Source organism: Onychostruthus taczanowskii, unplaced genomic scaffold (genome assembly GCF_017590055.1).
Source record: "Onychostruthus taczanowskii isolate IOZ18803 unplaced genomic scaffold, ASM1759005v1 scaffold78, whole genome shotgun sequence".
Classification (NCBI taxonomy): Eukaryota; Metazoa; Chordata; class Aves; order Passeriformes; family Passeridae; genus Onychostruthus; species Onychostruthus taczanowskii.
This window is the reverse complement of record NW_024505671.1, coordinates 1,154,494-1,215,441: the sequence shown is the minus strand read 5'-3', so window position 1 is coordinate 1,215,441 and position 60,948 is coordinate 1,154,494. Positions and strand designations below refer to the sequence as shown.

The 60,948-nt window shown below is 38.4% G+C and overlaps 1 protein-coding gene across 3 annotated transcripts; it reads left to right on the top strand.

The window, feature by feature from the left end:
* Positions 1-3,746: 3,746 nt before the first annotated feature.
* SHPRH (SNF2 histone linker PHD RING helicase) lies at positions 3,747-51,404 on the top strand. 3 transcript variants are annotated; one of them, XM_041423495.1, is made up of 30 exons: positions 3,747-3,879; positions 6,219-6,888; positions 7,279-7,408; positions 13,206-13,418; positions 13,746-13,824; positions 14,602-14,752; positions 16,058-16,163; positions 16,663-16,919; positions 17,425-18,117; positions 20,575-20,826; positions 21,615-21,693; positions 23,613-23,776; positions 23,867-24,123; positions 26,947-27,068; positions 29,554-29,642; positions 31,339-31,428; positions 31,985-32,092; positions 32,592-32,734; positions 35,574-35,747; positions 36,082-36,144; positions 37,185-37,410; positions 38,297-38,440; positions 39,707-39,808; positions 40,647-40,718; positions 42,449-42,637; positions 46,170-46,262; positions 46,779-46,865; positions 47,311-47,489; positions 49,324-49,404; positions 50,625-51,404. In XM_041423495.1, the coding sequence occupies exons 2-30, from the start codon at positions 6,250-6,252 to the stop codon at positions 50,719-50,721; spliced, it is 5,079 nt and encodes a 1,692-aa protein (XP_041279429.1). In that variant the 5' UTR covers positions 3,747-3,879; positions 6,219-6,249; the 3' UTR covers positions 50,722-51,404. The 3 variants fall into 3 exon arrangements, with proteins under 3 accessions (XP_041279429.1, XP_041279427.1, XP_041279428.1); XM_041423493.1 differs by having other exon boundaries at positions 13,206-13,424; XM_041423494.1 differs by lacking the exon at positions 3,747-3,879 and adding an exon at positions 4,526-4,662 and having other exon boundaries at positions 13,206-13,424.
* Positions 51,405-60,948: the final 9,544 nt, after the last annotated feature.

Sequence of the window (60,948 nt, the reverse complement as noted above, 5' to 3'; positions counted from 1 at the left end):
GTTTATGACGGCAGCATGGTTTTACCTCCACTTCGTCCAAAAGGAAAAACTAGTGTTTGAAATCCTTCATGACAGAGGCTGAGAATACAGCCACCTTACAGACAAATCAACAGGCCTGCTTCTCTTTCTTCCCCAAAGCAGGGACAGCACTTTGGTAAGATTTGTGCCTCTGACTGCGTCAGAGTGTACTCAAGAACTTCAGAACTAGTGTTCCTGACATTCCAAAGATCTCCATTGCTCTCAGAGATGTCCAAGATCTCTCGTGCTCTATGCTTTATGCTGCAGGACAGATGATCTCTCTCTCTTCCCCCCTTTTTGTTTTCTATCTCTACTTTTCTCCCACCCTCCTCTTTCTCATATGATATTGCAAGGTTTACCAACATAGTGTTTTGCTAGCTGTGTGCCTTCATCTTTGTGATAATAAAAGTGAATTCTTCTTCAAATAAAATCATTACTTGTTGAAGGACCTCTAGTGTTGTTTCACTGCATGTCTACCCAAGGATATTTTTGAATCTCAGTCACTTTCCTCTCCTTCTTGAGTTGAAAAGTTCTAAGAGGTACTGAGTCTTGACCCAATAAGTGGGCAGGGAGAGCTGGGAAGTGACTTCTCAGCTTTAAGCCAGGAGGGATTCTAGCAGTGCCAAGAAAATGGCGACCTGGGAAAGGCCAGAGCATGACTGTTACCCTGTTTGGAGTCATCTCCTCCTTCCCTCGGCAGGATATCATGGCAAGGTTGTTTATCCTGAGAACTAGGAAAGATATTTCTTACCAAATGAGGGTGAGAGAAAAAGAGAGGCTCAGACAGATATTGTCATGTAGAACAGTCACCCTCTTGGGGCCATGGTGTTTTCCCCCTCCTCTGAAAGCAGAAATGTTACTCTCTTGCTTACTAGTTTTCATGACATACAGATAAGAAAATAAAGTTCAGTTTCACAAATGCTCTATATTCTAAATCTTTAAAGATCACCATCACTACCAACAAAAGCAAAAGTCCCAGTCCAGGAGAGGAAATTGTTAATAGAATAGATGGACAATATAGAAATAGAAGAGCTAACTAAAGGGCAAGACTCATTAAGAGATTCATGGCCCTGTGAACAGCCCTGTAAATGAGTCTGTGAACAGATCTCACTGAGGCAGGAATTGTTGTCCGCTATTTCTACAAGAGTTCTGGAAGTGCTTTCTTTCCTGTTTCCCTTTGCTGGTGGAGTCCAGCTTCACCAAGTGGAGGAGGGTGAGCAGCAGTCACTTGTGGGACTTTGTCACAGCATCAGGTCATCAACAGCAGGTGCAGGACATTCACATGAGGAGTCACACCTTTGAGGTCCCCTGCTGGGGGACTCTGCATTATCACAGACTCACAGCACGCCCCCCTCACCTCAGTAAATGTGATGGAAGTTATCCTCTAGCTGCCCTCACTCCTGCCAATAGAGTGAATTCAAGAGAGACAGTTCAGAATGAGAAAATTTGATATTCACATCTTGCAACACAAACCTAGATGTCACTCCTTTAAAAGTAGCTGCCTACCCTATCCATCCATGTGTATATGGATGTATACCAGCAGTAGGAGTGAAACAGCGTAGCTTCACAAATTCCTAGCGAAGGGTATCACTTCAGCTGCTCACTGTCCCACACGTTGAATCAACAGGCCTGCAACAGCAATAGTGTGACCAGCAGGAGCACGGAAGGGATTCTCTCCCTGTACTTGTGAGGCCACACCTTGAGTTCTGTGTTCGGTTTTGGGCCTCTCACTTCAAGAACGACATTGAGGTGCAGGAGTATGTCCAGAGAAGGCAATGGAGCTGAGGAAGGGTCTGGAGCACAAGCCTTATGGAGAGCAGCTGAGGGAGCTGGGCACTCCTTTGGACTGGAGAAAAGGAGGCTCAGGGAGGCTCTTACTGCTCTCTACAACTCCCTGAAAAAATATTTTAGCCAGGTGGAGGTAAGCCTCTTCTCCAGCAACAGGATGAGAGGACATAGCAACCAGCAACAGGATGAGAGGACATAGCTTGAAGCTGTGCCAGGGGAGGTTCAGGTTGGACATCAGGAGCAATTTCTTCAGAGAAAGAGTGATCATACATTGAAATGGGCTGCTCACAAGAAGGTTGTGGAGTCACTGTCCCTGGAGGTGTTTAAAGGAAAGACTGGATGTGGCACTTAGTGCCATGATCTAGTTGACAAGGTGATCAGTCAGAGGCTGGACTTGATCTCAGAGGTCTTCTTCAACCTAAATGATTCTGTCTTCCCTTTCATCTCTGTTCTGCAGCAATTTCCTGTTGTAACATAGGACCACGTGATGCTTTTTAAGCTAATTTTAATCTAGGAATGCGAATTAAACATTGCAAAACTAAAACAGCCAAACCACATAAGGTTGGTATAAGGGCCAACACTCCAAAGCTACTGCACATCATGGTTTTAAGCAGCTCTTCTGAGCCCACCCTTTCAGAAAAGGTGAGAATGGCAGAAAATCAACACAGGCAATTAAGGAATTAATGTGAAAAACATAATACTAAAAAATGATTGAAAAAATTTTTATGAAAGAGAACCCCACCTTCTTGCTGTAAAGGGCTCTCTATTTGTGTATTTACAGCTGCCTCCAATTGTCAATCTGTGCATTTCACAGAATCACAGGATCGCTTAGGTTGGAAAAGACCTCTGAGATAACAGAGTCCAACCCTGGACTGAATACCTTGTCAGCTATACCATTACACTAAGTGCCATATCCAGGGTTTTCTTGAACACCAGGAAAGAACAGGGACAGTGACTCCACCACCTCCCTGGGCAGCCCATTCCAGTGTTAAATTGCTCTTTTTTATGAAGAAATTCCTCCCGCTGACAAACCTAAGCCACACCGGCACAGCTTGAGGCCATGTCCTCTCATCCCGCCCCTGGTGCCCGCTAGCAGAGGCCGATCCCCACCTGGCTACAGGCTCCTGGCAGGGAGCTGTAGAGGCAAGCCGCCCCCTGAGCCTCCAAGTCTCCAGGCTAAACACTCCCTCAGCCACTCCTCCTAGGACTTGTGCTTCAGACCCTTCAGCAACTTCACCAGCTTCCTTCCGTAGTCTTTACTGCAGTGATATTTGCGGTTAAAAATTATTTTGCCTTTTCACAGTGCTAACAGCCCAGAAATTCGCTCTTTCAATCGCTCTTGTCAAGATGCCCGACCAGTCCTCTCTCTCCTGCCAAGTGTTTCACGCACAAAATCACAGAGCGGGTCACGGTGGAAGGGACCACAGGGCTCCATCTGATCCAGCCTCCCTGCTCAGGATCATCCCAGAGCGCACGGCACGGGATTGCGACCAGAGGGTTCTCGGGTATCTCCATCGAGGGAGACTCCTCAGCCTCTCCGGACAATCTACTCCAGTGCACGGCCGCCTGCACAGCGAAATTCTCCCCCCGGTTCAGGCTGAAACTTCCCGCACATTCCCTGGATCCCACCAGGTTTCCACGCCCTCAGCGCCACCCTGCCCGCGCGCCGCGCGGCCACGCCCACCGACATGGCGTCACAAAAGAGCGTTCGCTCCGCCCCCAGCCACGCCCCACTGAGGGCACCGTCGCTTTAGCCCCCTCGCCCGGGGTGCATTCAACTGCGCCTGCTCCCAGACCTCCTCTCTCTTTGTTCCGCTAACGTCAGGGAGAGGCGGGGCAAATGCCACGCTTCCCGGAGCTCATTGGCTGCCGCTCGGGCCGGCGCGGGTGCGCGCGCTGTCCCGTGCCCGCCTGCCCCTCCACCCCCCCATCCTGTCCGGGGGCTCCGTCCGGCGCTGCCAGGGGCGGCGCGGTCTCGCGCCCCTGGACCCGCCCTCCCTGCCGCGGGCGCGCGGGGGCCCCGCCCGAGCCGGGAGGAGCCGCGGCCGCCGGGGCAGCAGCGTCACCGCTCCGGTACGTCCGCGGCTCCACGCCCCGCTCCCCTCACCCTGCGCCCCCGGGGCTGCCCCCTGTCCTCCGCTACGGCCTCACTAGTCCTTAGCTGCGCGGCGGCCTTGCCGTGGGCGTTGGCGACGCGGCCGGGCAGCCCGAGGCCTGTGCGAGTGGCCGCGGGTAGCGGTGGATGCCGCGGGCCCACTGCGCGGTGACCGCGGGGCGCCGGGGGGTCACCGCAGCCGCGCAGAGCCCGCCGGTGGCAGGCGTCGCGGTGGTGCAGTGCCGGCTGCCCAGGGTATCGCGTTCCGCTGCTGGGCTCCCCTTCCCGAGCTTCCCGTCGCTTTCCTCGTTCGAGACAACGAGAGCTGTCCGCGTCCCTGCGGCGGAGCGCGGTGCGGGAGGCCCCGGCCCTGGCCCCGGGGTCGGCGGGGGCTCGGTGCGGCTCTGCAGACATCCCCGGCCGCTTCCCTGCCCCGTGCGCCGCTGCTGCTTCCCCTCGCAGGCACGGGCGTCTTCTGGCCGCTGGAGCTGTGAGCAGACCCCAGTCGTCACCCGCTTGTCCCTCAGAGTGCGATGCCCAAGCTGGCGTGCTCCTGTAGGCTGGGATGCCGCAGGGCCCCGTCTGCCTCTGGGTTGAGTGCAGTGTGTGCTCGCCGTCGGGATTTGCTTCGAGTGCTGTCAGCATCGCTCCGTGTGCACGAACGTTGTTTTGAAAAACTCGCCCTTCCTTCCCTGAAGTCTATTGTGTAATTGTGAGAGACCATCGTTCTCTACAACTGCCTGAAAGGAGGCTGTAGCCAGGTGGGGGTCATACTCTCCTCCCGAACAAATGTAACTGGGATGAGAAGAAATGGCCTTAAGCTGTGCCAGGGAATGTCTAGATTGAACCTTTGGAAGAATTTCTTCACAGAAAGGGTGATTAGACATTGGAATGTGCTGCCCGGGGAGGTGGTCTAGTCACCATCCCTGAAGGTGTTTGAGGCAAGATTGGATGTGGCACTGAGTGCTGTGGTCTAGTTGACAGGGCAGTGTTCAGTCACAGGCTGGACTCGATGATCTCAGCAGTCTTTTCCAATCTAATTGATTCTGTGTTTGAGTTTCGAACACAGGAAGGTTTGTATATTCCATTATATTTCCTTTGACTTTCATGAATTATCAGTTAGCGTTTGTTTGTTATGTTTTTTGGGTTTTTTCCAAGACTCTTAGAAAAACATTCAATAACAGAAATTCTGTTCTGTTCCAGCATAAGCCCCTTTAACATTAGGATATGGTGTACTGGATTTAGTAGCTTGGAATATTTTCCTCTTATCTTCCTACAGTTCTTTAAAAGTTGTATGCACAAGCTATGTTGACACAAATATCTATACTCACAAAGTGTGCTATGAAGTCACAGATCTGTTGCTGTGTTCAGGTTCCTTGTAAAAAATCTTTTATTGAAAAAAGTTCCTACTTGCTTGAGTATTTAATTATGAGCATGTGGTTTTGGCTATGTAGTTATTAGATTCCCAGATGAATCTAATATTCTATAATTTGCTTCTTCATATATACCATTTAGCAGTTGCACTTTATTTTCTTGTATTTTATCCACAAAGTCTGTTCTTTGCCCAGGTTCAGTTAAGGAGTTGGATGTCTGTCTTGACTTAGGATTGCAGTTAGTCAATATCAGTAAGACTCTACATTTAGTTTGCTTATTGGTCCCCCTGAAATGCACAATAACTAACTAAGGCCTCTTCTGCAAGCAGTTTGTATATTCAGGGCCCAGGATGCACAGTTTCCTGGGAAAATTATTCAATACTAGTAGCAAGGTCATTGGGGACTTTGAAGGACAGAACTTGATAGCTTGGGCTCTAAACCATATTTTATGTAGTGGCAGTTTCAGACTAGCCCTGTGTCAAGTTTAAGTTTCAGCTCTATGTAGGCTTTGAAAGGAAAGAGGAATTTTATGTGTGTTTATTCCACTCCCACCCCCATATCTCCTGTACTTCTGCACTTTTGTTTGCAGAGGTTTGTTTTGGGTTTTTTTGCTGTCTTCCTCCACCCCCATCTTTAAGGATTGCCCTGCTTCTAGGTTTATATCTGTCCCACAAGATTCAGAGTAAAGAGCTCTGAAATGAAGCAGTCTTGTTGGTCTTTGTCTGTAGCTGTCTGGAAAACTTGTAAGATGTAGTACAAAACCATGGTTCATGTCCAGCTTCATGTGATGGCACAGGAGTAGGAGACCCTCTAAAGCTAATACTTCTGAACAGTTTGAGTGCATGGTGCATATATTTGTGTCCCAGAATTTTGCACAGTGAAATTCTGGTGTGGCCATTTGATTTTGTAATGCCTGTTGTTTACTGATTTACTTCACCTTGCAGATACTGAAAGCACCATTGAGAAAACAGCAAAATGAGCAGTCGTCGGAAGCGGGCACCTCCGTCCAAAGTGGATGAGGAGAAGAAGAAAAAGCTCTGCTGGAATATGCATGAAGACCGGAGAAATGAGATGGTGGCTTTAGATGATGAAGTAACTGATGAGGACCATATTCCAGTTCCAAGCACTTCTGCATCCTTCATTGTTATCAACGATGATAGCACTGATGAAGATCTTGTACAGAAAGAAGGCAGTGGCTCAAAATCTGTTAAGTTTTTGACAGTTAATGATGAAGAAGACTCTTATTCCATCTTGACTCCTGTATCCGTACAGCTAAATATTATAGTCCTGCCATACCGTGCAGATAGGTCCTGGAAGGCTTTGTTGGGAGAATTTGCTCTTCGTCTGCCTTCTGAGCAAATTCTATCTGATGAATTCCGTGACAGGAGCTTTACTTTAATGAAAGGAGACTCTGATGATGAGCTGCAGGTCTGTGTTCATGAAAGAAGTGAAGAAGAGTACAGCAATGAAACAAAAGAATACCTGGGTGCTTATGAACAACGTATTCTTGTGGAAGCAACTTTAAGTGGTGAAATATTGGAAGGTTTGAGATGGTTGCAAAAGAAAAAGATAATTGGACTTTATCAAAGACCTGGAGAGGCTCAGGCTTTAAAGGTATGCATTCATTATATTTGTTTTGCATTTTGAAAGTTCTTTTTTTTTGTTTGAAATATAAAATAAAAACATCTGAACAAGAAAGTCTGGCAGCTACTCTGTATTTATAATGTGATGAAAATGTATAGTTTCTACATGCTTTGTAATGTTTTCAGTGTGTTTTTCCTATAAATATATTTTTATTTTTTCACCATTAGCAATGTATTACCTGAAAGAATCACAGAAGCTTTTCGCTGTATTTCCTCTACATGGTGTTTTTAGTAGATTTATTATATCTGTCTGTACCTGCTAATTTTCAAACCACTGTTATTATTTTCATGCTCCTCTGATTATAATATTCTTGTCAGTTTAAGTATTAATTAAATTGTTGACTGTATAACCTTTTCACAGGTTGGAGTTTACCTTCTTGAAGCTGGCCTAAGTAAACCAGAATTTCTCAGTGATGGAGGTGGAAGACCCAAAAAAGCTAATCAGATTATTCAAAAACTCATGGAAAAGTTCTACAGTTTTTTAATTCCAGGTAATGCAATAAAGTTGATTGTTGATGAACAGAAACAGTTTTGTCTTGTGTAGTAGTTGTAAATGTAAGGCAAAATTGTAGTTATTCCTGCCATCTGGAGCAACTCTTCTTTTCCAGGCAGTGTTATTAGGTAATTCACCCAATACTATTATCTAGTCATTACACTGATTCTTTTATGCTGAAATTACAGGTGATAATCCTTCTCTACAGGTACTGAAGAATGTTTTGAGTCCTTACTTTTTTTGGAAGTAGATACCATTTTCACGGTTTCATGGGTGTAGTTTGAACAGATCTACACTATCTTCTCTGAATTATACAGGAACAGTGTAAAAGAAACAGGAATTAAATTTGGAAAACTTGTTCCCAGGTTAGGGAACACAACTGCAGCAATAGATTTCTGTTTGTTTAATATTGTAAAGCAGTTACAATGTAAAATACTACAAAATTCAGCTTTATGACAGTTTTGAGAATATGCCATTGCAGATTGAGAAATATGGGCCTTCCTATCATTTTGGAATTAAAGGTGTGTTTGCCAGGTTACACTTACTAGTAATACAGATTCACAGGGTGTTAAACAATGGCTCTGTGTTGTGATGTCTTAGGAAGCTTGTGAAAAAAACAAACAACACAACCAACATTTGTCTCGTTCCTGAGTGTAGAGTTGATTCAAAATTTTGACTGAAGACTGTAGTATACAGAGTTTGTCTTCTTGTGACAAAAGCCTAGCACCCACCCCAAATAGGACTGCACTTAATTAGAAAAGGCAGAGGTGTATAAAAATCAGGCAACTCAGGCTAAAGAGAAGCTAAAAGGAAGAGCTAACAGAATAAAATCTGAACATCCTTACCTGCTGTGAAGACAACTATGCAACTGTGAGGAACAACTTGAGATGTACCAAGGGATGGGCAAATATAACTCAGTAACTGGGGAAGGTACTGCACGTAAGAAATCCTTCCAAAACCTGAAGTCTGACTGACACAAATATGCCAGTTTAGATTTGAAAGAACGACAAATCAGATCCAAGAAGAGGTCTGAAGAATAAATAGTTTAAGGTCTAGAAATGAATAGTAGTGGTTTTAAATCCGTTCGGAGAAGCAGAATAGTTGCCAGACAATTCGTAGACTTGAGATGTCTAAGGTATGTGATAGAGTGCTGAAATAAAAGTAATGCTATAGCAGAAAGCACAATTTCCTTCTCTGCATATCTTCTCATTGTGGAAGTGTTTGGAGAAAAAGACTGTGAAGAAAATTTCTGGTGACTTACTTTAAGGTCCAAACTGATTTTCTGCTGGAACCTTGTCATTTGTCTTCAGTACACTAAAGGATGTGTTTATAGGGACTACCTGGTTCAGTGTAGCTTACAGGTGAAGAGGCACTTTCTGAAAGGGAAGACGTGCCCCTCAAAGTTTCTGGGGCAAGAATGTGGTCCCAAGAAGTTGGGTTGTCATGTCTTAACTTTTCAGAAGCCCTGCAAGCAGCTCAGGTTGGTAAAGGAGCTATGTTGTTAGCTGGTAAAGATTAGGACCATTTTTCAGTATGTACATTTTTATGTGCTATAAAATAATAATAGAGTCTTGATTTCAAGCCAATGAATGCCATGTAAGTGATGAAATAAAACAGCTGACATGGAGAACAGAAATAAATGATTGCAAATCACCAGTTAAGTCCGCCAAAGGCATGTGCAGCTTAATGTATTACTAACGCTTTGAGAAAAAGAATGATTGGTGTAATGGTATCAACAATGTTTAAGTGTATTATTCATCATAACAGAGATGAAGAACAACTGAAAGCTTGCAAGCAGACTAGGCAATGGAGTTGCAATAGAAATTCAATAGATGAATAGAAAACAATGCAGAAGAAAAAAATTAATGGCCTCTCACTTTGCTAACTGTTGCAAGCAGGGTTGCAGTTCAGTATGTAGGTGTATAGCTCAGTGAATGCATCAACTTAATGTTCAGTGTTAGTGAAACCAAATCAATAGTAAAGAATTATCCTGAAAGTGTTAGAGAACAAAACATGATCACTGAATCACTATATAAGTCCATAGTGTGCATTATGCTCTGCTCTGAATTCAGAAAAAGCATGTCACAGAATTGAAGAATATTTGTGAAGGAGGACCCCACGTGATTATGCACTGTGAAACTAGTTTCATTTCCTAACAGTTTTTGAGCACAAACTTACTGATGTGGCATAAAACAATATAGCCTTGATTCTGTGTTGATTAATGCATTTCCCTTAAATGTTTCTAACAACTTAGTTTAAATTCCACCTGGTTATAAACAGAATTAGTTGAGGTTTTGTAAAATTACACCTAAGTATATATTCTAACATTTATCAATATCCATCTAAAGTGAAATCTATACAATAACATTCCAAGATGAGGCTTCTGGTTCCCCCCACTGATGAGCAAACTCTCATGCTGATGGGGTTCTGCACACGGATTTACACAAATAAGGGATATGACCTCTCTACTGCCACATTTAATTTAAATATATTTTTAACTGCACTCAGTTAATTCTGTTAATATCCTAGATGTTTTTGAGACTTTTTGGCAGGAAGTTCATCTGTGTTATGGCAAGCATAGCATAGATGCATTAAGTAATCTGAAAAAAATTGATAAAATATGTAATATTGAATCATTTAGGTTTTAACCCAGCACTGCCAAGTCAATCACTGAACCATGTCCCCAAGTGCCACATTTACATGTCTTTTAAATATTTCCAGTGATGGTGACTCAACCACTTCCCTGGGCAGCCTGTTCTTATGCTTGACAACTCTTTATGGGAAGAAATTTTTCCCTGTTACCCAATCTAACCTTCCCCTGGTGCAACTTGAGGCCATTTCTTCTTGTTCAGTTGCTTGGGATAAGAGACCGATCCCCACCTCACTACGACCTCCTTTCAGGTAGTTGTAGAGAGGACTAAGGTCTTCCCTTCATCTACTTTGTGTGCAAATGACCTCAACTCCCTCAGCTGCTCCTCATAAGAGTTATGTTCCAGATCTGTTACCAGTTTTATTGCTCTGCTCTGGATATGCTCCAGCACTTCCATGTCTTTCTTGTCATGTAGTGAGGGACCCAAAATTTAATACAGTAACCTCACAACATCCTTGTAGTCATGCTGAACTGCCAGCCCTTTCTTCCAAAGGTCATAAATGCTCTGTTTCCCCTAAGTCTCAGCCAAATCTGCCTGTTCAGGCAGATGTTCTCTGCTGTCTTACCTTTTTATCGTACACCATTTACCCTCAGGTTTCTTAAGAAGAATAAATTCTTTGTACAAAGATGGTTTTGGTATTTGTTTGTTTACTACCATATGTGACGCAACAAGTTTTCCATTAATCTAGGCTGTTTTCATTAGTGCAGATATTGTTATACTGCAGTCTGGAGAAGGAAAGATCCTACTGCAGATGCAGTAGCAGAACTGTAGTACAGTCATCAAAGGAATTAAATACAGTACTTGAAAAGCATCAGAGAAACTGAATTTTTACATAGTACAATGCCATCTGTTTCTCAAATGTAAAAAAGATTAAGATGAGACCTCTGTAACTGAATTACATTTTGAAATGGTTGAAAGCATAATTAAATATTCACTGTTTAATAAGTAACTGAGAGGGATAAACTTCCCTAGCATCCTTTTCAAAATCCCCATGGTACGTAGAACCATTTAATATTGAAAAAGAAATGTCTGAAAGAATGAGCAAAACAAGAAGGGTGCGTACAGAAAAATTCAAATGCATTAAAAAATTTTGCTTTAAATTACATTGCAGTCTTTGCTCTCCTGTAGAATTATGGATAGACTTAGTTTATGTAAAAGTCAATTTATTATCCTTAAAAATGTGAGATTTGAAGACTTATTTTAGCAAGTATAATGATAAGTGTCATTATATATCAAATTCTTTGATCAAAGTTACACTTTTCAAATACTCTAATTTTCTGTTCTTTTCCTAAAGTGAGGGGTATGTGTTAGAGGATCCCTTTGAATGGTTTCTTTACTATATAAAGCTGAGTGCTTTCTTGGGTGTTTTTTTTTTTTTGGCTGGATCATTAATAACCCCACATGTGCACTCTGATTGCCTTCTTTACATTACAAGTCATATATATAGTTTTCATGAATATGTAGAAACTTAATGTCTTTCAGTATTCTCATTTCCCTTGAGAAGCTCTGGGATTGTTCCTGTGATTTAAAAGGATTAGGGGAAGGCACTGATGGCTGCCATATGTAGGTGTATAATTTCCTCCTTTTGTTTTGGAAATCATTCTTCATCCTCACCACCCATCTGAATGAAAGAAAGCTTTTGCTTTTCAGGAAAGAGAGTTCTAATACCAGCTTCTGAACATTATTTTAAGATTAAGCTTTCTGATTTTTGCCAGGTACATCTCTTCCTTGTAAGCCTGAGGCATCAGAATCAAAATCTGATTTAAGTGTGCCAGCCGTTTGCTGCTTTATTGAAATGTTAAATATAATTTAAGGTTACTTCATGCTGAAAATGATAGCCTTGACTTGCTTCCAATTTTGATGGTGGTTTTTTTGTTGTTGTTTGTTTTTAATACAAAAATTCTGCAGGGTGAGTTTATCTGCAATGCTAGCTAGGGTTAGAACTGGTCTGTATTTTTTTTATACCAAAGTTTTAATTTCAGGCCTAAAACACTGTAAAAGTGTTTTAATAAATACTGCAAGTATTTCATTCTCTCATATCTGTTTTCTAGAATGCCAACCCTTGAATTTTTCATGAATGTTCTACATTTTTTAAGTTCTGTGTATGCCCATATATCCAAATTATGTGAAAAAATACATAAGCACAAGGCCTTCTTTCTTAGAGGGTAGAAAAGAAGGGTAGGCCTTCTGTCCCAAAGTGCACTTACTTGTCTTGAGGTGGGTTTTTAATTTTGAAAGTATGCCTTGTCTGAATTTTTGCAGTGATGCAAGTGGTAAAAGTTATATTTTGTCCTACTGCTACAATTTTCTTAACCAGATGAATAAGTTAACCTTAACTTTTCCTGTTTCAATAAGGTCATTTATTAATATTTAAGTCAGAAGCGTGAGATAATTGTGATTCTGTAACAATTGGAATTTTTTAGTGGAAGATGTTTATTAATTAAATAAGTTCTGGTCATTCTATACCTCACTTCTAAAGAAAGAGCTTTGTTGATTATATATACATCTGTGCTCACCATAGCATGTTAACTTTTAAGTGTCCTGGTTCTAGCTGGGACAGAGTTTGTTTTCTTCTTAGTAACTGATGAGTGCCGTGTGTTTGGGCTCACTGTGACAGTAATGTTTGTAATGCCGTGATTGGTTACTTCTTGCTGAGTGGTGCTTGCCCCAAGCCAAGGACTTTTCAGTCCTTACTCTGCAGGGGCACAAGAAGGGAGGGAGCATGGCCAGGACAGCCAAAGGGATATTCCACACCACAGAACAAGCATCCTCAGTTTATAAACTAGTGGGAGTTGGCTGAGAGCCACCAGTTGCCACTTGGGGATGGGCTGGGAGTTGGTCAGTGAGAGGTGAGCAATTGTATTGTGTATCACTTGTTTCTTGGGTTCTTTTAATCTCTCTCCTTTTTCCTTTTCATTGCTATTACTATTATTACTACTGTTATTGTTGCAATGTTTTTCTTTATTTCGGTTATTAATGCTCATTGTTTACTGCTGAGTCAGATGCAGTCATGGCATATGGTTAAATGACACTTTGCTTTGCTTATTTTCCTGTGTGTAAACTAAATATGTTGCTGCAAAATTTACTGAAATGTTGTCCCAAGTTGATTGATGATGCATGTCTTGAATTATTTGGTGTATGCAGATGACCTGGAGGAAGATGAGGAAGAATCTGACATGGAACTAGAACGACAAAATATTGAAGAGCTTTATGACTTTGTACGGCACACCCATCAGCAGGATATCCAATTACTGAGAAAGGATGTGCAGCATCCTGCATTGATTCCCATTCTGAGGCCGTACCAAAGCGAGGCTGTGAACTGGATGCTTCACCGAGAGAACCACACAAGTACTCCAAGTAATGGCAAGTATATGGATCTGAAAAACTTGCATAATTGTGGAAAGTGTAATTGCATTGTCAGCAGTAATGTTTCCTTGCTGTTTGATTAGAAGTTTTGTGAGTTATTTCATTAGTATTTTTATAGAAGCTGTTCTTTGGGTCATACACTAAATGATAAGCTAGGTTTTGCTGAGCAGCAGTTGGTGTATCGTGTTGGTCATGAAGCTCTGTGGAGGTGGACTTCAGCTTTTTTTCTCTTAATGTCACATAAAGGCTGAATAATTCTAAGGAGCGCGCTGTTAATAGAGAAACTTCGTCATAGTAATGTGAGCACTTTCTCCATAGAAAACGTGCTGCACTTCTTATGGCGGGAGGTGATCACTCTGGATGGAATAAAAATCTACTATAATCCATTTACTGGCTGGTATGTTTTTATAGTTACTCTTTCTGAGGACATGTCAGGGTTGTACTTTGTGAAAACCGTGTTGGTAGCTTTATCCTGCAGGATATAAGATATTCCATAACTTGTTTTTCAGTTAGCAACTAAAGAATTAGAACAATGATATCTTTAATTTGAAAAAAGAACAAACTCGAGGATATAATGCGCAGATAAATATGTAGATCTCAAGTTGAAGGTGTAATTATTAAAGCTTTTCTTAAAGAAGTCAGTAATTTAGTGGTTTAATATTAACTTTTTTAATTTGGAGTATTGGAGGCTTTGATCTTCTGATCCAGTGTTTTCAAAGTCCAAAGGAAGGCAGCAGTATAAAGCTTTTTATTAATGCTAGGTATTGCATTAGTAAGCCTGTTTCTCTTTTCTCATTAATTTGGTCAGAATAGAACCTTTTGATTGCTAGTTTTTTATTTTTCCCTTGGTAACTTTCAGATCTTTTTCACATTGAATATAAAAATATTTCAAATTTTTTGGTACTAATGCTATGATATGCTAAGGTTAGCAAGGCAAGGCCTATTAGGAAGTGAAAAATTCTAAAAATTCTGGCATGCATATTTGTCTTGGTCAGGTTCATACACCCAAAAAGCTTGCTAGTTTTTGTAAATCTCAGCTTAACTAAGAAAAGATAATGCCTCACCTTACAAACTTTGCCTTGCTGAAGCTATGCCGTGTGTCCCTGAATACACGCTTCTCTGTCACAACATTCTGTACTTACTGACTTTGACTGGGAATGTACTTGAATTTTAGCATTATCCGTGAGTATCCAACTGCTGGACCCCAGTGGCCTGGAGGTATTTTGGCAGATGAGATGGGTCTTGGAAAAACAGTAGAAGTGTTGGCTCTTATTCTGAATCATCCTGGACCAGAGATTAAACAAGATGATCTGACATTACCTGAGGTAAGGAAACCAGGTTGAGCATTGTTATGAAGATGATACTTTTCAGAATGAATGCAAGGGCATTCTCTTCTCTTGAGTTTGTTTTCTGGTTTATAGAAGTCCATATTTAAAGCTGTATTGCTGTGAAAGTTTATGATTCTTGGCAGCATAAATGGTGGAATAGTTTGTGTGAGATGCTGTTGATCCTTTGCCATTGTTCAATGGTTTTATTAGGTGACTGTGCTGTTAATATAGTTTGGGCAGGCTTCAGGAGTGTGTAAATACATAATTTAGTTTACTATGTTGGAGGTCATTCTCCTTCACTTCATTGTATTGATGGGTATCAAACATCCATTAGACACGTGTTCTGTGCTAAAATAGGGACAGTTTACGTTCTAAATAAAGATATCTGCTCTCCCTCTATTTCATATAATAAATGAGCTTATTTAGCAACAGTTTTCCATCTTTTCACTTTTCTTATCATGCATACTGTGAAAACTTGGCACATCTACTAAACCCAGAAATTCTTTCTGAAGGGAAAGGACCATTATTCTTAAGTAAACTCTTACCATTTTGTGACTTCCATCCCTTGGAAGTCATGGCAGCCAGTTTCATTGTACATTTATCACATAGTGATCTTCTGCCTGCTTGTCATTTTATCAGTTAAAAGGACTCAATTCTTAGAGAGAATAACATTCTTAAATATATGAGAGGGTCAGCACAGAGTAGTGCAAAGAGAGGAGTAGAAGCACTAAAGTGCCTGGACAGTGACTGACAACAATAGGTAGAGACCAGAGCTTTTGGAGGGCTGGAGTTACTAAAACTGTTTAATGATGTAAGTACTTGGGACAGACAACTTAGCTCATATATTACTCTAATAGTAGAGTAAAATTTTGGGAGGCAATCCCTAAAAGGAGAAACATACTTCTTGTATAGCTGACTAGGGCTCTTCCTCTATATTGCTTACCTCCTTTTGTGTTTCTAGCTATATATTAAATATATATTTTCCTCCCCATCAGGAACCTAGATCATTTACATCTGTAGATTCCTGCAACTTAATACAAAAGTAGTGGAGGACCCAAGAGGCTTTCAGAGCTGCTGTTTGTGTTTCAGTTAGGGTGCTCACTGAAACACTGTTTGCCAAGAAACTGAGCTGAATGATTTGTCACTCTGTGCATTAAAAATGAGCTATCTGAGCAAATTAGTGAGATCAGAATATACATTTGTAGCAGCTCATGCTTACTTTAAAATGTGAGGAGATTAATGAAGGTCAGAGTGACTGTGAAGAGACATGAGCTAATAACTATTTAATGTTGTTTGCATTAGGGTAAGCTTGTGAACTTCTTTGTTCCACCTCAACCTTTAGAGGGAAATAAAAAGAAAAAACCAAAGGAAATGGAGCCTAAATTAAAGGAAAAAATACAGTATCCCAGTAAGTATTTCTGATGAGTTTTAAAATATGTTTTACCTTTAGCATTGTCTTATATTGGTCACTGACTGTGAGTTCAAGGCTATTCTTGACTTCTTCAGAATGAAATTATTCTTTTGCTGAGCCCTGTCCTGTAGGATTGCATGCTACCAACAAGTGATCCACAGTTAAAAGTAAGTTACTAACTCAGAACTCTGCTACAGAGCTCCATGCAACTAAAAGTCTTTGTAAAGAGTTTATGCATTTAAATGAAATAAGCTGTATTTTTTTATGCCTCAGTAGGAAAATTGAGTGATTTATTTCTGTTGTTATCCAACATTGTTTTAGAATCACTGCAAAACAGCAATCTGTAGAGCTGCATCAACTAAAAGCTTATCAAAACTGCTGCCTATCTGCATTTTTTAGGTGAACACTATGTTTAGACTTCCCGTAATACGTATTCTGTGAGGTAACTTCATTTCATCTGAAGCTGTAAGTTGTTTTGTTTTGATTATTCATACAGGCTTACGAGTAATGATATTAGCAGCTGTAAAGGAAATGAATGTGAAGAAAGGAGCATCCATAATTGCAATATTTAAGTACATCAGTTCTATATATAGGTACGACACGCAGAGAAATAGACGGCTTCTCAAAAGAACTCTGGAAAAACTAATTGCAGAACAGGTGGTTGAACAAGTTAAAGGACATGGTCTGGCTGGGTCTTTCAAGCTGGGAAAGAATTATAAGGAACAGAAGAAGCGAGAAAGAGTCAAAGAGCAGGTAAAACATGCTGCTGTAGTTATTTCAAAGAATGTTGCAAAGGCTGTTCTTTTTTGCTGCCAATTGCATGCTACTCTCAGCTGTATTGTCTGTGTACACTAGTTCAGTGATACTGATCTAGTGTTAAAAATGAAGAAAACTTCAGCAATTGCTTTGACACTCATAAATAAAGAAGCAGAAATCATAAGTAGATAAAATTTGGGGCTAAAATATTAACTATGTCTGTCATAAGTCTTTTAAAAGCAGCATCTTGCACTTGGTCTTGTTGAACTGCGTGATATTCCCATGGGCCCACTTTGTCCTGGTCTCTCTGGACAGCATCCTATCCTTCAGGTGTGTCACCTGTACCACTGAACTTGGTGTCATCTTCAAATTTGCTAAGGGTGCACTTGATCCCTGTGGCTATGTCATTAATGAAGACATTAAGTACCACTAATAGATGTTAAACATCACTGGGCAAGTCTGAATGTAAAGTCTGACATTCTTGGTTAATTTTACTTTGTAGGTAGCAAGGACTTCAGAAAGCACTCAGAAGAAGCAGTTGATTGATGCTAAAACTCAAACCAAAGAATCAAGAAACACTGATGAAACGTCTGAAAATGTCTTTAAAACTGCTTCACATGAGAATATTGCCATGGAAGAACATGATTATTGTACAACTAGTAAAAATAACAGGAAATCTGAAGCAGATAATGAGAACTCTGTAGAAGAGAAAAATGTTAAGCAAGAAACTGTGGTCCCAAAGTCTCCTGATTTTCATGGCAACCTCCTTGTCTCCAGTGACACGAGCAGTCATCTTGATGTTGATGTTTCTGAAACTACTGTTATCCAGCAGGAAGTCCCAAAAGTCCAATCCTCACATTCCCAAGAACGTGCTGGCAGTAGCGTACAACATACCAGTTCTGTATTTCCATTTAATACCTCTGAATATCGTTTTGAATGCATCTGTGGTGAGCTTGGATTGGCTGACTACAAAGCTCGTGTGCAGTGCCTGAAATGTTACCTGTGGCAGCATGCCGAGTGTGTAAACTACAAAGAGGAGAACCTGAAGAGCAGGCCCTTCTACTGTCCCCATTGCCTTGTGGCAATGAAACCGGTTCCCACAGGAGCGACTCTGATAATTTCTCCTAGTTCTATTTGTCACCAGTGGGTAGATGAGATCAACAGGCATGTAAGATCATCATCTCTTCGAGTTCTGGTAAGCTTATATATGGAGAGTTATTTTATCAAGGCTCAGAGCTTGCATCACTCGAAGTTCAGAGGTCTTTGTCCTCTTTGCTAGAGCTCTACATTTCTTGCTGCTAGACCAATGCTTTGGCGTTATGCGGTGCATCAATGTCGCAGAAGGACAGTCTGCGATTAGTTCTTTTTTCTTTTTTTTTTTTAGTTGGTCACTGGGAGATAAACCAGTGGACTAGATTGTATAGCAGCTGAAAGCAAATTTTTGTGAGGTTGCAACATGTGGTTTCTTAGAGGGAAGGCTGTTTGAAAGACTACCAAGGAACTTAAAAAGGCCTGTGGGTGTTTTGAGTGTTGTCTTGCTGTACATGTGCCCTTAAGCAATTCTCTGACTGTTGCTCCTCTTTTTGTTCTAGATAAAAAATGTTTCCATAGGTAAAACCTGTAGTTTTGCATTTCTGATTCTCAGGCTTTATAAAAGAAGTCTTGGGCATTGGTGTTTACTGAAAACAATACTGTTACAACTTGGCTGTTGGGTCTATAACATCTACCAAATTGATTAGTATGTTGCTTATTTGGAGACCATGTATTGTCCTTTTACTTCATTTCTCATAACCCTGTCACTAGAACAAATCTAATTATACTTAGAGTAATAATGGCTATACAGGTCTTTAAAAATACTGTTATCACAGTATTCAAGAGTCTTTTATGACTGATGCAGCCAAGTTTTGTCCTTCGTATTTTTAGCAGTCAAGAACCTTTGTAATAATCAAGAGCTTTGAAAACCATCAGTCACTTGTATTTTGAACAGAGTAGTGACAGGTTGATATAACTTTGTATTCAGGGATATATCTGGTACCTTTGGCTATTACGCATAGTTGCCCAATGTGTAAATGAATTCTAGGCCTCCAGTGCTATTTGTGTGAGCAGTCCAATTGGATTTAATGCAGGTACTAACAAATGTGTAAAACTCAAATGGTTTTTCTAGGGCCCAGTCCAAGTTTAATACCAGCTTTGATGAAAATTATCAGAAATAGATTTACATGGTAACAACAATCTAGTTTAAATACTGAATATCGGTACTTTAAACTGTGTGACATCTTCCATTCTGCAAGATTGTTTTCATTTTCTTTTAACTGCCAACTGTGAGACTTGTTTTCAGTGTTGCTTCAAAAATGAAAATTCGGTGTTTTATTTTCTGTTAAGGTAAAATGGAAGTAGTAGAAGTGTTTCAAAGAATCAGTTTCCCATGTTAACAACTTTTGCATTGCATGTGACATGTGTTTTTTACTCTTCAACTGCTTACAACCCATGGGAAATTCTAATGGTTTTATGTAATAGAAGAAGAAATTAAAATTTATCAGTAAGTCTTGCCTTGTGGCAGATTGTCTTTTACTGCTGCTGTGAAAACAACCAAAACTTGGCCAAGTTAAAAATCTCCAGAAAATCTATTCGTAAGTACTTGAAGAAGTCATTAGACTTTGGCAGCTGTTTGTTTCTTCTTGGTTATGTCAAAGAGCCTGCTCTTTTTGCTTAATTTGTTTCTTTTTTTTTCCCCTTCCAAGCTCCCCTTCTCGCTTTAGTTTCATGTACAATGACGTGGGTTGCTCTGTTGTCCCACTTTGGGGCACAACAGAAAGAAATTATCTACAGGTGTTTCTTTCAATTGACAGAAACACTGTTGCCATATGCACAAATGGAGAGGAAGATTATTACTGGGAGAAAAAGTAGGGTCAAGAGAGAAATTAACAGTGAAATCATGTTCTGATCATCAAGGGGTAAAAGCAGTTATTTTAATTTCTGTATGTTTCTAAAGGGATTTAGCTTAACATTATGAGGGAGATAAGAAAAGTACTTCTGATAATAGAACAAATGTCAGTATGAAGGGTTTCTGTTGGTGCACAGGGACTGTATTTTACCTAAGGTTTTTTTTTTTCATTTCTTCAATCTCTGTAGGTAAAACTTTACTCAGAGTGTAATTTCTGGGTTTTATATATTTTAATGCATATTTCTGTCTTTGCCTAATCATCCATTAAATTTTAGTGGGTAAAGTTTTTGGAAGAAAGGTAATGATCTACAGTAAAGGAGAGGAGAAGGCTAAGCATGTGACTTGTATAATGTTGTTCCATAAAACATTACAGAATACTTTATCTTCAAACAACTGCTACAACAAATAACTGTTTTAGAAAATAATGAAATCCTCTCTCCTTCAAAGGAGGAAATAAATGTTTTGCAAAGTCATAAAGTTAGACAAATTTTGTATCCATGACTGTATTGTATCTATTATTAGGTTACTCAGATGAATTTCCCACCATACTATTATATAAATACAGATTTTATGAAAAGTTTCATGTTATGTGAGCAACACCACTAAAAGCTTGCACATATTAAACTGTACTGATACGTTAGCATTTTTATCAAAGTGTCTCTCACCTCCCTTCTTTGCTATTGTGCTGTTGCCTGTAAATCCCTGTAGGTGTACCAAGGTGTGAAGAAGCATGGCTTTTTGCAGCCACACATGCTGGCAGAGCAGGAGGTGGTTATCACCACCTACGACGTCCTGCGCACCGAACTGAACTACGTGGACATTCCCCACAGCAACAGCGAGGACGGGCGCCGCTTCAGGAACCAGAAGCGCTACATGGCCATCCCCAGCCCCTTGGTAGCAGTGGAGTGGTGGAGGATCTGCCTTGACGAAGCACAAATGGTTGAATGCACCACTGCAAAGGTATGACATTCCTGGGCATGCATTTGTTTAACTTGAAAATGTTTGGACAAGTTTATTGTAAATAATAGAGTCTTTCCTTCCCCCTTCTTAATGTTCAGAGTACACTCAGGTAGTTTGTCCTTGTCCCTTGTTCTTCAGAAGTGAATTTTCTGTTGGAGATACTTACTATTGAATGGTTCTTCGGTTGGAATTTTGGCAGATCGTGAAGTATATCCAGCTGAAAAAATAGTTAACATAATCTGTACTGACAGTTTAAAGAACTAGGTCATCTTGTTGTATATGGTGTTTGATAGTTTCAAACAAGACACTAGCCTTGTTCAGTGATGTGATTCAGAGGCATAGATATGTCCTTTGGGTCTAGAAGCTAAAATAGTCAGCAGTCTGTCTGCAAACTCAAGGGATACAGTCTTCAGGGGTGATTATTTTAATTAGTCTTTGTCCAGTCTTTTTGTCTTCCAACACAGGAAGACAAAAATGCTACTTACATAATGCCTTAGAGGCTTTAATGTTCAGAATTTTTTAAACATAGAGTTTATTTTGCTATTTGTTTGCCTTCTGTAAACCCTTAATTGCACTTGATTACTTGGAAGAGGACATGGCTTTTATCAGCTTTCGGTTACCTTCTAAAAAGATGAAAAATTTTATATATGTTTTTATAATATATTGCACCAATGCTGCTTCTAGGTCTAAAGGTACATTCTAAAAAGATGTTCAGCCTTCTCAAAAATAAGATCCACCTGGTGTAAGACTGTGTTTTTCCTTTCCTACCATTGGCTCTATGTCCTTAGGCTGCTGAGATGGCGCTCCGTTTGAGTGGAATCAATCGTTGGTGTGTCAGTGGCACTCCTGTGCAGCGAGGATTAGAAGGTGAGATTTTATGCAGTGGTGTAATCTCTGGGCTTTCATTATGCTGATAACTAGGAGAGGCTTTGAAGCATTTAAAATGTCTGCTAGTTTTGTTCTGAATTCACTAGGTACTCTAACTTTGTCAGCCATAAACTTTAAGCATGATAATAAAGCCATCATTCATGTATCAATATAAAAGTCGAAGAGCTGAAATATTTTTGTCTCCCTGAGTTAGACAAATACTTTGAGGAGTGGCGAATGTGTATGAGGAGTGTATGTCTAATAGCTGACTCAAGTGTGTTCTTCAGTTTTCACTTAGTGGAGTGGATAAATATTAACCCTTCTCTATAGCAGATAGTCTGCTCTGGTTGCAGAATCCCGTGAGCTGTCAAATACAGCAAGCAAAACTGTATTTGCTTTTTGCATGGCTCTGTATGAACTACCGTGGGCATCCACTGCCATGAATATAAAATCTAAAAATCATGCTAAAGCTTATGAAACTGTCTCCAGTCCTTATGTAAGGACTTAACGAATTGAAATGTGTGGAGTAGGTAGCTGTGTGTTAACAGGTGACATTTATCATATCTTTTTTTTGTGTGATGCTCAGTTTCTGTAGACAGGCTTCAGACAGTGATAGAATAAAAGAAAGGGAGCTGACTAACTGCTTTGTCTCCATGTGTTCTCTGATGGAAATATATGATACACACTGGGGCAATGCATTTGAAAGTGGGTAAATCAGTGTAAGCATTTGTGGACTGTTGTTTGGATATTAAGTTGTAAAAATCAATATTTTAGATTAATTCATAATGGAATTTTGAATTAAATTTATAAATACATGTAATAGTTGTGAGAATACAGCATTAATAAAGCAAAGCTGCAGAAAGAAGTGATTGATTTTAGTCTCATGATTAACTCCTTCAAGGCCCTGTGTGTGATAGTGTTGATTTATTACATATCTGAAATGTCATACAGTCCATAATACATGTTGACAGGCTCTAAGGCAGCCCCCATCAAGTCAGGGATGAAAACTGCAGACTCATTTCAATCTGTGCCACTGCTGCTGTAATGCAGTGGGATAGGAGCTCTGGGTAAACAATTGCTTCTTGCATAGAAATGATTCCCAGAATTTTTGTTCCTCTGGTCTATGATGTATTTGGTGAATGTCTTGATGCTTTCAGCTGAATACTGAATTATGATAAAGCTAACAGAATAAGGAATGTAGCCACCAGATTTTCAAGAACTAGAAGATATCATCACATATCTCTGTTTCTGCAGTATCCACATGCAGCATTTAAATGTGTGCTTCTGTATTTTTCCAGTAAGATTAAGGCAGAAATTTAAAGTCAGTATGTCCTTAAGTTTCATTCCAAAAAGTGACAAGTTTCTGAATTAGGCAGAATTAGCAAGACCTATTCTCTCAATTAGCAAGAAAACAATTGAAGTGTCTTTTGTTAATTTCTTATGCATTAGTAGAGAAGTGAAAATTCTTCTGAATTGCAGCCCCTTCTAGGATTCTGGGCAGCAGACAGTTGGTGCACAGCAGGCTCTGAAGTAATGATGCTGAGCAATATTGGTCTAGAAAAACCTGGCAAACCCAGTTAACCATATGCAATCATGTAATTTCTGCCTCTTGTCTCTGCTCTGAATAGGTTTTAATTCTTTGCTCTCTTCTGCTAAGCTTGAAATTAGGAAAGTGTCTCACAAACAGCTAAATTCTCTCAAGTTGTGTGGAAATCAAAAGCGAGCTAAAGGAGAGAATGGCCACCTTCCACCACCCAGTCCCCTGCCTCAAATATTTTGAGGGCGTGACTGGAAAACAAGTGCAAAAGATAAAGGCCAGAATGGAGATGGTTTATGCTTCATAGGCTTTGGTATGACAGTTAATTTTTTTGATACATATTGTGAAGTATTAAAACACAAATACTTTCTTTTCTTGGCAGATTTGTATGGATTAGTCCTTTTTCTTGGAGTTGATCCTTACTGGGTCAAACACTGGTGGGACCAACTACTATATCGACCTTATTGTAGGAAAAATCCCCAGCCTCTCTACAGTCTAATTGCGAAGATAATGTGGAGATCAGCAAAGAAGGATGTGCTTGACCAAGTAAATCAAAATTTTGAGTTTTAGAATTCCTTAACATCATTTACCCATAGTTGTATTTGCAGATTACTTACTTTCTTTTTTTAATTTCAGATTCAAATCCCCCCTCAGACAGAAAATATACACTGGCTTCACTTCTCTCCTGTGGAGAGACACTTCTATCATCGCCAGCACGAGGTGTGCTGCCAGGATGCATTGGCAAAACTCAGGAAGATTTCAGACTGGACTCTTAAGCTTAGCAGCCTAGATAGAAGGACTGTGACTTCTATTCTATACCCTTTGCTACGGCTCAGGCAGGCCTGCTGTCACCCACAAGCTGTTCGGGGAGAGTTCTTGCCGCTACAGAAAAGGTGAATTTCTGTCATTTCTTAAATGGCCTACTTTATCCAAAGCAAAACTCTGATTGTCTCCAGCAGTGCAAGCCTTTGTACAGTCCTCAAATAAGCCTAATTTAAGCTTCTTTAGTTAAATATGTGACTATGGCACACCAGGGTAATTGACCTCAGAAGCTGAAAAGGCACAGTGGGTTCATTAGTGTAGTTTTTGTGTTAAAGGACATAGGACTGAAGGCATTTGATTCGCCAGTGGCATTCTAACCTTACTATGACTGGAGTGTTGTAGGTAACAGATTGAGTATGAAACAAACGAGATTATTTTTTTTGTTTTAAAATAAGCCCACTGCTTTTTTTTTTTTTTTTTGTCTCATACAAAGCTCACATTTACGAATGAGAACAATGAAAGAATTGAATCAACAGAATGGAATAATTCTTTAGTTCAAAGAAAATGTTAATGTGATGTTGCAGAATTTGTAAATATAGATCCAAACTTGAAAGTTGTACAAATTCTCTTTCATTTGCATGCTTTCACAATCATCTTTCCCACAAGTGCTCTGCAAGTATCACTTTGGTCTCAGTTTTTGTTACGCCAAAAAAAAAAAAAACATGTTGCCAGTTCTGTTGTGAAATGTATCTGCTACCTTTTCAGTTAGTCAGAAGGCGGTTGTGAAAGAACAGGCTGTTTCAATTCCAGCCTCTCAGAGTGGTGTCTATGTTTCTTTTTTAAGCTACAGGTAGCAAAGAACTTCAACTTTTAGCACTGCCAGTGTTTTTGCTACTGTTTCCTAGTCCATCCATTCTATTCCGACTCTTTCAATCCTTGTTAGAAGTTTTGTGTCCTACTCCTTGCCCTTTGTTATACAGGGCACCTGCAGTGCCTAAGCAGCTGAAGCTGACTGCATTTGCCTGAGCAGAGAGCAATAGTTAGACACTGTGTTGTAGTACTTACTGTGGTAGTCTGCTAATGTGGAAGCAAGGGACTCAAACATAGGAGAAATCAATATTCCCATCCATCATACAAGATTTGCATTAAAATGAGCCAGTGTAGTATAAATGAAATATATGTAAACTGAGCAGAGTATGGTGGGAACAACTTCATACTGTGTTGATTTTGGTGGAATGGTTGCACAGTGACAGCTGCATAGTAACTGATGGAAAAGCCAGCAATGAAAATTAAATCTTTCTTAAAGTCATGTGTACAAAGAAAAGTCAATTCCCAGCACTATTTACATACCTTTTTTTTGGGACTCGAACTTGACTGAAGCACTGACATTCCCTATGAATGAATAGAGAGAAGATTTGGTTCCTGTCTTTGGAATAGAATAGAGAAGATTTGGTTCCTGTCTTTGGTTATATGTAGGAGAATAATAAAGAAATTCTCTGCTAGGACCTTTGATGAATAAGAGAAATTTACTGAAATAAGAAAGTTGATGCTGAAGCATATAGATAAGAGACATGGGCCTGAGTTAAAAACCCAAATTTGGAGCATATTCTGTTCTATGATAGATGACCTTTTTCTCCCACCTGTGTAGTGAAGGCAGTAAATGATGTTTACTCAGGAAAAAAAAAAAAAAAGCTCTCAAAAGAGATTTTTCTAGGTTCTCCTAATTTAACTGAGATTGTCTAAAGACCACTTCTGTTTGCCTTAGTTGGTAGTCTCAGGCTGTATATCAAATTGCATATTTTATATGTACATCTTTCTGCTCTAACAATTTTTCTTGGAACTGCTGATGGTTTTGAAAATGAAAGGTAAGTAGCAATGTTGGAAGTATCAGCATATGTTATGTGTATTTACCATTTCCTTTGCTGAATTCAGTAATTATGAATAGTGATTATATTGATTTAAAGCTAATTCTGGTGTAACACTGTACTATAAAACCAAGAATCAGTTTCTGCAACTGGAACAATGTTGCAAGGAAGGTAAAATAAAAACCTAGGCAAGGGTATCCTTCCAGCATAATTTGAGCCCAGTCTGTGCAAGAGTTCAGTGCTCTGTTCCACAGTGCTGAACACCAAATAGTAAATGCTTCTCCTGGTGAATGAGGCTGAGGAGCAGGGTTTCAGTGGAGGGGAGAGGTGTCTGGTCTAATAGCAGCAATTGGTATTAGAAGCAGCCTCTGGTCAGCTGTTGTAGGCTGTTGCTATTGTTTACTCTCCTGTCTCTTCATATCAGTCCTCTGATTCTTTAACCTGTGGCTTTACTCCAAGGTATCCTTCAAGCTTCCTTCTTGCATCCTCCTCATTTCTGTTCCTGCTTCTCTCTTTTCTCATAATTTCTGGTATTTTTATATGAAGCTAATTCTCTTCCAGTAAAATTCCTCTTATAATTTGCAGATATGACAAATGTAGAAAAGGAAGTTTAGAATGATTTTTGCTAGTCTTCTCAGTTCTCATTTCACACATTTTCTTCTTTACATTGACACTTTATGTGTTTTGTGTTTAGATTGCTAGCAGAGGGTAGAAGTGTAGTCTGTCATAGCTGTTCTCATCTGAACAGCTTTTGACAAAATGAGGTCTATTTTGCTTGTTTGCAGTTCACCACTAACAGAAGGAGAACAGTATTTTGCCCCATAAATTATTATTTTACCAAGTTCAAATTTTCTTCTTGCTCCTTATTTCTTGGTGTTCCAGGAGATGGCAACCTCTGGATGCACTCAAGTTAGGGTAAAGCTCTAGCAGGAAGAAAATCTGACAGTTAGAGGTCTTTTAATAAGTAAAGAAATCTCAGAAAGCATTTGCAATATGTTGGATGCATGTAATGATCCGCTATGCTGCTCAGGATGACCCTCTTACTTTTCTGGTACTGTCATTTTGTTTCAAATTTGCTCTCCTTTTCAGCACCATGACCATGGAGGAACTACTGGCATCTCTGCAAAAGAAATGTCGAACAGAGTGTGAAGAAGCTCACCGACAGTTGGTGTGTGCTCTTAATGGCTTAGCTGGTATCCATATCATTAAAGGTAAGACCAAAGGGCTGTAGCATATTCTTTACTCCTTTCAGTACAGGAGTAAAGGATATGCTCTATCTCTGTGTACTGGGAGGTTAAAAGAAGTCATACATGTGTAATTGTACTTAACCTGCTTTTGTTTTACCTGTACTGCTTTCTGGGTTTCCCTTGTGCCCCCAGCCATGCAAACTGCTATGCTGACTGCTAAGATGCCTTTTGCTGCTCCTGCTAGACAGCTCTGTCAATGTTGATTTTGTCTGAATTACAGGGCAAAAAAGCTTTGAAAGAGAAACAAAAATAATTATATCAATCTTGAGTGTCCCACAAAATAAAAATAAATTAAAATTACTCCATTATGAATGTGTAAAAATGCCACTTTTCCAAGCTCTTCTAAAGTTGACATGCTGTTTGAATTTTTCCAGTTCATGTCAAAGTCTTCCTCCAAAGAGAACAGGCAAACTGCCTTTTCTCTTACTTGCCTCACAGAAGGATTATATTCAGATTCTTTAATCTATAGTTAGTGGGTTTGAAATACTTTGTTACAATTGCAGCTTGGAGATAAGTGTTTCTGATACAGTTAAGTGTTTAAAAAGAGTTACATAAAGATGTAATGCTTCTGAAATGCACTAGTAGCAAAAATTACGTTTGGCCTATTTTGAAAACCAGATGGATAAAAATTGTGTCTGATGAGAAACAAAAGCAGGACAAAAGAGGCAGCGTTCTGGTCTGTAACTGCTCCCCCAGTGTTACCCTTACAGTCAGTCTTCTTTATGAGGAAGGGGGAAGCACACCTTACATAAAAGTGAGGCCATGAATTTAATCTTAGTATAATTGAAAACTTATAGGACTATTATTAGTCCAAATTTATTGCTACAAGCAAAGAAAAGAGCAACAATCACACTTGTTTCTACTTGTCCTGCTTTTCTGCTCACCTTTCTACTTAGGCTCATCTGGACCCTAAGGTCAGTCGTTTTGTAGATGTGGTGGCAGTGCAATTGCCAGTTGTCACTACCTTCATCAGTAGGAATAAGATGTTTGTGTTGATGGTTTCTTCCTCACACAAGAGTCCAGTGAGGGTCATTTTTATGTTTGCTAGCATGTTTGCATCTTTCTTCATTGGTCTGCAGCTCCATGAAAACGCCGAATTTAGTGGACATGATGCCTTTTATGAATGTTACATACTCTTTCTTTGTTCTCTTTGTTGCCCCTAAAACCAGTTTTGTCCAGCTCTAAGTCTGCATTTCTTTGACTGTGGGTGAGTTGTTTATAGCCATGGCTTTCTTATTCACTGCCAAGCCTGTGCACCATCTCTTAGCATCCCATGGCTCTACTCTACACTGCATCCTATATCTTTACTTGTCAATAGCCTCTGCTATTGTTACTAGGCCTGTATTTCCCTACACTACATCATTGTGGTAGTTGTAAATATCTCATTCTACATGGAATAACTGCTTGTTACTGCTGTCTATATAAAGCTGTGTTTGTACCACACAAAGATAAACAAAAGTTTAAAAATATACTAAAAATTAGCCATAGGCACCTAATAAATTACAGAAATTGCTGTCACAGCTAAGCCAAGTAAAAGGTTCAGGCAGGTCAAGAAAAATTCAAGGGAGGCCTAACAGGCTTCACATTAGCAAATTCAGCACATAGCTTTTGGCTGGTTACTAGTAATTGCAATCCTGTATTGTAGGACTACACCCTTACAAATGCAATTCTTTCAATTTAAGAAGCAGCAAATCTTGTTGACATGGAATTGTTACACTTCCATTATAGATAGGATGATGTTTGTTGTTTTACTCTCTTATCTGTCTTTATGCATTTCTTTTCTCTGTACTTCTCCATGTTTTAAGAGTCTCTAAGAGTATTACTGGCTAAGTAAATTTCCATCAGTTGCAAAAGCAAATTAAAATGGATTTATTTTTGCACTGCTTTTCCATACACAACTTCAATTTTGTATTTCTTTTTAATTGATTTTCTGAGAAGTGATTGTGATGATGGCAGCTTACATCAGTAGTTAGGCTCCCTGCATGTACCTAATCATTTCTGCATTTCTGAAGTATGACACAACTTTCATGGTTTTCACTGAAAGAGTGAATAATGCATTTGCAGTGCAAATTTAGTAATGCATCACTGCCATGAGTTGTAGATTTTTTTTTTTAAGTGCAACATGAGTTTTTTGGGGTTTTTTTTGGATTTATGCAACCATGAATACATATTTTAAGATTAAGAGGTTTGCAGATCTTACAGTCACAAAAGATATTTAATTTGGAAACTGCATTATTCTTTGTAAAATATCATATTCTGTCTTTTACCCGTTTTCTGTGGGGAGGAATGACTAGGAAAGAATTGCTTGAAGACAGGCACTTAATATACAGTCTCTCTGAGAACATTTTAATATGTTACAAGTAATGTAACACCTGTAAGGTCATAACTGTTTGTATATTTAAAAACCAACACAACGTGTCTGTGTTTTTGCTACTCTTTTTTAATTCAGGAGAATATGCATTGGCTGCGGAGCTGTACAGAGAAGTACTAAGATCATCTGAAGAACACAAAGAAAAGCTCAAAACAGATTCCTTGCAAGTGAGTGAGCATTGCAATGTAAAGAGACGTAGTTAAGAACTGGAATACTTTAGATTTAATTTAACAGGTCAGTCTTTTCTTCCTCCCAGTGGTATGCTGAATTACTCTTTCAGCCTGCTGTAATGATAACAATATTTTGACTACAATCTTTAGATAGGAATCTGTCAAAAAAAAAAAAAAAAAAGCTACTGTGTATCTAAAAACCTGCTTGTGAGTTTTCTTGATGTCCCTGAAGCAGTGTATGATCTCCACCTGCTGTTCTGCAGTACAGTTAACAAGCTGAATTCCTAGTCTGGTGCCTGTGACTGCTCACATTAAGTGTTATATTACATCCTTCAATTACAGAATGCAGGGTTGGCACTGAGTGATATTAAGGTGCCAGATGATAGAGAATAATAAAATATTTGCGCTGCAGAAGATAAAAGGGCATCAAAACATAGAAAAGAATTGAAGTGCCTTTTCTCTTTGGGCATTTGATTTCATGCCTTTTGAATACTATTTAAAAATATTAATATATTTTCCTGGTAAAAAAGTCATGGTTCTCTAAGTAACATATTTGTAGTTCTTCAAGAGCTATCGGTTCTTAATTGACCAAAATTTTCTTCAGCATAAGAGATTTAAAATGTTAGTGACACATAGACAAGTGATCAGTTGTCTGTTTCTTTACTTGCTTCTGTGAGCAAATTATTGTTTGATTGTGTTGCGTGTGGTCACCTGATGTCTCTGTTGTGCTTCTTTGATTCTTCCTTTTCCTTTGTGACTTCCTGGTGGCTTTTTTGGCCTAGCATAGACGTGTTAGCGTAAACTTCTTAAGTTGCACATAGGTTGTTAATTAAATTGTTCTACTGGATTGTACAATCCAATTAAGTTTTTTTTTCCCCCTTGAAATATATTCTGACTAATTCTGTCTTAGTGTAATACAATTTTACTTCTGTTAAGTTTTCTCAGTTGTGTAGGATTAGCTCTTTGAGATAATGGCAAATCACTGCTGGCCAGTCCTCTTGAGTGACTGAGATAGTAATAGGGCAGAGGTGAAGAGAATCCGGGATGTGAGAAGGGCACAAGTTTATGATAGTGGAGGTTATTAGTATGAGTTTGTGGGAGCTGTGCAGGAAGCATAATATTATTGGTCTGGTTTGAGAAACAAAGGGTGAAGCCAGAGAAGAGGCGCAGAGTTTCCTTATATTAATAATCAAATTTATTTTCCTTAAAAGTATACCAAAAGGTTATGTGTTTTTCAATATCTTTTATTTCAGAGAAATTGAAAATATGAAAAAATATTATAGCTCTTGGTATCTGGTCTTTTCCTCACACTTTATTTTGCTTTAGATAGGCTAAATGAATTGTTTCCTCAGAATATTCCAAAAGACACCAAAGAAAGTGCTCTAATTTGTTTTTCATTATAGTCAAGGGCTGTTTTAATTAGGAGGGTGAGTATGGCATAGGATCTGGTGACCTGGTATCACACTTACTTGCTGATTTGTTTTTGAGATGTTAAAGAAGGTCTTTTTAATATTTCATTTCCTATCTCAGTAAAATGAGGAAAGGAATCTTTCTTTTCTTTATAACGTGCTTCCAGATTAGCAGAGAAAGACAAAACTATTTCAAATGCATGCTAATTTCTTGCTGTAAGCCTTCATTGCTCTTTCCTGTCACGAATGTTCCAATTATTGCTCTTGACTTTGTGTATATTTAGAGACTTCATTCTACACATAATTTGATGGAATTGTTGGCAAAGCACCCAGGAATTCCCCCGACTTTGCGTGATAGCCGACTTGCAGAAGAGGTAAACATCTTTTGTTTTTACATAAATATTGTAGAGCATGTTTTTATTTTTTGTCCCCTCAGCATTTTCTCTAACTAAAGAAACAACAATTCTTTTCATTTCAAAAAAAATAGCTTTTGAGTTAACTACATACATAAGCCTCACTTGTTATTTTATGAGTAAGTTTTATATCTAGGTAAGTTGAATTGTCCTGTTCTCAGACTGTTCTGGGATCTTTTTATTGTTTGCTTATTCAACACAGATAAGTAAAAAATACTGAGTTATATTCCAGTTCCCTTTTGTATTCCTATTGTGTTGATTGGCCTTACCCAAAAGCAAAGTTGCACAATTAGCATCTTTATAGTAATTTGTCTTCTTACATGTTTTTTGTGGCTTACTTATAGATGCTGGATTCTAGGGGAAAAAAAATATTGCTAAATATTGCTTACAAATGAAGGTGGGTAGCAGATAGATAGGTAACCACTTAAAAGCACTATATTAGTTGGGGAGTTTTTACATTTGCAGTATTCCTCACAGATATGATTTGTGCATAGTTTGAACTCTTATTTCCATACAGGCAGAACAACTCCGACAGCATTATATGAGTAAATCCAATGCAGAAGTTGCAGAAGCCCATCAGGCCTTACAGCCAGTTCTTCAAACTATTCGAGAACTTCAGAGAAAGGCAGGTACCTCTTAAATGTTTTGTCTCTGACTTTTGGCATTTTTAAAAAATAATGTTTTCATCTTTTTGTCCAGAACTCTAGCTGTTTATCTTATTTCTCTTGTTAAAATTACAAGGTCACTTCAGTGTTGCTCTCTTAATTTTGCAGGGAACTTTGCTTTCTCTGATTAAATGATCTCTATCTCATTTTGAGAGAGAGAGAAGGAAGAAACTTTGAGATCACAATATCTCTACGTGGCTGTTCTGTGTAGATAGCCTTGATGAATCTGATTCTGCTGAAGGAATATAAAGATGTGGAGAATGTAGACAGTTTCTTAGTCATATGTTTACACATCAATAGAAGATGGGGTGTTTCTTAATTACACTCATCCTCCACTTTTCATGGAATTAGCCAGTCTGTGTTTGACTATGGCCTAAAGATCAGTATACGCCTCTGCTGCAATGAGTAGATTGGTTTTCTGTTGAAAGTTCAAGGATAAATTTCTTGTTTTTCATACAGATACATTCAGGTTCTCCTTGGTGGTTGGATGTCATCCAGACAGCAATACAGTATGCCATTGATGAGGAGCTTGTTCAACGTGTGCAAAACGAAATAACCTGCAACTACAAACAGGAGACAAGTAAACTCTCCATGGCAGAGAAGTAAGAGAATAACTGAAATCAGCTGTTAAATACACTTAAATCTACTCAGGTCTTCTTACTCATTTGTGCTAGCTGTTGCAATTAGATAGCAGACATTTTTGCTTCAGAGCATCTGGACTGCAATTATGTTTCAAAACCAGTCCCTGAAAAAGCACAGCTAGATAGACAACTTGGAAAGAAAAGCAAGAAAATTACTGTTTTCTCTTAGATAAGCATTCTTTGAAATGTTCTTCTGCATTATCTACTGTGGTTTTACAGTCTTCAGTACTCATGGAACTGCTGAGTAAGAAGAATTCAAAGTTTATTATATTAAAATTGAGTAACCTGTAAAAGAAATTGACTTGCTTAAATGGAAAGTAGACAAACAATATCAGAAAATCCTTGTGTAACACCATAAAATAGCATCACTCTTTTTCTGAGCAAAGAATTTGAAGTTGGTTTCAAGTTCAAGACAACAGTATGCCATTTCTTTTTGGGTTCAGTTACAGAGTAATTAATTCAGAGGGGACATTCAAAGGTTGTTTAAATCAACCCTCATCTTAGGATCCAGACCCATCCTTGTTCAATCCAGTAAAGCTGCACAAGGATTTGACCTGTTAAGTATCTGCAAGGAAGGAGATGCCATAGTCTCTGTGTGAAGCCTGTTCCAGTATTTGGCCCACTTGGTGGGAAAAAAAAAGTTATTAAAATTATTTTACCTAGTTAATATTTTCTGTGTTGCATCATTTGTACATTGTCTGTTGTTCTTTTTCCAGGTGCCTTTGACAAAAGTTTGACTCAGTCTTCTCTGTATGTTCCAGTTAGATAAATACAGAAAGCAATAAGGTCGCCCCTTAATTTTAGGACTGAATAGACCCTCTTCTCCTAACCCCTTCTTGTGCATTCTGGATGAAGGTCTGTAAGTCCATCACAGAAAAGGGAGACATAGGAACAACAGTGCTCTGGTGGTTTAACTTGAGGCAATTTTCTCAGATACATGAACTTATGCTTTTAGATACAATCTTTCTGAATCATGTTGTAGTCAAATACATTTTTATTATATTTATGAAATATATAAATATACGTATATACATCTGTGTACAAGTTTATAAAATGTATATAAATTTAAATACTTAAAATACACATATTTTAATTCCATGTGTAAAGATGTATCCTCCACTCTGACCATTGTGCCATCACGATTCCAAAAGGTTGAAATTTCTTCTTGATGGAAGTAAATATATCTCTTATTTTCAGTACTTAACATAATTCTATTGAATAATCTAAATAAAGACACAAGACTTAACCTCTTTTTTCTTCAGCACAAGAGCCAATGGGCACAAACTGAAATACAAGATGTTCCCTCTGAACATCAGGGAACGCTTTTTTACTGTGAGGGTGACTGAGCACTGAAACAGGTAGCCCAGAGACATTGTGGGGTCTCCATCACTGAAATACTCAAAAGTTGTCTGGGCATGGTCTTGGGCAGCCAGCTCTAGGTGACCCTGCTTGAGGAGAGCATTTGAGCAAGATAACACCCTGAGGCCCCTTCCAACCTCAGCCAGTCTGTGAGTCTGGATATGAAAGTGTCATGGTTCTTTGAGAATGATAGCATCACATTCTGGTCAAAATAAATATGAGGAAAGGATTGTTTGCGTGTTCATGCAAAACTTTTATGCCTATCCATCCATCTGTATGTTAGGTGTGTCACTCTGATTTTTTTTTTCCTTGATTGAAATGAGGTGTTTAGAAAGTATCTTCTTGAATTGCTGCTTACAGATTGTATAACTTTGGAAAAGCTATCTGTGACTAAACTTTCTTCTATAACACAGGGATAAAGCTAACTTCCTTTTCAATTTATTTTAGCATATGAGATAAAACTTAAAAAACAGTGTTGTATCAAGTTCTGCTGGTCAATGGTGGAAGCAACTGGTGCTTTGAATTGAGTACTGGATATGGTTAATCCATGGTATAGTGAGGGAGATTTTTGTAAAGCTGGTATTATTTAGCAATTGGTGATATTAACAACAGATTTGTGGTTGCAATTTGCATTTATTTTCGGACTACCTGGTTAGGCAAACTTTGTCTGTGTTATTTTAAAATGCACATTACTGAAGTAGGTTATATTGAATGCCAAGCTTTAGTTGTGTTAAACCTGTGCTTTGCTATCTGCACTGTACAAAATGTATGTTTTGGATCAAACTTTCCATATTGTGTAGAACCACAGTCTTGTCAATGTCAGACCTTGTAGGAATGATGCATTTTCTTTCAGCAAGAGACTTCTGCTCTCAGGAGAAACACAATGTGGGAAGGGCTTAACTTGTGTTTGTGTTCATTACTGCAACACCCCTCCAATCAAAAAAGACAGCTAGGTGGCTAGGTTTTTGGAGAATAGTTTACTGTTATATCCATGTAATATATTTAACTTTGAAAGCTAACTTGCTGAATGAAGTGTATTTTTGTGATGCGTGCATGTGTCTGTTGTGAATTGCAGAGGTGCATTCAAAATCATTTTTTTGGCCAGCAGACACAAGTAAGACTGTATGTGCAGTGGTTTCCATTTAGTAGATCTGCATTGTGGACCAGAATGTTGCAGGTTTGTGTTCACTACTAGTATTTGGCCACACCTCTCAAGTCTTGGAAAGAGTCTTTCTGTTCTAAAAATACCAGGCATCAGCTCTGGGGATACACTGGAGTGGTTTCTGATGGCATTGCATGTAGTAGGAGTAAGCATTTTCTTGTGGTACCAGCTTTGTTTCTTGTCCTACATTGCTATTTTGCTACTTCTCTTCTACTTTAAAATACTGAATTGTGTTTGGATTTTGTGTCTTGGTGTAATTTCCCTTTTTCTTTAAATCAGATTCCGTGACTGCAGAGGCCTTCAGTACCTCCTCACAACCCAGCTGGATGAAGTGAAGAAGTTCCAGAAGATTGTAAGAGAAGCAGTGAAAAACTTAGAAGGGCCTCCTTCTAAGCAGGTTATTGAGGCTGCCACTATCTGCCATTTGCGACCTGTTAGACTGCCACTTAACAAGTAGGTCTTGAAAACAGAAAATATAACTTAGATGTGTATTACTACATTTTCCTTTATTTGAAATAACATACTGAAGCCTTTGTTATATACTCAGGAGCTGTATGCACACAGTTACCACAGATCTATTTGTTAGACTCATGACCCGTGGTTTTATTTTAGTAAAATCTTCTGGTGTCAGCTATATTAGTGTACATATGACTGTTATTTTGTTGGGTTTTTTTGTTTTTGTTTTTTTTTAAGAATTTTGTATAGTTTTTTATGTTGGAATAGGGGTTTATGATAATTTGGTTTCTGAAATTTTGAATGCATCTGTTTTCAATTCTCTATATTGCAGCTGTGTCTTTTGTAAGGCTGACGAATTGTTCACAGAATATGAGTCAAAGCTCTTTATGCATAGGTAAGTTCATAGCTTTATAAATTTCTCACTGTTAGAAAAAGTGAAAGTTGGATTGGTTTATGTTTTCTGAAATAAGTTTATGACCAAATGATGGAGACTTCTTGCAGATGGCTTTGATAGCAGTTCTGTTAGGTTTGATTTTCTATGTAAATTTCATTTGAAGAAGTGGTGTCCAAGGAATGAATACATGCCACTTTCCCTCAAGCCACTATAATATGACCGTACATCTGAAATGAAGGGGTGGCATGTTCAGAAAGCATGTGTATGAATACAGTATGCTAATTTAACACATACTCCTATTTGTGCAAATATTTATTTGTAGTCCAGCTGCAACTGGTGTAATACCACCCTCATTCAGTGTTTCAGTGAGAAGAGATCTCAGACAGAATGAAGCTGAAAGAAGGGTGACATCAGCACGGGATGTCAGAAGTGCGCATAGTGGGCAGAAAGATGAATTACAGCTCTATGCATGCTTTCTTTTGGGCTTCTCTCTCTCATATCCCTCACAATGTCAAAATCGGATTGAAAAGTCTTGAGGTTACTGAGAAAACATTTTGAGACATCTTTACCAGTGGGGGTTATGTTGCTTCATGACTGCTGGAACCAGGAAGAATGGATTCTTTTAAAATTAGCATTATTTGTCAAGGAGAGAACTGGGAAGCTGTACTGTTCATTCACAGTGCCATACACAGCAAAAATTGCATCTCAGTTTAATTGTAATTCTTCCTTCTATAAAATGTCAGAATTGAAATTTTTTAAATGAATGTGACATTAATAACTATTGAAAGATAATTTAGATGTGTAAGCCTTTACAAAAGCTATAGATGATTTGGGGCTGACAGAATGGCCTGAGGATTGGTTCCAAGGTCACTGTGTTCAAAGCAAGCTTTTGATTAGGTAATAAAACAGCTGTTTATATTGGCTTGGTTTGCATTATCCTTTAATCATATATAAGAAGGCTGAAATAGATGATGAATAAGTACAGATGGATGTGGAAGTACAAAATCAGTGCTAAGTGCTGTGTTTGGTTTGTTTTGAAGTGTTAAAGGCCAAATGGCAATATTCGAGGAGATGATAGAAGACCAAGAAGGGCTTGTCGATGACCGTTTGCCCACCACAAGCAGAGGGCTCTGGGCAACCAGTGAAACTGAGAGGGCTTTGAAAGCTCTTCTTTCCTTTGCCAAAGCTCACCGCATGGATGTTAGAGTAACCGAGGAAGGGAGCGCATTCCTGGAGCTCTTTGAAGCATGGAAAAAGGAATATAAGGTACAGTAAATTACATGGTGATCAAACAGTTGTGTGATCCATTTAGTTTATTGTCAACAAATTGCAGCTGAATATTAGCACATCTAAGTCGTATTCCTGAAATTAGGCTTTGCCTATCAACCTTTTCCACAGTGCTTATTATAGGATTTGATTTTAAATTATTTATATGTGAGCTAATTGTTTCTAAAAGCTATACTGGCTACTAATCAAATTTCTAAGTAATGTAATTGCATCTATTAAGACAATATAAAGATATAATTAAATGTGTTCATCTGTTTACTTGAATCAGAATGTAACAAGACTCAGCAAATCCAACACTGGTCCTTTGTGAAATTCAGGTTACCTTCAATTTTGTGAAGAAGGAACACAGTTTTTTCATGTGCCTTTATGTTAGGAAACAAAAGATGGGCCTAATATGCCAATGAGAATGAAGACAGTGTTATGATTCTGTCTGTTGTGACTTGGAAGTACTGATTCAGTGGTCTGTACTACTCCAATATACACTGAGCTACAAGAATGATATTCTGTGAAATAACTCTTTTTTTTATTCAGCAGAGTTTGGAGGGTTTTTTGTTTGTTTTGCGAGGCATATTGTTTCTGAATTTTTAGTAGCATTAATTGTTGTAGTACTAGTAGTTGTAGAAGAAACGAGGAACAGCTATTTCTAGTTGTTTATCCAGAGAGGCTGGAGAAGAGAGCAGACAAAATGATGTCTATCCTGCTTGTTTTCCATTATAATTAGTTGTTGTTATGGCTGAATGCTGTAAAGAAATATTATCTCTTCCTCCAAAAAGATTCTCACATTTCATTTTACCTTGTATGGGGAAGTCATGCAAGTGTAACTCAATTCAGTTCTGCTGTTCACTTGTTTGGGGTTTTCTTACAGCTACTTCATGAGTACTGGATGGTCCTTAGGGATCACGTGTCTGCTATTGATGAACTGGCAATGGCGACAGAGCGACTGAGAGTGCGTCACCCTGATGAGCCAAAACCAAATCCACCAGTGCTCCACATTATAGAGCCACATGAGGTAGGGTACTGGGTAGGAAAGAATGGTTTCTCTTTGAAGGAATCCACCTCCTACAAAAATAAAATCCACATCTGGATCTATGTGTAATGTCTGTAATGTGTCTCTGTTTTCATTTCAGACAGGCTTGGTGGAGTATTGAATTTTTCTAGGTACATAGGGCCATTTTGAGCTTGTAACTGTTACTCTGATATATTTTTGTTAGCTTTCTGACAGAGTGGCGTGTTTCCAAGAGTCTGCTGTTCTTTCAGCAGCAGCTTCCTTTTTCTACAGTTGTCCAGTCTTCCAAGCTGGGTGGAAAATTAAGTTGACCTGATTCCTTACCCATATTGATACTTTTCACAAATACCCATATAAAACAGAAATAAGCACATCAAAGAAAAATATTTTTTTCAGTATTTTGAAGTTTCTGAGCTATCCCTGACTCTGGTTATGATGATAGAGAAAATGCTGGGTTGATTTAACCTCTTAATTTTTTTTTACACCAATAGAAGTGTATTTTCTATAGGCACATTTTGTGGGTTTTTTTCTGTGAGATTAAGTTAGATAAAATTGCTTCTTTCTATAAGGAAATAAATTTCATCTCTGTATTGGAACATTTTTTAAAAAGGAGTACTTTGCTTAACAAATGCCTAATAAAGTCTTAAGATTTATGCATGTATATGCAGCCATAAAAGAAACACCCATTTCTTTGGCCTTCATCCTTCAGGTGCCTGCCACTTTTGCAGTATTAAACTTCTCCACTATCAGCTGTAATTAATCTTAAAAAAGTCAGCTCGATGTTTCTGTCTTTGTATAAGTTAAATCAAAAGTGGAAATTTCTAGGAAATATAAAGAAAATTATTGTCTCTTACACATTGTTTTTGGAACCAGCAGTTAATTTGGTGTATATATATGTACACAATTGGAAGAAAAGAGATGATAAATTGGAGGAACTTCAAAAGAAACTCCTGAAAATCTGGGTTATTTTAATTTAATTTTGTTTCTCTAAAGAGACAATAATGTAAATAAAACAATAAAAAACAATTTTGTGCGTCTTCTGCATCTCAGCCCATTCACACTGCTGTGTTCATACTGGGTACAGGAAAGGAATAGATAATCAGTTTTGCTTGGGGAGAAGCACATTTAAATTTCCAGCATGAGCTGGTTTTCTGTCTGTAACCAGTAAATTCATCAGCTGAATTTCACCAAAAAAATCAATTTAAGCCTTATTGTAAAACTTAACTTTTTTTTCCCCCTTTTAACACATATTTAATGTTGTTTTCATAGGTAGAGCAAAATCGAGTGAAACTTCTGAATGACAAGGCAGTTGCCAAATCACAGCTTCAAAAGAAATTAGGACAACTTCTGTACCTCACTAATCTGGAGAAAGTAAGATTAATGGTTCCTTGATCTTTACCTAAGTGCTCTGTTTACCTGTGGAAGGGAAGAAACCTACCATTATTTTTATTTAAAGCTTCCATCTTAAATCGTATTTTATGTGAAGATTCATTATATTTTGAAATTCGGTGTGCTGTTGTGCTGTTCTTTGTGCCACTGTGTGCTCATAAAATTATTTATTGCAATATATATTTTAGTTACTTGTTTAATTACATGCTTATTAAACTATGAACTAGTTTTAGATGTGTAGGGTTTTCATTAAAACTAACTGGGCCATGTTTAGTAGAAGCCTTATAAAATTATGTGTCTCTGCATACCTTTGGTATTTTACTAAGAGCTTACCTGAAACAGGATAGTCACATCTGGAGTTAAAGTGAGTGTTAAAATTAGCAAAACAGACAATCTGCATTTATTATATGTTATTTTAATCATAGTGTTTGAGTAAGTGCATTTATGTTAAAGTAAGCATAGTTAAGCAAAATTTAAGTGTTTTTGCAACCATGTGAAGCTGATAGAAAATATGTGGAGGTTCTTGTTTGAAGCTTGTATTTTACCATGATTATTCAGAGCTGGTATAGAGCTACAGATGCCATCAGAAGGACTGCAGAATGAAAAGTGCTCCTTTGTGCTCCTTTTGCTTACCATAAGTTACATGTTTTTTAACTCCTCAAGATGGACTTGAGTACATGGATATGTTTTTAATTTAATCAGACAGTGTTTTGGTTTGATTTGGTTTCTTTTAAAGGCTTCATTATTCACTTTTTCTAGAAGCTTGTTTTAAATATAGAATAACAAAACACAAAGCTTTTTTTTTTTTTCTAATTGATAGTCTCAGGACAAAACCACTGGAGGAGTTAACCCAGAACCATGTCCAATCTGTGCACGTCAGCTGGGAAGACAGGTAAGATACTTATTCAGCAGGTTTTACTTTTAGAACATCTTTAGCTGGAGCTGAGCCAGTTGTGTGTCAAATTGTCAGGATCTGTTTTTAAACGAATGTTGTATTGAAAAATAGGGCTGTTTCTGTAATGTACCAACCAGCCTCTCCCCTGAAGTAACATCTTTCACAGATGCAAGCACCTGTACTTCTTTTAGCTTTTGACATCTGCTTAAGTGTTACAAAAATGTGAGTTCATGATTGTTTTATAAATCTGAAGTTATACTTCTGGCAGAAAGATTTATTTCCCAATTATTAGCTAACAGAAAGAGGAAGTAGGTAAACTTCTATTGTATATATTTTACTGTAATTGTTCTTACTGACAGTATTTTTTTCTTCTAAAGAAAAAGATATTACTTATTCATACAGTAGCAAAATCCAATAGAATAAATACTGGCAATGTGGATTTCTTTCCCTGCTGAAGTGCAGGAGTTGAAATTCAAGTAAGACTTAATATACATCATAAAGTACAAAGCCATATTTTAAACTTGACTTACCATGCATTAGGGAAAAACATAAAAGGACTCATTATGGTAAAACTAAATTGTCTCTTTCTTTTTGGGTAGCTGTTTTAAGGAGGTTTAGCTTCTCTTTGCATTATGGACATGTGTAAGCATGAACTGCTTCCTGCCATGTTTCCAAAATCTCCTCTGTGCTCTTCTTCCAAGGGTAATACGGGTTTTTACAGAGAACAACTGTTAGTCCTGTTAACTGCCATTATTCTTTATCTCAGAGATGGAAAAGCTCACTGAAAAGGAAAATAATCTCTTAACTTTCTTTATTTTTTCTTAACAGCAAGACTGCTTCTTTAGATGATAGCAGTTTTCATTCTATGAAAAGATGAAAGTACTTCTCATTCTATTTCTTCACAGTTGCAAAAAACCTTGCAAAGTCTAAAAGACCTGCTTGAAATCAGTGGTTTAGTCAATCTCTTTGCTACTTGGTCCCATGAAAACTTCTAGTTTTCTCACTTGGAATGGCCTAAAGAACAGGCTAGTACAGCAAAAGATATTATTTTGAATTTCAAAACTACTGGTCTACAAATTGCTTCTCTATTATGGAACGTTCCAGCTGACTTGTAGATGCTCTAGGCTCACAAGGGGAGAACAGTTTCTGCAATACAATCTTGTTTCACATACATTCTGTCAAAAAAGAGATTACGACACTGTATAAAATCTTTCTTCTAAAGGCCGAGTATGCTGTCTTGGACTTACCAATAGGGAAAAATTAAAGCATTTTTTCTATCACTCATTAAATATGACCAATCTAGTATGAATGCACAGATAAAGAATTGTAGAGAAGGTAAATCAAAACATTTTTGTAATTTTTAAAAAGTATGTAAATACTTGATCTGTGTTTACATATAAGTCATTAAGAATCATCTTTCATAGAAATGGAAGATTGTAATGTTGTTCCTGAAGTTCAAAACTGAGAAAATGCAAGAAACGGACAATAAATTCAGAGACTTCCTTTAGATCATGAATGTCTCTATGCTGGAAAACTTTAAAATTCAGGCTTTTTAGCAGCTGGAGTGCAACAGTTGTAAAATTCTTCTTTAATCTGATGAATATCATGAAAATAATGTAATTTCTCTATGAAAATGTAATTTATCATAGATTAGTACACTGTTTTTCTTTTGCACTGGCCCAAAACTGAAACTGTGTTGTGTTTGGGTTTTATTGTTTCCTGCACAGTGGGCAGTGCTGACGTGTGGACACTGTTTTTGTAATGAGTGCATAGCAATCATCATCCAGCAGTACAGCGTCGGCACCCGCCGGAGCTCAATTAAATGTGCCATTTGCAGGCAGACAACATCTCATAAAGAAATATCTTATGTCTTCACTGCAGAAGCTGCAAATCAGGAGGATGATATTCCTGTAAAGGTGAGTTGTTTGCAGGAGCTCTGTGGCCCAAACTTTCAGCGGTGCATATTTGTTGTGTTTTGTAGCATACTGTGTTTTTAGGCAGACAAGTGTACTGTATAGTTTTATAAATAGTTTGTCCTAATGACAAAACCTCTAGACACAAACATGTAGGAATTCAGTCCTGATTGCACTGTTATATCTGCTTTTTTTACTAAAGGAGAGTTTTCATTGGGTTAAAGAGACAGCATCTCCATGAGTCTTTAGCAATAGTGACATATAGGTAGTGCATAGGTACATGTTTGCACTGCATGAATGTCTTGTAGAATTGTTTTGTAGGAACCAAAAACCTGTGTTTAGTGCAGTTGTGGAAAAAATAGAGGATTCTGGGCTAAAATGCACGGGTAAAATACATTGATAATACTTTGGTTTAGCTGATACTGCTGTCTTTTATTAAAATATTATTATGATACAGCTGGATTAAAGTATGATTGTAGTGCTTGTCATAATTTTAATCTGATTAGTGTAGTTAAATTTAATTTAACTGAGTTTAAAGTTAATTTAATTTAAGTAAATTTAATCTGATTAGTATAGTTAAAAATAATTAGTTGTGCTGAGAGACTTCCATGATATCTGTGCAAGTCTCCTTGAACCTTGCACAATTTCTAGGGTTGCTACCCTGTATTGAAGACAATGCTACCATATTCACACTAGTTATTTCAACCTCCCTGGACAAATGAAATTGCATTTTATGAGTAGATGATTCCTAACTCGAATTATTAAAGTAGTTGACAGTATGTGGCACCAGGGGGAGTAAACAGGCTGTGTTTTTCAAGTGCTACTTCTTAGAACGCTACTTCATGCAGGGCCATTTTACGTATTAATTCCATATACAGTTTAGAGATATCACCCTGTTTCTAACAAAATTTCAAATATGTTTCATAAATTGCATTAAAAAATAACCAGAATAACCAAATTTCATAAATAAGATGTTGAAAGAACATGTCATTTGCTGTCCCATGTAAAGAGTTGTAGTGTTTTCTTGAAGTATTTCTGCATCAGAAACTTTGAACAAAGCAAAAATAAACCAAAATATGAATTCTGTGTGAATTTGCTTGAGCAAAGCTCATTTTTTAGTTAATGAAAAACTAAAAATTTACACTGTAGCTTCACTGTATTTACTACTTAAACAAGCAACATTGTTAAAAAATTCTACCTCATATTCTTTTAAAGGACAGTTTACAAAGAATAACAAACTCACTATAGTTTCTATAGAATACTGCTGTTAAGATCAGTATCTTTCAGAACAGATATGAAAATTGTGTGATTTATTCAGTGTTCATATTTTAATCTGATATTCCTCAATTCCTCCAGTCTCTTAAAGTATTCACTACCTCTCTTTCTTTCTAACTCTTTATTTTACTGACACTAACCGTCTTAAGGTAATGCCTTAGATGCAAAAGGACTACTGTAAATGGAAGCATTTTATACTGAGAGAGACATTACTGGCATCCCTGCATGTTTTGGTTTTGTAAAGGCTTCCTGTGTCTGGTCAGTATTATAGTGGGTGTTGCCAGCCTGTCATCTGAGACAGAAATTGTTTGTTAGAGGATAGTTTTGGGTCTGATGTTAACTGTTCCATAATTCATTGGATCTAGCCAATTTCTTTATAAATTCTCATCTGAATATTTAACAAAATGACAGACTGTGGTGTAGGGGATACCATTTTTGAAGACGGACTGAAAAACAAGAGTGTTTCTGTCAGTTTCATCTCTCCATAGAGAATAAAATTAAGACCTTTGTGTGTGCTGTGAGCCAAAGTTTTAGTCACTTGTAAGTTCAATAAGTTCAATAATATAGTTTACATAATGTAGACAGAGGGATGAAGAACTGCACACAGTTGTCTTGTTTAAAAAATAGAGCAAAAGGACTGTTACCACTTTGAGCATTGTGCTGTTCTTTTCTGCACCACAGTTCCTCCTACTGATCTTGTACAAGTCACCTTTGTGACACCCAAGTCACAGGAATCTGAAGGGTGGAAAAATCAACAGTGGCTAAAGCTGCTATCTGTTATAGGAGGGAAAAGAACCTATGATAAAGTCAAAAACAGTTTCTGAGGACAAGACAATTAGAACAGATTAACCAGGATTGTCATCACTGAATCAGATATGAATAGTATTGGAAAAGCCATAAATGATCCTGGAATTATGTAGGAAGGCCTAAAAGCTTGTCTCAGATCTCCTAACTGTAGGTGTTTATGATTGACAGGCAGTAGCCATAGGGCTGCAAATGTGTCATCCTTTCTGACCTGCCAACATAAGCATTTCTAATTGTCCATCTGACTTTGCAAACAGTCAGATGGACAGTCAGTGTCTATCAGGTGAACAGAAATGATGTGGAAGAAATCTGATTTGTTTCTGTCTGTGACATTGCAGGGTTGGAATCACTGTGGAGGACCCTGGGTAAAAAATGGCACTGCTTACTGCAGCCTTTGGTAAAACAGTCTGCAGAAAGTCTTTCACATGTTAGGTGCCTAATGTGTGAGTGATCAAGCAGCCCAGCATTGGTTCCCAGCTTGTGCTGAGACTGCTGACATCCTTCCCAGCCAATTCTGCATGCAGCATGACTTCAGTAAATTTGATCTGTCATTGTAGTGAGCCAACATATTTAATTCAATGTTCAAAAGACAGGTGCAGACAAAAATAAAACAGTATTTGTCCTGCTGAATCTAGCACAGTTTGAGATGACTATGTGTGTAGTAAGAAAGTAAAGGCTTCTTTAAAAAAGACATGAGGTAAAATTGCTGTAATAGAAAGTACATACTGAAGGAGGTGGAAAAAGAATTGCATCTCATTGTGTCCTCTGGCTGACCTAAGGGGAAAGGGAAGAGCACATAAATCAAAATGGACAAGATGTAGAATAAAGTATTGGAGTCATTAAGTTCTGAAATACTTCTGAATGCAGAATAGAAAGATGTTTTCATTGCAGCTCACCATAATTCAAAAATTAATTATATTTACAATTTTCATACTGTTTTAAGTATACTTAATGAGCTTCATAGTACTGAACATAAGTTTGATGTTGCCAGAATGAGAAACAAAAGCAACATAAATAGCATTCAGGTACTTTTTTTTCTTGGACCATTTTCAAAAGATGTGAAGGTAGGGAAATTTTAATGTGCATTTGAAAGATTCACTAAAGACTGTGCCACAAAGTTAAACTGCAGGAGGCCTAATGGGCACGTTTGGTGCCACTGCACTGCTTGGGCTGTCTGTTTTGCCTCATGCAGAACTAGAGGTGTGTCTACATGGCACTTCATTCCTCCATGTGCTGCTCATGCTGTTACACACTGCTGATCCTAGTGCAGTGTGTTATAAGGGAGAGGTAAAAGTAGTTCAGTGCTACCTAACCTGCCCTTCCTCAAGACTGATCATTGTTAACTTTGTGTGAGATGTGTAAGAGACGTAATATAACATGATTTAATAAAGCAATGAATGTGGAAGGAGTTTATTACTATCCTGCTTTACTAATGTGCTTCTTTGACTTTTCAAAGGGAAGTCACTCTACCAAAGTGGAAGCTGTGGTCCGAACACTGAAGAAAATCCAATTTAAAGATCCAGGGGCTAAGTCCTTAGTTTTCTCAACGGTATTAATCACCATTTTCTGTCTTGTCTTTGCATGTGTGTTTGAGCTAGTTTAGCTACCAAAATGTTGAATCACTCTGTACAACCACTTGATTGTTTTGAGGATTTGTAGGGCAAGTCTTGTAACTGGAACAAGAATAATGATCATAGTCAGCAGATGTGAAAGCTTGTTTCTCTAAAGGGCAAGCACTTGGATTTGTATGGAAGCAGTAGAAATTCTAGATAATTTTAAATGTGATGGCCAGATGTTTTTGATACATGGTAAAACTGGTTTTGCAATGGCTACCAATTTCTTCAGGTTGATCTTACTAATTACTTGTCTTACTTAGTTTTGTGAAAGATTTGGTTTCTAGCACACAATTTTTTCTTTAGAATTGCAAATCCTAGCAGTTTGAAAAGCTTTTAAATCTACTCTTTGTTAGGGAAGCTAATTATTATTTTTTAGTTGTCATTGCTGTTCGTAATGTTGAGTTACTTTTATTGTGTTGTGTGGTTTTGTTTTGTTTTTTTTTTTACAGTGGCAAGATGTGTTGGATATAATTTCAAAAGCTTTGTATGACAACAACATGGTTTTTTCTCAGATCAATGGAATTAGTAAATTTCAGGTACATAAAGGATATTTTTCTTAAATTATTTTCAGTGGGAAAATCATAGTTCATAGAAGTTAATCTGATCCTTTTTACTTTGCTGCTTCATTTCAGAAACTAAAAAAGCAGCAAATTTGTATGGCTGAAGTTTTGAGCTCTAACTTAATCATTCTAAAAATTATAATCTCAAAATATCCCAGTTTAAAGCATTTTGAGATAAACAGTAAATTCGCTTTTGAGAAAGATGCATTGGCATGGAAGTTAAGGATGAGACATTGATCAGTGTTGCAAGAAGTTCATGCCTTCCTGAGACTGTCATGTATCTGTTCTGGGTTGACAGACCTGCAAAGATTGTCGATCTGGAGCCTGTATAAACTGCCATAATTTGTTGAAAATATAGTCTTGTCCCCCACACATGACATTGAGGAACTTTTGTCACACTGCTGTGATGTTTGCCTTTTAGGAAAACCTGTCTGCATTTAAATATGATCCCAACATCAATATTTTGCTGCTGCCTCTTCACACTGGTTCAAATGGACTAAACATCATCGAAGCAACTCATGTTCTGCTCGTGGAGCCCATTCTGAATCCAGCACATGAGCTACAGGCTATTGGCAGAGTACATCGTATTGGCCAAACAAAGTAAGATTTACAATTGTGTTCAATGGTTTAGATATGGTCCAGAGTAGGTCTGAAAACACCTTGTTCAGCTGCTGCCCTATTTTATGTGTGCCACTGATGCCTTAGTTTTTAACTTTGGACGTCTGCGTGCAAAAATATCCAGAAATGTCTTGCCTTTGCAGGTCCAAGAAACTCATAATTTGTCGTATATGGCTACGTTCAGGCATGGCCTTTATAAGTTTCCTTGAGAGGCTCTTTCTAATTGGTCATTCTTAGCTCCAGATTGCATAAATTGTTAGGGGTTTTTTCTTTCCTTCTTTTGGGACATTTTTTAGTTGGGGTTTTTTTGCAAAAAAGAAAGTTATAGCACACTCTCATTAGAATTGATAAGTTTTTAAATCACAATTCTGCCCTCACCCCTGTCTTTTTGAAGAAATTAGTGAGTTTGCATGTCTCTTGTTTGTTTCACTGTTGTTGCTCTGACACAGGTAGTACTGAACACTTGAAAAAGGTTTGAGAAAGTTTGTCCTCAACATATGAGATGTACGTGTTTTTTCTAAGGTCTTGTGACTTTATTAAAAAAAAGTTTAAAGCCCATGAAGAAGAAAAATAGCTGCAGTCAATTCTGGAATAAAAATACTGTAGAATAATATTGGGGTTGTGTTCTGGAAATGAAAGCAAAGAGAGAGGAGGACATGAAGGAGCATGTATGCGTAAGAATGTTTATGAACAAGTGGATATTTGTGTGTGTTGGTAAAGATTTTGAATTAACTGTGAGGGCATAGGAAAGACTGATCGCAACAGCCCACACTGCAATTCTACATGATGCTGGCACGAAAGGTGCAGCAAAAACCTTGCGATAAAACCACCAAGAATACATAGTACTTTTTAAGAATTAAGATTTCAGCTAGGCATATTTTTTAAAAGGGCTGTGTTCCAAGTACACTTAGCATTAGGGAACACTCTTGTTTAGTGTCACTGGTGCAACTATTACCAGTTCAGTTCTTATTTACTTCTCTTTTTTAGGGGTAGACCTTTGCCTGTGAATCTGAAAGCATTCCCCCTGCACTCTTCTGTGAAATGTTACCTGCCAAAGTTTCAACCTAAGACCTAAAAACCTTCTAAGCATTTTCAAGGGTTCTTACCTTGAAAAATGTTTATACTGGGGAGCACGGGGTGCTTTTTCATTTTTATCTTTGGATCTGACTTTTGTCCATTTCACTTTCTGGTGCCTGTCACTTTTCTAAATTACTGCTTTCTTTTTTTAGATTTTGTTTCATAAATGGAATTTTCATTTTGTGGTATGTTTATTGACATTTTGGGTTTTATATTTTACCAGTGTTTACTGACTCCAGTTACTGACTTCTTTAAAAAAAAAAATGTTATATTTTGCTGTCTTCAAAAATCATACTATTAAAACTCTGGGAGTTAGGTTTAATTTTCCATCACATTGAGCTCTTGTCTCTTGGAATAATTTGTGCCATTGAATTATGAACATTGTATATAACCAGTGGGCAAAACTCTTTTTTCTTTGTGCTCTGGAGGAATGTTTCTAGTAAGGACACAGAAAGCAGAACTTTGCCCTGTATCTACGTTAGGATTTTAGCTAATACAGCTTACATTCATTTAGTGTATGATCAGTAAAGTGAGTGTGTTTACAGGGAAGCACTAAGCTCTCTGAAGTGTCAATGGAAGTTGCCAATCGCTTCTAACATTTATTTCTTAAAAACCAGAGGCATATTTTCAACACTTTTAATAGCATTAATATGAGATAAAATATGGTCATGAACTTTGGCAGTAAAAGTACAACTTCTGCTCACTTATGGTGGCATTTTCTTTTTTTAAACACATTCAGATCTACGATTGTTCATAGGTTCCTGATAAAAGCAACAATAGAGGAGAGAATGCAGACTATGCTGAAGACTGTAGATAGAAGGTATGTGTTGGAATTTTTTTTAAATGTAATTATTGCACTGAAAATGAAAAGGTGGTTCTCCACCATACTTCTCTTGTGGTTAGGAATGTATATCTTATATATAACCTTCAACTGTTCTTCAAACTGTTTGGATTGGCAAAACAGTTTTAAGACTTCAAAAGTTTTAACCTGGTTCCAGTAATGTGCAGCTTAAGGTATGTTAATTCTCTGGAAAATATTTTGGTTATGTTTTTTGTATTTTACTTCATAAAAGCCCAAGTAATGATTTATGTATTATGGTATGATTTGTCTTTTCAGTTTACCTATTTTCATTGGTATAAAAACATTGCAATTGATGGAGTAGCACTAAGCCTGCCACTAGAGCAACAATGTGTTATAAACTCTAACATAGGACATGGGTTCTTTCTTTTGTTATTTTATTTTTTTAATCCTACAAACCTCATCCAATGGTGCTGTGTCAACAGCTTGGTTTCACAGTCCATGCAAGCACTGCCCAGATGCTAAGTCATACATGAGGCTGGTGTGCAGACACAGAAAGCAGCTCTCACTGTGGTTTATCTTTCCAAAATCTATAAGCAGTGATGGATTGGAGCAGGACCAAAAATGCTATTTACATTCCTTATGCAGACAGTGTAAGAGGTTTGTACCTTTTAACCAGATGGTATACACATGACAAATCTAGGAGGAGGCCTTTGTTTAAGGAAATTTTCTTTTTTACAGATCATGAAACTAAAAATTACATGCACATCTTTGGCTGTAGTTATGAAAGATTTCAGTTTTAGCTCTTTAAGAATTATTTATTCTCCTTATCTGTGAAGTAGCACTACTCTTGCACATAAAATTCAGATAAATGTACAGTGGTTGAATGATCCCATGAGGGCTAATGTTTTGAAAGCAATATTAAACGTTACGCTTGGCAGCTCAAGCAAATCCCTTAAATGTTAAGAGGTCAAAGTGCATTATCCCATGTTCTGCTGCCTTGGCAGTGTTTGGTGTTGACCACGTTTGGGGACAGTAGATGGACTCTTTATCTTACTTAGAATGTGCAGGAGCAGTAGCTGATGAGTGTATGTGTTTCCTGGACAGAAGGTGTGCTTTCCTGCTGAGCTTCAAAGCTGAGCAGGTATTGACTCTGAACTGTGTGCTCTGTTTTCAGTGCACACAGCTCATTTCTTACACTGATTCTTTCTCTGATGCCCACGTGCAATTTTTTCCCACAGCCACACGAGCTCTTCCATGAAACAGTCAGAAGCCTCAGTGTTGACAGTGGCAGATTTGGCTGACCTTTTTACAGAGGAAACTGAAGAACTTGAGTAAAAACATTGGTTTGACCTAATGAAATTGGAAAGTACCTGACCCAGTAAGCACCAGGATAAAATCCACTTGATCTGTCATTCCTGTAGGCATCATCTAACACTTGTCTGTAAGACAGCAATCGGAAATTGAGAAGTCTTAATTTTTACTGATTTATTCTTTGGTGATGTTCATAGCAGCACACACTTCTGATGGCACTGGATAAAAGTTGCACTTTGCACATTATACAAAAACATGAATTTTTTTTTCCCAAAGAGAATTTGAGCTGGATGCTGAAACTGAGATCTTGGACCTTTGGTTGAGAGGATTTTTACCATCAGGCTTGATCGGCTATTAGCTCAGTCTGAGAACAAAACTTGTGTGGGTGGTTGGGTGGGAAAGGGAAGCAGAAAAATACAGATCTAATTTTTTTTTATTGTACAAAGAGTTGTTAGAAAGAATGACTGTAAATTAATATTCTTCTAGAAAAGGCTTGTTAGATTTAATGCAGAGTTATTAAGTGTCTTATTGTTAACACTTCAAATTACAAATGTTTACTAATAGTTTGGATATTTGTATTAGGACTTTAGATATTCATAAAGACTTTTACCGTTAAATATTTCATTGTTAATGCTTACGGCAAAAATATGATAATTAAATTATGCTTTTTGTATGTGTGTTGGTCTGGTGATCAGTTAAAGACTTGAACTTGCTGTACATTTTTTTCACTTGAAGCTGTGACTAAGTTAGTGCTCTGTTTGAAAAAAACAAGAAAAGCATTTGCTACAGACTTTTCAAAAGGTTACACTGCTGATTACTTCATAATTATTTGGTGTTTCTGTGCATTGTCTCACCCTGATCTTTTTTCTAGTTCTTCCCCTTAAAGATTCAGCAATTTAAATATACAAAATACATGAAATTATGGTAGGCAGGCTAGTTATTAGCTGCCTGGTCTAAGTTAGAGAAAGTATGGAGAAAAATGGAACTGTTGTGAAGCTTCATCTTTAGATATGCAAGAACACTCTACCCCATCTTTGTTGACAGTAGATAGTTTGCAAAAAGAAATCTAGGCTAACTTTCAGACTGCTGAAGGTAGGCACGATAAATTTTAAGCCTTTTGGCATTGGGTATGGATGTGCATTTACATAATATTAATTTTTGAAGGTGTTACAGAAGCCAGCTCATTAGCACAGTTGGTGTTAAACATAATTTTGTGTTTAGCGAGTGGGCAAATGTGCATGCCTAAGCAACAGGCTACTTCTCTCAGTTTGCAGCAAGAGAAATGGAATAGATGGTAAGGTCTTTAGATAAGATTGATCAAGCAGTTTACACAGAAACTGTGACATCTCCATCCTTGAACATACTGGGAACTCAGATAACCCTAAGCAACCTGATCCACCTTCGAAGTTGGTCCTGCTATGTGTGGTGTGTTGGACCAGATGACCTCCATGGATCCCTTCCAGCCTAAATTATTTTACAGTGTACTGGAGATCATGCTGAACAGACAGTCCAGGAACTCTGAGGACAAGAACATTCCAATTTCCTCATCAGCTTCAGATAATTTTGGTATTATATGACACAATGTGGCTGCACAAGAAGCTGCTACTCTGAGAAATTATGTATCTGTGCTACAAACTGTGGAAGCACATAGTGTTTACATTCATAGCTCCCATTTTAATTAACTAGACGTGGGAAGAATAGTTGGCAATGAATGTGAAGACAGAAAGGCAAACTGAAAAATGTAAGTTATGAGAGGTTTCCAAACCTCTGCATGTTTTTGGCTTGATGCTTTTTTCGGGCTTACCTAGAAACAGAGGCCAGACAAAGTTAAAAGGATAAAAGGGGATATATTTAATGAAGGGCCTTCAGGTACATTAAGGGCAGACAAAGCCTCCCCAAGACTGGGGGTAATGGTCACGAGTTTTCCAGACAGATATAAGTTTGGTCTACTTGCAAATCAGGGGGTTAATGCTCCCATTACAGCTTCAGGTAATGAAGTCACCTTCCCCCAGTCCACACACCCCCAATTCACTTTTCTTTATATTTTTCGGGGCTTGAGGCTGTAGGGTGTCCTTGAGTTTTAGGCCTAGAGGAACTGTTTTGTCTGACCAAAATGTGAAGACAGTAGTTAACAGTTTATATGGAGTTTGGAGTTGTGCACTAATGCAGTAAAGGATTTGAAAAATAGGAAGGCTAAAATCTTAAAGCATCAGGCTCATTTATATAAATATGATGCTTTCATTGTTTATAAATATGTGGCTTTTCAACTCCTAACCAAAAGCATGGCTTCTTATCAGGCACTGCATGAGTCTGTGGTCCTGGCTTACCTTGTTTCATACTCATATAACAGCATAGAATGCCAGAAAATCTGGTTCTAGGTGCTCTCCTGACTGCCCTGGAGCAACAGCACCTAGAGCTCTGGATACATTACATTAAAATGTGCCATGAGTCGTGTTAAAGCACCTCTTGAAATTGGAGGGTTGAACCATTAGAGTATAATAGTCAGTGTCAGTAGTAAAATGAATTCTTCAAGTTTTACCTAATACAAAACACAGAGATCAAATTTAATGCATTTTTCCTTTTTTTTTTTTTTTTTTGCAATATTTAGTATTTTTGATAGAGGTTTATCTTTCAGACATCTTAAGAGAGAGACTTCTCATGAAATGAATTTTTTTCTTTTTTTTTTCTGCTAAGGGTGTAGCTTGTACATCTGCAGTGCTTTTCTCTTATCAAAGCACAATAAGCTTTTTTTCATGGTACTGTCATGGTTTTGCTCTCTATCAAAACACGTTTGAAAGACAGTATCTTAGCTGAGAACAAAGTCTGCCCTATCCTAAGACTTCCAGTATACTCATAGAAATGGGATTTTCCACAGAAGACAGAAACCCATAAATACTGACTGCACTGTTTGCATAACATTTGTGTGGACCTACCAGAGGCATGTACCAGATTCTTGTGTGTTCTCCTGCTAAAACATGTAAATGCGATCCAGGTGTTAACAGTATTACTTACCTGGTGAAGTCAGTCCCTTGAAAAATGAGGCTTCACCTGTTTCCAAACCTCAGTGCTGATTTTTAATCTTTTTCATGTCCATAACAAAGAATGTTAAGGGTTTTTTTAATTGTAGTTGGTGAGGATTTTGGGACAGTTTTCTCACTGTATATAAAGTTATATTTTGTATAACAGAACTGTCATTTTGGTATCTGTAAAAGCTTGATGCAAATAGTGAACTTCCTTGAACCACACAACATGATCATCTTGGAAACTGAGGTGTTAAACTTGTGTTGTTAAATTGAGCTCTTTGAATGTCACTGTGGATCTTTAAGAGAATTTTTAAGTTAAGATTCCCCCTTGCTCTCCAAATCAGCATGTGCCAGGAATAGGTTTACATCTTAACCTGTTGGGTAACTTTTTAACATACTAATGAAAGTCCAATTTTCATTGTAGTGTATTTCAGGTCAGGTACCACAGAAGAATATTTACCTCAGTCTTCTCTTGCATATTCAAGTTTCGTATTTAGAAGTGGACAAAGTTGATGATGCTTTTTGTGAGACAGGCTGTCCAAACCACATGTCTGCCAGTGTGTGCAGATGTATTAGAATTATCTGTGAGTGGGATTCTACAGAGATAAAAAATAATTGTGTCTGGTTAAACCCATAATTAGACATAAATCCTCTTGTAAAATTCTGTCTGGACTCTAGCTGGGGATCAGCTAACAGCTCCCTACCGTTGTCTCTTCTGACACAAACAGTGCTGTTCTCTTTCCATCCATTTTTGCGGTCCTTATGACTACATTACCTCTTTCAGGAGTCACAGATTTGTTTCTTCAGTTGAAACTGTGTTTCAGTTAATTTGGAGGGAAAAAGGTCTGTATTGTATCTGGCATTGACTGGTATAAGAAAAAAATTAACCTTGAAATTTATTGCTCTCCCAAGGTAAGCAATCAGATGAGATCAGATTTCTAGGAAAACCTAGAAATCTAAGGGTTTGTCCAGCTGTAAATAAAGCCTGTTTCTGAAGCATAATCTAAAGACTTACTGCTTAAAATCTGTATGTTGTGCTTTTCTCTAGACTGAAAGGCGATCTACAAAGCCACTGTGCCTGTGCTTTTTTTCTTCCTTTTTTCGTTGCCTGAAACAAGTGAGATCTTTACAAGATTATGTGTTATAAATGTAGATTAAATTGATTTCATAATGGAGAAAAAAATAAGGTGCAAGACATCTGTCTCTCCCTCTGCCTGTATTTTTCTCTTTTACTGTGTTGGTCATCTCATCCCACCCTCCACCCACCCCCAGCTTGCTCATATTTACAAAGAATGTATGTGTTTGGTCAGTGGAAGTAGAGTTAAAAGAGTTACAATCCATAAAATGCCTACAGTAAAACTAGCTTACTGTATCACAGGCAAAGTATCTGAGGTAAAGAGAATTGTAGCCTGCAGGCACACAGTTTGTGGTGATTGGGAGTGGGGCTGCAGCCCAGCCTCATCCCCAGTGGGCCACAGCTGTGGGAAGCAGGTGAGCAGCACTGGAGGCAATGAGACCTGGAGTGCCCAGGGGCACTGAGCAACCACCAACGGGAACAGAGAGCACACAGGTGCAATGCATTAATGGTGGGGGTATCAAAGGTTGGGCTAAACAACAAGAAGGGTCACTGCTTGCAGCCTTCTGAGGTCATGTGGTGTTACTCTGTAAGAGCAGGTGCTTGAAGCCTTCTGAAATGGTAAGGTGTTGCTCTGTATGGGTTGAAGCTTTCTGAAATTGTATGATGATATTCTGTGTATGGTGACCATCTCAGCTGTAACGTGTGCTGTGGCATATGCTGCAACAGTGGCCTGGTATAAATTCTTTCTTGTACTGATAATATTTTAGTTTTCTCATGTTCTTCACCACTGTAGAATCAGATACTGAATTTCAGTCTGTTAACTTTTGTATATCTGGTTGTATATTGTACAGCTGACACACAAAAAGGACCCCAGTAATCGACTTACTGAGTAAGAAATGAGGCTTACAAGTTTTTACTTGCCAAGTCTATAGCTTTGGAATTCATAAAGTGCACCTGAACCAACTGTCACAAATCACAGTGTATCCACTGACTTCTCTTCTTTAGAGAAGGAGGAAGGAATAGATAACTACTGATTCATAGTAGTATTGGATTCAAGTTCCAAGTAGGCACTCTGTATTCTACAGTCATACACGGTGTAAAGAGGACAGGTAGTTGAAACTGTAGCTTTCAAATGTTGGTAATTCAGTCACCTGGCATAGATGACATAGAGTTTCTAAGTACTAGAATAATTCTTAGACAATTGGATTGTGACATACCTGTAAAGCTCCACTTTGGCTTTCTTCTGTGTACAAGATACCAGCCTTGCAGGGCTCACTTCCAAGTTCCTTTGTTTTGTGTATTTATAGAGCTTACACAAGCAAGTGCTCAGCCCCATTCATTGAACTGGACACAAACCAAATTTTATCAGTTGAGGAACAGGTGTCATTGTTTCCATTGTATAACATCTCTTGGTTTGCTAGTAACCTTCACATTGGGCAGAAACTACCTTTCCAGATGCTACCAAGTGTAAGGTCTGACTGCTTATAGGGTGTCTCAAAATGTAAATTGTTGGTGTAGGCTGGCTTAGATAGTTGTGGGGAGTTTAATGCTACTTTTCTTTCTATCCTGTGGGAGCAAGTGAGCTAATGGGATTCATATTATGTTGTTATAAATTGTCATTTCTTTATGCTAACAGAGGATCTTCATTTGTCAGACTTTCTCTTGACTATGTCATCTCTTTAAGGAAGAAAATCTAGAATGCCTTTCTTGTTACCTTAATGAAATTTTGGTTTGTCACTCTTGGAGCCTCCTGAGATGGAGGCTCACAAGTATGAGAACAGTGACTTTGCATTTGTGAATGCTGAAATTGTAAGGGACTGCCTGTATTGGCTGAGTGTTCTCAAGTTCATGGAACCTGATGGGGTTCATCCCAGCATTCTGAAGAAGCTGGTGTATGATATGGAAGAACCCCTCTTGGTCACCTACCAAAGGTCTGGGAAGGTCCCTGCTGACTGGAAGCTAACTAATGTTCTTCCAGTTTACAAGAACAACATGAGGGAAGACCCAGGAAACTACAGACTTCTAGTCTAACCTCAATTATATTTATTATACCTAGTAGTATTGAAATGTGTTGCTTCTCTTCTAGCCTTCTACAAAATCTTAATGCAGTAATGTAGGAGTTGTGGACATGATTATACCAAATAACTGCTGCCCCCATTGTTAGATCTTGTAAGTAGATCTGGTTAAAAGACATTCTGTCCAACAATTCCTGTTACAGAGAGAAAGCCCAGAGCACATCACCAGCAGCCAGAAAGGAGATGGAGGGGATATCTCAGACCATGTGATCCATTCATAGCTACTGCTGTTGTACATGCTGCAGTGGAGGTAGAATCTGTACTGGATGGAGTTGGAGGAGATGGGAAGAGGTTGGGGGGGACAAATGAGGAATAGTTGTAAAATGTTCCTCTGAGTGCCCTTCTGCTGATTTTTCTGTGGGAGGAATGAGTCACTGATACGGGCAATGAATAAACAAAGGGTGAAAGATTTCAAGTAGAGCCTATTCATTGGAGCTAAATGTTCATCTAAATGCAGTGGCACATTTTTGTGTTCCAGATTTGAGATATTAGTCACTTTCAGTAAGAAAGTTCTTGGGCTGTGAACACACAGGGCTTTGCAATGCTTGAACAAATGGGAATATTGAAAAGTTTTAGCCCCTGGGATACATGTTTTAATGTGCACCTAAGTAATAAGATTCCCTAGTCAAACGTTTGCTGTGGATTTGTGAAGGATAGTGGTTCAAACTTGTAATATGTACTCTTATAGATTAACCTCCCTGAACCAAACAGGCAAATTATGCTTAATAGAGGCAAGATAATTAATCACTTCTGCTGTAAATTAACAAGTGAGAGAGAGAGAGGGGTCTACAGCCCTGTCCTGGGGGATTTGATTCTAAAATAGAGAGGAAGGGTTTTCTGAGGAGTGTTAAAGTTTCCACTTGCTCCACACTTCAGGAAACCTGTTGTTGGGCACAGGACACCTTTCGGCCATTTCTTGGGGCCCTTGATTCTATGGAGAGGTTTTAAAGTCCAAAGTCACAACCCTGGACTTAAATCTATAATTGCACACATTTTGATAGAAAATGTTTTCTTTTATATAACTGCATATTAACAGATATTTTGCCAGAAATTTGCAAGCAATTTCTTGTCCTGTAATTTAGTTTTTCAAGTAACAGAACACTGAAACTAATCAGCTTTTGCAGCAGCAAGTTAGTGACTTTCAGAAACCAACCCACAGGAGAGAAGAACAGTGTTCAGTCATGTTCCAAAACTGAAATTCCTGGATGATAAACCAAGAAAAGAGTATTTTGATTACCTCTGTGTTTTTTCTGCTTTATATAGCTATTGTAATTTCAATGAAATAATTTATTTAGAAAGTAGCAAAGCTAAATTTTTGTTTGAAAATTAGCATGTATGGATAAATGTACAACCTTGTGTTCTCTTGGTCTCTGAGTAAGTTACCATTCCCGTCAATAGCCTTTCTTTTGCACTCAGAATTTGCTCTCAAAATTACATCATAGTGTCTCTTGAGCTTTGCAGCTATTTCAAAGCCTTTGTGAACACAAATTTTTGTCTTAAATTAACCGGCCACTGAAATAATACTGACTGGAGTAAAATTCATTACCTTTTCTTTCCATCTTCTTGGTTTGTGGAAGAATAGCTGGTGCCCCTTCTGAGAGACAGCGCTTAATCCTGTTCCTCAGTGTGTAACTGAATCGTCTGATAGATGTTACCTGTTAAATAGTGTCAATTCATGGGAATGCTCTGAAAATATGTAAATAATTGTTATTCAAAACTGCAATTACAATATATGTAGAAGCACGGGGGTCCATAATTATTCTTTCCATTGTGGTTGGTTGAAGCCAGCTCCAAAACTGCTGACTTCTGGAAACAGCTCACTCTTCCCTACAGCAGTTCTTCATTACAGTCTCCTGCTCCATGGAGACCAAGCCTGTGACTTCTCCTCGATAAAGTTATCTGTTGGATCAGTTGTATCATATTTTCCTTCCTAGAACTGTAAATCAGTCCTGGTCAATCCCAATATATACAAACTATTTTTAAGAGAGTGGTATAATTAGGAGCCCTCTTTGGCCCTTTGGTATATTGCAGTTTATATGTTACTGTTTATAATTCCTTTTAAGATTTTTCCAAAATTTAATAAAATATTTCAAAATGTGCACTTATATCTATATATACCTAGATAGAACCTAAAGAATAAAGAAAATAGCTGATACATTTCATAAAACCAAACTTCTTGACAAAGCATGAGAAATTATATTGAAAAAGGTATCTTAACTGAGTTTTAAGACAGCGCTGCAGCAGGGCCTTATTTTTCCTGGCACTGCACAAGTGGGATATAATCTAAAGTAGAAATCATAATAGGGTATTTTTCTGTGGAGTTAAATGGTCTGTGGAGCAGTTATACAGGGAGGGACAACCTGCCAGCACAATGCACAGAAGCTGCAAAGGACATGAGGGTGGTGAAGGGACTTGCCCAAAGCCAGGTGGCAGTGGAGTGGAGATGGGGCCGCAGCCTCCCCCATTCTGGGGGGGAGCAGGCTCGCCCACCTGGGCCAGGGGCAGCCAGCGCTGGCACGGTGCTGGTCCCGGGCTGCCTGGGTGCCCAGGGCTGCTGGCACGCTGGTGTTGGAGCCATTCAGCACAAGCTGTTGCGCACGATGCCTGCTGGCACACAACAGGATCCTGTTCCTGCTCTTGCTGTGGTATTTATTGTCTATTGATGCAGCTCCACAGAGGCTTTTGTGAATTGCTGGGTTCCTTGCAACACTCCCCGCTATGGAGCGTTGCGTACAGGCGGAGCAGGATTGTCTTCCATGTCCCCCACACTCGGCTGACAGCTTTAGACAGCTGTCCTGCCCTGAGCAGCCAGGCAGGCTTCCTCAAGAGGTGTCAGTTCTAGCAACAATGTGGAAAAAAGTGTGACCTTGGGAAAAACATCTCTTAACAGACCAGACCATGTTATGACCTGATATGCTAAAGTACTTAGGCGTAAGAAGGCAGGAGGTAGGGTTTTCCTATCAAAAAGGCAGTACATCCATCAAAATCATTGCAGCCATTGATCAAGGCTTTTGTACATCTGTTACACTTTGGAACAAACAAACAGCAAGGTGTGAAGAGTGTAAGAGGAAGGCACCAAGGCTCTCTGGGATGCAGTTGTTAAAAGATGATTGCACAGAAAGTCCACAGTGGAGTCTTGTTGATTCAGTAGCTGCTGTGGGTGAGATGCAGGCTTTCATTACAGCGTGTCATGGTGGGAGCACCTTATGGCATCACCTGTACCAGCACTCGCACTAATGATGTACACCTACACCTTGCTGGAGAGAGAGATATCCCTTTGCTCCAAATACTGTAATATGACGTACTACAGGGTCAGAAAGGAAAGGTGGGATTTCAGTGGAATCACCCTGAAAACATCCATTTCATATTGAAGTTTGGCTGGGAAGGAGTCAGCAAGCCCCTCTGGCTTTGGGCAGGAGGGCATCTGTTACCCATGGTATATGGCTGATGCCTGAGTCCAAATCTGGTTCCTGAATTCCTCCTGGCTGGTATTGCACAGGATGGTCCCTGTGTCAATTCCACAAGCCCCTGCAGAGAGCCCCTGTCTTAAGGAACTGTGATTACATGACTGGGACCTGTAATCCTCATCCCGGAAGGATGGGAACAGGGATGTGTGAAGTAGAACTGCAGTAAGCGAGGTGGGAGTGCATGGGTAATGCCTGGGGGGAGAAACTTTTTCTTTCTAACACACACAATAAGAAATTGTTGCTGCATCTAGTTTTCCTTTTCTTAGGTATCCTGAATAAGGAAAATGGTGTGTTAATAGAGCAAAAATTATTAAGGAAAAGGGAAAATCTGGACTTCTAACAATTAAAAGCCAAACAGAAGTGACAGCTGGAGTGAAAGATCAAAAGGCAAGGTGTGCTACTGGCCATTTCCAATGAGATATTCAAACAAGTGATTCCTTTGGGTATGTTTCAGTATCTAGGGACATGTCTTGCTGTCAGTCAGTCCACTGTAAATCTGGAGCTTTATGGGGTTTTGTCGTGCTTGTGCCAGTGCAATTGAGAGTAAACTTTGGCTCTGGTTACATCCATCTAGAGCAAGCTGCAGCTTGCCTTATCCAGAGACGAAT

Excerpts from the sequence above, each read along its gene's own strand:
- SHPRH (XM_041423493.1), top strand. The coding sequence starts at position 6,250 with ATGAGCAGTCGTCGGAAGCGGGCACCTCCGTCCAAAGTGGATGAGGAG. Across the intron at positions 27,069-29,553 it reads TGGTATCCATATCATTAAAG|GAGAATATGCATTGGCTGCG; the intron begins GTAAGACCAAAG and ends TTTTTAATTCAG. Across the intron at positions 35,748-36,081 it reads GTTAGACTGCCACTTAACAA|CTGTGTCTTTTGTAAGGCTG; the intron begins GTAGGTCTTGAA and ends TCTATATTGCAG.